The sequence below is a fragment of the Nicotiana sylvestris genome, chromosome 2, assembly GCF_000393655.2.
Source record: "Nicotiana sylvestris chromosome 2, ASM39365v2, whole genome shotgun sequence".
Classification (NCBI taxonomy): Eukaryota; Viridiplantae; Streptophyta; class Magnoliopsida; order Solanales; family Solanaceae; genus Nicotiana; species Nicotiana sylvestris.
The window spans coordinates 106,934,835-107,006,923 of NC_091058.1; the positions used below are offsets into that span (position 1 = coordinate 106,934,835).

General features: G+C 37.6%; 3 protein-coding genes across 3 annotated transcripts; 2 read left to right on the top strand and 1 right to left on the bottom strand.

Moving 5' to 3' along the window:
- The first annotated feature begins 9,687 nt into the window (after positions 1-9,687).
- LOC138885379 (uncharacterized) lies at positions 9,688-10,845 on the top strand. The gene has a single exon (XM_070166323.1). The coding sequence runs from the start codon at positions 9,688-9,690 to the stop codon at positions 10,843-10,845; it is 1,158 nt and encodes a 385-aa protein (XP_070022424.1).
- Positions 10,846-29,572: 18,727 nt separating this feature from the next.
- LOC104231150 (uncharacterized) lies at positions 29,573-31,985 on the top strand. The gene is made up of 3 exons (XM_009784104.2): positions 29,573-30,040; positions 30,858-31,068; positions 31,273-31,985. Exons 2-3 carry the CDS (start codon positions 30,988-30,990, stop codon positions 31,804-31,806), a joined length of 615 nt encoding a protein of 204 aa, XP_009782406.1. The 5' UTR covers positions 29,573-30,040; positions 30,858-30,987; the 3' UTR covers positions 31,807-31,985.
- Positions 31,986-35,201: 3,216 nt separating this feature from the next.
- On the bottom strand, positions 35,202-41,473 carry LOC104231149 (BTB/POZ domain-containing protein SR1IP1). The gene is made up of 5 exons (XM_009784103.2): positions 41,238-41,473; positions 41,026-41,095; positions 40,204-40,818; positions 39,593-40,123; positions 35,202-35,959 (listed from the first exon to the last, which is right to left on the bottom strand). Exons 1-5 carry the CDS (start codon positions 41,342-41,344, stop codon positions 35,420-35,422), a joined length of 1,863 nt encoding a protein of 620 aa, XP_009782405.1. The 5' UTR covers positions 41,345-41,473; the 3' UTR covers positions 35,202-35,419.
- Between the last annotated feature and the right edge of the window lie 30,616 nt (positions 41,474-72,089).

The window sequence follows — 72,089 nt, forward strand, 5'->3', positions numbered from 1 at the left end:
CAACAATGTTATATTGGATTGGGTTGCACGCTGCAACAATATTATATGTGGATCGGGTTGCACGCCGCAACAATGTTATATTGGATCGAGTTGCATGCCGCAACAATATTATATGTAGATCGGGTTGTACGCCGCAACAATATTATATGTGGGTCGGGTTGCATGCCGCAACAATGCTATATTGGATCGGGTTGTACGCCGTAACAATGTTATGGATGGATCGGGTTGCACGCCGCAACAATGATATATGTGGATCGGGTTGCACGCCGCAACAATGACAAATGATATAGATCAGGTTTTACGCCGCAACAGTGTTATTATACATTGGGGTCGGGTTGCGCGCCGCAACAATTATTGATACAAGTGTGCCTAGTTTGGATATTAGTTTCTTTTGTTTTGCTGTGGACTCTAAGCTACCCTCAGATTGTTACTCTGGATTTACTGTTAATACTGGTATAACCCCACAACATGTTTCCCCCTCCCGTCTTTACTTGCTTATTCCTGCTTTACTTTCCGCTTTATATATATAACTGCACAGGTTTATTTGGTAGTCTGGTCTTAGCCTCGTTACTACTTCATCGATATTAGGCTAGGCACTTACTAGTACATGGGGTCGGTTGTGCTGATACTACACTTTGCACTCTTTTGTGCAGACCCCAGTGTTGTAGACTTCGAATCGTAGTGAGATTGCTGACTCTTGTTCATCAGGCGACCCGAGGTAGCCCTGCAGGCGTCCGTAGGCCTTGGCGTCTCCTTTCTATCTACCTTCCTGTTTCTTACATGTATTTCCAGAGACAGTGTAGTATTAAATTCTTTCAGACCTTTATTTGTAGTATTCTTAGACCGTATGTGAAATTGTGACACCAGTTCTGGGTAGTCGACACATCAAACAATTGTAATAAATATTCATGTTCAAATGGCTTATTGTTTTCTTCCGCTTATATTAAATTCCGTTGTTTAAATATTTTTTCTTCGTAATTGTTAAAAAGAATAAAATTGGTAAAAAGGTAGATGGTTTAATAATTGTCTTGCCTAGCTCACATTAGTATGTGCCATCACGACTCTCGAGGGTGGGAAATTTGGGTCGTGACAAGTTGGTATCGGAGCTCTAGGTTACATGGGTCTCACAGTTCACAGACAAGTTTAGTAGAGTCTGAGGGATCAGTACAGAGACGTCTATATTTATCCCCTAGAGGCTACAGAGTTAGAAAAAATCTCACATCTATTCTTTCCTGTCGTGCGATTTTGATCTCTCAATGCTAAGTTAAAACCTCTACTCTTCTCCTTTCGCGAATAGCGAGGTCATGTACCGCTTTTTCAGCCGAACAGCAGCAGACCAGTGATAGATCAGCTACGTCTTCGGAGGCTTCGTGGAGGTTGGATAGGTTCCACCAAGCTCTTCACTACTACTTCCAGCGGTGCATCTTCTGAGGATCCCCAGGTTTTCTAGATAGCCGTCACGAGATTCCCAGGAACATGGGGATAGTTGATACCAATGGGGTCGATTTTGCTACTTTTCGCTTGTCTGGATCTGCCAAGACTTGGTGGAGAGATTACTGTTTGGCTAGACCAGCCGGATCGCCAGCTTTGACTTGGGAGAAATTTACTCAGTTATTTCTAGAGGAGTTTCTCCCCATCACTCAGAGAGAGGCCTTCGTAGGCAGTTCGAGCGTCTCCAGCAGGGTTCTATGACTGTTACTCAGTACGAGATCAGATTCACCAACTTGGCTCATCATGCTCTTATCATACTTCCCATTGTGTGAGAGAGTGAGGAGGTTCATTGAGGGACTCATCCAACACGCTCAGATGCAAGAGTTGGAGGTACAGATGCTAGATGTAGAGGTAAAGGTATTAGAGGTGGAGGTGCAGGTACCATTTTGGTTTGTAGTAGAGAAGCTTCGGTTTTATTTTGCGCCGCATCTGGTTATGCCTAGTGGTTCTTTGGGTGCTCCTGTATATGTGTCTACATCGGTGGGTAATTCTGTTGTGGTAGATCGTATCTATCATTCGTGTATAGTTGTGATTAGGGGTCTTGAGACTCGTGTAGATTTGCTTTTTCTGGACATGGTGATTTTGATGTCATATTGGGGATGGACTGGTTATCACCTTACCATGCAATCTTGGACTGTCATGCCAAGACTGTGACCTTAGCCTTGCCAAGATTGCCTCGTTTAGAGTGGAGAGGGACTCCTGGTCATTCTACCCGTAGTGTTATCTCTTATGTGAAGGCTCGGTGTATGGTCGAGAAGGGGTGTTTGGCCTATTTAGCATATGTTCGTGATTCTAGTGCTGAGGTTCCTTCTATTGATTCTGTGGCCGTTGTTCGCAAGTTTCCTAAGGTATGCCACCCGACAGGGATATTGATTTTTGCATTGATTTGGCTCCGGGCACTCTGCCAATTTCTATCCTATCGTATCGTATGGCCCCGCCTGAGTTTGAAAGAGTTGAAGGAGCAGTTGCAAGACTTGCTTAAGAAAGGTTTCATTAGGCCGAGTGTTTCGCCTTGGGGTGCGCCAATATTGTTTGTTAAGAAGAAGGACGGATCGATGAGAATGTGTATTGATTACCGGCAGTTGAACAAGGTTACAATCAAGAATAAGTATCCATTATCGAGGATTGATGATTTGTTTGATTAGCTTCAGGGTGACAAAGTATTTTCGAAGATTGACTTGAGATCTAGCTACCATCAGTTGAGGATTAGGGCATCCGATGTCCCTAAGACAGCTTTTCGCACTCCGTACGGGAATTATGAGTTCTTGGTTATGTCATTTGGGTTGACAAATGCCTCAGCAGCTTTTATGGATTTGATGAACTGAGTGTTCAGGCCTTATTTGGACTCGTTCGTGATAGTCTTCATTGATGATATTTTGATATATTCTCGCAGTCAGGAGGAGCACGAGCAGCATCTTAGAGTGGTTCTTCAGACCTTGAGGGATAGTCAGTTATATGCTAAGTTCTCGAAGTGTGAGTTCTAGTTGAGTTCAGTTGCATTTTTGTGTCATGTTGTATCGGCAGAGGGTATTCAGGTTGATATGAAGAAGATTGAGGCAGTTAAGAACTAGCCTAGACCAACATCAGCTATAGAGATTCAGAGTTTCTTAGGATTGGCAGGCTACTATCGTCGGTTCGTGGAGGGGTTTTCATCTATCGCAGCCCCGATAACCAGGTTGACCCAGAAGGTTGCCTAGTTCAGATGGTCGGACGAGTGTGAGGCGAGTTTTCAGAAGCTCAAGACAGCTCTGACTACGGCACCAGTGTTAGTTTTGCCCATAGGTTCAAGGCCTTATACAGTTTATTGTGATGCATCTTGTATCAGACTTGGTGCAGTGTTGATGCAGGATGACAAGGTCATTGCCTATGCTTCACGGCAGTTGAATATTCATGAGAAGAACTATCCGGTTCATGATTTGGAGTTGGCAGCCATTATTCACGCATTAAAGATTTGGAAGCATTATCTGTACGGCGTGGCATGTGAGGTGTTCACGGATCACAAGAGTCTTCAGTAATTGTTCAAGCAAAATGAGTTGAATTTGACGCAGAGGAGGTGGTTGGAGTTGTTGAAGGATTATGATATCACCATCCTATTTCATCCGGGAAAGGCCAATGTGGTGGCCGATGCTTTGAGTAGGAAGTCAGCCAGTATGGCCAGTCTTGCTTATATTCCGGTCTGTGAGAGGCCGCTTGCTTTGGATGTTCAGGCTTTGGCCAATCAGTTCGTGAGGTTGGATGTTTCTGAGCCCAGCCGTGTGTTAGCTTGCACAGTCGCTCGTTCTTTATTATTTGAGCGTATCCGAGCTTGGCAGTATGATGATCCCCCATTTGTGTGTCCTCAGAGACACGGTGTAGCATGGAGGTGCCAAGCAGGTTACCTTAGATGATGATGGATTCTGAGATTGTAGGGTCGAGTTTGTGTGCCCGATGTGGATGGACTCTGAGAGTTGATTTTATCAGGATTTGCGGTAGGATTATCGATGGAGGAGAATGAAGAAGGATATTGTTGCATATATGGCTCGGTGTTTGAATTGTCAGCAGGTTAAGTACGAGCATCAGAGGCCTGGTGGTGTGTTCCAGAAGATTGAGATTCCTGAGTGGAAGTGGGAGCGTATCACTATGGACATTGTTGTTGGACTCCCACGGACTTAGAAGAAGTTCGACATAGTATGGGTCGTTGTTGATAGGCTAACCAAGTCAGCGCATTTCATTCCTGTGGCAGTCTCCTATTCTTCTGAGAGGTTAGCTGAGATCTATATTCGGGAGATTGTTGGCCTTCATGGTGTGCCTGTGTCTATAATTTCGGACCGAGGTACGCAGTTTACCTCCCGCTTCTGGAGGGCAGTTCAGCGAGAGTTGGGCACGCGGGTTGAGTTGAGCATAGCGTTTCATCCTCAGACGGACGGGCGGTCCGAGCGGACCGTTCAGATTTTGGAGGATATGCTTCGAGCTTGTGTCATTGACTTTGGAGGTTCGTGGGATCAGTTTTTGCCTTTAGCAGAGTTTGCCTACAATAACAGTTACCAGTCAAGTATCCAGATGGCTCCGTATAAGGCTTTATATGGTAGGCGGTGTCGGTCTCCGGTTGGATGGTTTGAGCCGAGAGAGGCTCGGTTATTAGGTACGGATCTAGTTCAGGATGCCTTGGACAAAGTCAGGATTATTCAGGATAGGCTTCATACAGCTTAGTCCAAGCAAAAGAGTTATGCCGACCGCAAGGTTCGTGATTTGGCATTCATGGTCGGCGAGCGGGTATTGCTTTGAGTGTCGCCTATGAAGGGTGTGATAAGATTTGGGAAGAAGGGCAAGTTTAGCCCTAGGTTTATTGGCCCGTTTGAGATTCTTGATCGAGTGGGAGAGGTGGCTTATAGACTTGCGTTACCACCAAGCTTATCAGCCGTGCATCCAGTGTTTCATGTGTCTATGCTTCGGAAGTATCACAGCGATCCATCCCACATGTTAGATATCAGCACTGTCCCGTTGGACAAGGACTTGTCTTATGAGGAGGAGCTAGTAGCTATTCTAGACCGGTAGGTTCATCAGTTGAGATCGAAGGGTTTTCCTTCTGTTCGTGTTTAGTAGAGAGTTTAGCCTCCTGAGTCATCGACCTGGGAGTTCGAGTCCGATATGCGGAGCCATTATCCCCATTTTTTCCCCGACTCAGGTACTTCCTTCTTCTGTCCATTCGAGGAAAAACGGTTGTTTTAGAGGTGGAGAATGTGATCATCCAAGAGTTCATTACTTGTTTTTAAAATGAATTCTGTGTTCCGAGGCTTTAAAAACCTCTTTTAGTATCACCTCAATTTGCGTGCGCAGTCTGGGCGCGTAGTCGGAAAGCTTAAATGTGAAAATCTGTGAAAAATGATAAGTTTTGACTATAAAATGAATTAATTTGACTTCAGTCAATGCTTTGGGTAAAAGGACCCGGACCCATGATTTGACGGTCCCGAGGGTCGTAGGAAAATATGGAACTTGGGCGTATGCCCGAAATCGAATTTTGAGGTCCCAAGCCCGAGAAATGAATTTTCAAAGAAACTTATTTTCTGAAATTATTTAAAGGATTTGGAAATAAATTTTGATTAGAACATGTTGGTATCGGGCCCGTATTTTGGTTCTGGCACCCGGTACAGATCTTATATATGATTTAAGATAATTCTGTGAAGTTTGGTAAGAAACGGATGTCGTTTGACGTGATTCGGACCTTAAATGCAAAATTTGATGTTTTAAGAAGTTTTGAAATATTTCATTGATTTTGAGGTTTAATTCGTTGTTTAAGGGGTTATTTTGGCGATTTGATCGCACGGATAAGTTCATATGATGTTTTTGAGTTAGTACATATGTTTGGTTTAGAGCCCCGAGGGCTCGGGTGAGTTTCGGATATGTTTCGGAAGGTTTTTGAACTCATAAAAGTTGCAGGTTTTTCAGTTCTAGTGTGTTGGTATTTTCTTCTTTGCGTTCGCGGGAGAACCCTTGCGAACGCGATGAGTTATTCATGCCGAAGGAAATTTCCTTCTACGCGAACACATGACCCAGGTTGCAAACGCGAAGCTTTGGGGGGGGAGGTCTTCCCTTCGTGAACGCGAGCCTAGTAATGCGAACGCGAAAGCTTATGAGCCTGGGTAGGGGGGATATTATACCCTATGTGAACGCGACCTCCTAGCCGCGAACGCGATGGCTTGAGGAGTTACTGCTCCACGAACGCGAGCCCGTTTACGCGAACGTGAAGGTCTCTCAGGCCTAGCTCATCGCGAACGCGATGAGCCTGTCGCGAACGAGAAGACCAAATTCACCCAGTTATTTTAAGTTCCAAAAACAGAATACATTACGGGATTTCCACCATTTTTCATAAACTTCATCTTCTCCATACCTCTTGGTCGATTTTTGAAGAGAAACTTCACCATAGCTTCATTGGTATATAATCCTAAGCTCGTTTTCTTCCATTTTTATCTACACCCACTAGATTTCTAGGCCTAAAACATGAGATTAAGGGTAGAAAATTAGGTATTTGGGGAGAGTTAGGGCTTTTTGATTATTTGGTAATTTGACCTTGTTTTGGGGTCGGATTTCAAAATAAATTATATATTCGGGCTCGTGGGTGAATGGGTGATCGTGTTTTGGTTCAAACCTCGTGTTTTGACCAAGCGGGCCTGGGGTCAATTTTTGACTTTTTGGGAGGAATGATTAGAAAGCTATAATTAAGTATTGGAATTGGATTGTTTAGCATTTATTGATGTTATTAAGTCGATTACGTCTAGATACAATTGGTTTGGAGCCAAATTTGAAAGGAAAGGCGGTGTTTGAGGCTTGAGTTGGCCGTGGAAATTTGAGGTAAGTGTTTGGTCTAACTCTAGCTTGAGGGATTAGGAGTTGTGTCCTATTTGCTATTTGTTTCTTGTAGAGTACGACGTATACGTTGGTGTTGAACATGACCGTGAGTCTTATATTGTGATTTTCATGACTTCGTCATATTATTCATGTCTTGGTAAGGATTTCCATTTGTTGTGTAAAGTTGTAGAAAGAATTGTGACCTATGATCATTGAGGAGCATTGACTCCAATTGTATAACGAATTGTGAAAGTATAAGTGATTGAACCTCTATAGCATTGGCTCGAGTTGTAAAGTGAATTGTGAAGTAAAAGTGAGAAAGAGAATAGATCATTATGTTGCCCCCTTGCCGGGTTATTGTTGAGTTGTGGTTCCCTTGCATTGTGTTATTAATTGATATTATGGATGCTTAGGTTGATGACTCTTTGTGTTGGGTAAGGATTATGGTTATTCTCGAGGAACAAGTTTGGTTATAGCTGAGGTAGTTAGATGTTGGAACAAGTTTGGTTATAGCTGAGGTAGTTAAATGTTGTAACAAGTTTGGTTATAGTTGTTTCTCCCTTGCCAAGACGTAATTACTTATGATGTCGAATCCCTTGCCGGGATAGTGTAGACCTTATTGATCCCTCGTTGGGACTCTTGTTATGATTGTTGTTGATTTTATTATGTGGATCGGGTTGCACGCCGCAACAATGTTATATTGGATTGGGTTGTAAGCTGCAACAATATTATATGTGGATCGGGTTGCACGCCGCACAATGTTATATTGGATCGGGTTGCATGCCGCAACAATATTATATGTGGATCGGGTTGTATGCCGCAATAATATTATATGTGGGTCAGGTTGCACACCGCAACAATATTATATTGGATCGGGTTACACGCCGCTACAATGACAAATGATATGGATCGGGTTGCACACCGCAACAATGATATATGTGGATCGGGTTGCACGCCGCTACAATGACAAATGATATGGATCGGGTTGCATACCGCAAAAGTGTTGTTATATATTGGGGTCGGGTTGCGCGCCACAACAATTATTCATACAAGTGTGCCTAGTTTGGATATTAGTTTCTTTTATTTTGATGTGGACTCTAAGCTGCCCTTAGACTGCTACTCTGGATTTACTGTTAATATTGGTATACCCCCGCAGCATGTTTCCCCCTCCCATCTTTACTTGCTTATTCATGCTTTATTTTCCGCTGTATATTATATAACTGCAAAGGTTTATTTGGTAGTCTGGTCCTAGCCTCATCACTACTTCGCCGAGGTTAGGCTAGGCACTTACCAGCACATGGGGTCGGTTGTGTTGATACTACACTTTGCACTCTTTTGTGCAGACCCCAGTGTTGTAGACTTCGGACCGTAGTGAGATTGTTGACTCTTGTTCATCAGGCGACCCGAGGTAGCCCTGTAGGCGTCTGTAGGCCTTGGCGTCTCCTTTCTATCTACCTTCCTATTTCTTACATGTATTTCGAGAGACAGTGTTGTATTAAATTCTTTTAGACCTTTATTTGTAGTATTCTTAGACCGTCTGTGAAACTGTGACACCAGTTCTGGGTAGTCGAGACATCAAACAGTTGTAATAGATATTCATGTTCAGATGGCTTATTTCTTCCGCTTATGTTAAATTCCGTTGTTTAAATATTATTTCTTCGTAATTGTTAAAGAGAATAAAATTGGTAAAAAGGTAGATGGTTCAATAATTGGCTTGCCTAGCTCACATTAGTAGGCACCATCACGACTTCTGAGGGTGGAAAATCCGGGTCATGACAATAATAGGTTTATGTCTTCATATATACAGTGTTAGATCTTGTTTTAATGATGCAAATAATATACATGTGCAGAAAATAAATTACAATAAGTAAAGAAGACTGTTGGAGTGGTTCATGATGTATAAGGAAAGAAATCAATTAGCATACAATCAGCAAATCTGGAAAGATCTCGCAAATCTGGGCGGAATCTAATCAACAAATCAATCAGCAATAACAACGATTAGCTGAGTTGGAAAGAATCAAATAAGCCTTGAGTAAAGGCACAAATCAAGGGCAGAATCACAGAAGATTGAAGGATACGAGGAGATTTGGTACGCAACCGCATTTGGAAGAACCAACAATCAAGGAGCAATCTTTATTTGTATCTCTGCTGAAGGAAAGCACTCAAGAGAAGCAATGGCTCATTCCTTATTCTTGGAAAGAATCAATTCTTTCCAGGGATCAAATCTCTTGGGTTGTCAAGCCTCTACCATCCATCAAAGTATTTATACCTCATTGTAAACCCTAGTGTATATACTTTGATCAAACCAAAATCACTCTCTTTATTCTACTGCAAACAAGCATTGTAGTCCACTAGGATCTGTTGTGTAACAAGTAAGGGAAAGAAAGAGAGCATAACACTGGTGAGGCATTGTATCAAAAACGAGTGCTAGAGAAACTGAGTGAAATTCACTACAACTGTACTCGGAAGAAACTAATTTACTAAAGAGAACTCCATTGCAACTCAAGGGGACTAGACTAGGATTCACATTGAATCCGAACCAGTATAAAAATCCTGGTGTCTTTAATTCCTGCAATTACTTTTTGCAATTTACTTCCTGTTATTATATCTGTCAATTTATCATATCTAGTCGACTACTCAAGTAATAAGTCAACTAATAAGCAATTATTTTTAAAAGAGTTACAATTCACCCCCCCCCCTTGTAATTTCAATTGGTATCAGAGCCTGGCTCACATTTTATTTTTGCTTAACAGCTTGTGAGAAAAGATCATGGCAAATCAAGTTATCATAGGAGCTCTTTTTCAGGAAGGAACTTCACAAGTTAGACCACCATACTTCAATGGACAACATTTCTCTCACTGAAAAGTACGAATGAAAATCTTTGCTAAAGCTTATGATGTCAAAGTCTGGAGAGTCATCAAAAAGGGAAACTATCCCCTACCTGCTAGCACTCCACCACTTGTTGATCCTGATGATATAGATTCATACTCAAAAGAGCAATTGGAAGCGGTACAAGTGAATAACAAAGCAAGAAACCTGCTTCATAATGCTATAAGTGGTGAAGAATACAAGAAAATATCGAGTTGTGACACAACCAAAGAGATGTGGGACAAACTTGAGATCACCTATGAGGGAACCAGCAAAGTAAAGGAAACACACATCAACATGCTAGTTCATGATTATGAACTCTTCTCAACGAAAGAAGGAGAATCCATTGAAGAGATGTTTGCCAGGTTTAGTAAAATAATTAGCGACTTAAAGGCATTTGGCAAACCCTACACCAGTAGTGATCAAGTAAGAAAAATTCTCAGAAGTCTACCAACCACTTGGCAGACCAAAGTAGTCACACTAGAATCTCAAGACCTAAACAAATTATCCTATGATGAACTACGAGGAGAACTCATTGCTTTTGAAAGAACGCATCTGAAAAAGACAAATCAAGAAGAGAAAAAGAAAATAGTTGCATTCAAAACCTCTACTGAAATGGCTGAAAATGAAATTGATGATCCTGAAGCTCTACAAGAAGAGATTTCTATGATGTCTAGAAATATGGATGGACTGATGAGAAGATACAGAAATACAAAGAAAGGAAGATACCCACCAAGACAATCCAGACAATACAACGAACAGGACAAGAACGATGGAAAATGCTACGAATGTGGAAAAATTGGGCATATTCAAGCTAAATGCCCAGAACTGAAAAGGAAGATCTCTAGAGGCTTCAACAAGAACAAATCCTTCGGAAGCTGGAGCGATGAGGATGACTCTGACCACGAAGAAATAGCAAATCTTTGCTTCATGACAATTTTGGAAAATGAAATAAACAAAACTTCAGGATGCTGGACAGATGAAGACGATTCAGATGACAAAAATGAGAACTATTTCATGTCACGAGGTAAAACTAGTGAGGTAAGATCTTATGACTATGAAAGATGTAATGAATTGCAGGATATTCTTGATTCAACCTTGAAAGAGTCTCAAAAAATGATGAATGAGCTTAAGAGACTCACTAGGGAGGTTAAAGACTAGAAACTCAAACATGAAGTATGTGAAATTGAAAAGGAAGTACTTCAGGAAGAATTTGAGGGTTTGCAAATGCAACTCAACAGCTTGCACAAATCCACCAGTCATAGTTCTATTATGTCAAACCAGACGACTTACAAATCAATTGGAAAGGAACCAACCAGAACCAAGTCAACCAGTCGGTCGGACCAAGTGACTTACAAGTCAACTGGGAAAGAACCAGCTAGAACTAAGTCAGCTAGTTCAAACACTTATGAAAGACCTATAAGCAGGTCTGAAGCTACATATCATTACTGTAATAAAAGTGGGCATAAATATTTCTTTTGTTATTTTCGTAAATCAAATGTGTCAGGATGGGTTTGGAAACCAAAAAATTCCGAACCTAGTACTACTAACCCTCTAGGACCCAGGCAAGCTTGGGTACCTAAAAGAAAGTAATCATCTTGTCTTGCAGGAACACCACAGAGTAAGCCACAAAGGAAAATGGTATCTAGATAGTGCGTGTTCCAGTCATATGACAGGAGACAAAAACCTGTTCAAAGAAGTTACAAAAATCGATGGAGGAAGTGTTAAATTTGGAGACGATTCAAGGGGCAAATAGTCGGTACTGGAACAATTACCTTCAATAATAATTGTGACATTGCTGAAGTTTATCTCATCGGTGGACTAAACTACAATCTCTTGAGCATAAGTTAACTCTGCGACTCTGGATATGAGGTAAAGTTTAAGAAAATAGGTTGTGTTATTGAAGACGAATTAGGTAAGAGAATTCTTCCTGGAAAAAGGTATGGAAATGTTTATATACTTGATGGTTTTGAAAAGATAGATGGTCATATTTGCTTATCTTCTATGTCTAAATGATCCATGGTTATGGCATAGGAGACTAGGTCATGCTAGCATGCATTTGATTGAAAAACTGTCCAAACATGATTTAGTTGTTGGTTTGCCTAAATTTAATTTTTCTAGAACTCATATTTGTGATGCATGTCAAATAGGTAAACATACCAGAAATTCTTTTAAAAATAAAGATATAGTATCTACTTCAAAACCTTTGCAATTACTTTATATGGACTTATTTGGGCCTACTAGAACTACTAGCATAGGAGGAAAGAGGTATGCATTTGTTAATGTTGATGATTTTTCACGTTTCACTTGGGTAATCTTATTGTCTCATAAGGATGGAGCTTTAAGAAATTTTGAAATTTTCTGCAAAAGGGTTGAAAGAGAAAGGGGACATCTGATCTCAAAAATTCAGAGTGACTATGGAGGAGAATTTGAAACCAGAGCTTTTGAAGACTTCTGTAACGATCAAGGATACACTCATAATTTCTCTGCACCACGCTCACCACAACAAAATGGGGTTGTGGAAAGAAAGAACAGAACTCTCCAAGATATGGCAAGAACCATGCTACTAGAACATTCATTGCCAAACCACTTCTGGGCAGAAGGTGTAAGTATTGCTTTTCACATCCTCAACAGTTGCCTCATAAGGCCAATTCTGAAGAAGACCCCATATGAACTCTAGAAAGGTAAACGTCCGAATATCAGTTACTTTCATCCCTTTGGAAGCAAATGTTTCATTCACAATAACGGTAAGGATAATCTTGGAAAGTTTGATCCAAGAAGTGACGAAGGTATTTTTCTTGGTTATTCATTAAATAGCAGATCTTTTAGGGTCTATAATAAATGTACTTTATGTGTAGAAGAATTTGTACATGTTATATTCGATACAAATAATCCCTTGGTCGAGAAAGGAACTACTGCAGGTGACGAAGATCAAACTCAAGAAGCTCAGGATAAAGGAAAATCACAAGAGTCGACTAATACATCTGGGGTGATCGAGTCAACTGGTGAAAATAGCAGCAATATTCTAGATCCATAGATCGAGTCGACTACAAATGCAATTCGACCAAATGAATGGAGAACCGAACCCGAATATCCTCAGAAATATATTATAAGGGATCCAAACGAAGGAATGAAAACCAGGGCTGCTCTCAAGAAGAAAGCAAACATTGCATTAATTTCTCAAATTGAGCAAAAAAAGATAGAGGAAGCACTGAAAGATTCAAGCTGGGTGCAAGCCATGCAAGAGGAATTAGATCAGTTCAGCAAGAATCAAGTGTGAAAACTAATACCCAAACCTGATAATGTGTCTATAATCGGAACAAAGTGGGTATTTAGAAATAAATTGAACGAGGATGGAAAGGTCATAAGAAATAAAGCTAGACTAGTTGCTTAGGGCTATTCACAGCAAGAAGGAGTCGACTATGATGAGACTTTCGCCCCAGTAGCTCGTTTGGAGTCCATAAAAATTCTTCTGGCATACGCATCTTTTAAAGGATTTAGGCTATTTCAAATGGATGTTAAAACGCCTTTTTAAATGGATTTATCGAGGAAGAAGTTTTTGTGAAACAACCTCCAGGCTTGGAGGACTCAAAATTTTCATACCATATATATAAGCTTACTAAAGCACTGTATGGGTTGAAACAAGCTCCACGTGCCTGGTATGATAGGCTGAGTACCTTTCTTATTGATCATGGCTTTACAAGAGGTAAAATAGACACTACTTTATTTATTAAATGATCATTAGAAGGTAACCTCATTATTCAAATTTATGTTGATGATATTATATTTGGTAGTGCTAACCCTTTTATGTGCAAGGAATTTTCAAATCTTATGCAAAGCGAATTTGAAATGAGCATGATGAGTGAGCTTACGTTCTTCCTTGGGCTACATATTCAACAATCCGAAGAAGAAACTTTTATATGTCAGACCAAATATTCAAAAGAGCTGATTCAAAAATTTGGTATGAACAATGCAAAATCAATTGGCACTCCAATGAGCCCCGCTACAAATCTAGACAAAGATGAACAGGGCACCCCTGTTGATGAAACCAAATATAGGGGAATGATTGGATCACTGCTATATCTAACAGCAAGTCAACCAGATATTATGTTCAGTGTATGTAAATGTGCCAGGTTTCAGTCAGCTCCCAAGGAGTCACATTTGACTGCTGTAAAGAGAATCATTCGATATCTCATTGGAACTATATCTTATGGATTGTGGTATGCTCGCTCTAACTCTTTTAAACTAGAAGGTTTTTCAGATGCTGATCTTGTAGGTGATAAAGAAGATAGAAAAAGCACAAACGACACATGTCAATTACTAGGAAAGGCTTAATATCCTGGAACAGTAAAAAGCAAGCATCAGTCACTTTGTCCACTACTGAAGCTGAATACATTGCTATTGGGCAATGTTGTGCACAACTACTGTGGATGTCTCATCAATTGGGTGACTATGAGCTTTCGTTTAAACCTATACAAATGTTTTGTGATAATTCTAGTGCTATTTGTCTTTCAAAAAATCCTGTGCATCATTCTAGAGCAAAGTATATAGATATTAAGCATCATTTTATTAGAGATCATATTCTTAAGGGAGATATAGAAATATCCTTTGTTGGAACTTCTGCTCAATTAGCTGATATTTTTACTAAGCCTTTGGTAGAAGAAGATTTTGTACTTTGAGAAAATTACTTGGTATTATTTGCATTTCTAATAACTCTTAGGACCTATGTGCTCAGTTACTTTTAAAGTGCTATAATTGTCCTTTTCCCACACCTTAATTACACATCCAATTTTTCCCTCTCTTTTCGCTTCTTTCACATCAGTTCGCAGTTCGAAGATGGAAAGCCAATCATCACGTCTTCTCCACTGACAACTTTTCCTTTCCTATACTCAACCGTCAAAACCCTCTTCTTAAGTTAGAAAACCCCTTCAGTAACTCTCATCTCCAATACCTCTAGCAAAGCCCCTTCTCTACAATGGCGAAACACTCCAAAAATCCCTCTGCCTCCACTAGAAAGAGTACCCGCTCCAAAGCAAAACCCCCTTCTACGCCTCCTAAGCAAGTAGACCTAGGGTCTGATTACTCTGAAGGCTTCGCCTCATCTCAGGGAGATTTTTCTGAACACTCCCAACTTCTAGGAGAAAAAGCTTTAGGCAAGCGACCCATGGAAGATCCCCATATTTCATCCACCCCAAAGAAATCAAAGGTTGATTTCTCTGCCTCACTCGAGTCTGACCTAAATTTCTGGGATACCCCAAATAGGGATCTTTTCATTACTCTTAAATACAAGCCCATCGCCCATGGAAGGGTCGTGGATCTTGATGATATGGAAGCCCTTAACTGTAAGGTTAAAGAACTTTTTGTTTATCAAGGATGGGAAAAATTCCTCTCTATTGCTCCGCCTAAGATATATGAACCCCTGGTCAAAATGTTTTATGCAAATCTTCGCTCTAGTAAACCGGAGAGGTTGGAATCTCTAGTGCTAGGTAAGCACATTATTCTTGATTGTGCCTTGTTTGACTCACTTTTTTAATGTCGTTGCTTTGGTTTCCCTACTCTGTTTAAAAACGTGTGGCCTGATGACTTTGAATCTCTTTTGACCAAGCCAAACAGTGCATTGTTGAATGTCCCTCTGAAATCCTTCCAAACCAATTGGGCCCCAGTGATGTCAATTTTGAAACTCGGGTTATGGCCCATATTGTGGCAATCACCCTGCTTCCCCTCACCGGTTCCTTTTCAACCTTCTCTCAAAGAGATACATTCTTTGTCTATTGCCTTATCACCAAACTCAAAATCAAGCTTTCCTCCTTGGTTATCAATTTCATGATAGAAAGTGCTGAAGATCCAACTAGTTTACCCTATGATATGGCAATCACTCATATTCTAGAAGCCCATCAAATTTCTCTGTTCAACTATCCATTCATCACTGTCTCTAAGTCCTATAATTCTAGAGCTTTTCCTAGTATGGGTTATGTGAGTATCAAGGGCTCCTGGGTTAAGAAAAGTGAGAGTGAAGCAAAGCAGGCCCCTATAGAATCCAAATCTTCACCCGTTATTCCTCCTCTTAATCTTGTCAGTTCTGAGCTTAGTGAGAAGTTTGCACTATTAACTCCCAATTCTCTGACATCAAGAACCTTCTTTCAGCCACTCAGTCTACTGTGGGTGACATTCATGCTATTTCCAAGGAAACAGGGTCTGACGTGTCAAAAATCAGAGTTGCTATTCTCAGAGTGAAGGAGAATGCTGTCAAAGCTTTCAAGGAGGTTCACAATAGGCTGGTGTTATGGGCGTCTCTGCAAATACAAGCTTCTAACAATTAAAGGAGGCCATCTGCAACACCCTTACCTATTTCCTGCGCCGCTAGCATACAATCGGCAAATCTGGAAAGGTCTCGCAAATCTAGGCGGAATCTAATCAACAAATCAATCAGCAATAACAACGATTAGCTGAGTTGGAAAGAATCAAATAAGCCTTGAGTAAAGGCACAAATCAAGGGCAGAATCACAGAAGATTGAAGGATACGAGGAGATTTGGTACGCGACCGCATTTGGAAGAACCAACAATCAAGGAGCAATCTTCATTCGTATCTCTGCTGAAGGAAAGCAATCAAGAGAAGCAACGACTCATTCCTTATTCTTGGAAAGAATCAATTCTTTCCATGGATCAAATCTCTTGGGTTGTCAAGCCTCTACCATCCATCAAAGTATTTATACCTCGTTGTAAACCCTGTACATACTTTGATCAAACCAAAATCACTCTCTTTATTCTACTGCAAACAAGCATTGTAGTTCACTAGGATCTGCTGTGTAACAAGTTAGGGAAAGAAAGAGAGCATAGCACTGGTGAGACATTGTATCAAAAACGAGTGCTAGAGAAACTGAGTGAAATTCACTAAAACTGTACTCGGAAGAAACTCATTGACTAAAGAGAACTCCCTTGCAACTCAAGGGGACTGGACTAGGATTCACATTGAATCCGAACCAGTATAAAAATCCTGGTGTCTTTAATTCCTGCAATTACTTTCTGCAATTTACTTCCTGTTATTATATCTGTCAATTTATCATATCTAGTCGACTACTCAAGTAATAAGTCAACTAATAAGCAATTATTTTTAAAAGAGTTACAATTCACCCCCCCCCCTTGTAATTTCATACAGTTATTACCTTGTTTAAATAATTAATCAACCTTTCAACAAGCCTCTAAACTTAAGATGTTGCTTGTGTATACATCTGAGAAAGTTTGGTATAATATGTATTTATACCCATTGTCTAAATTAATTTCTTAAATGATATAGCAGGCAAGTTCACGTCACAAACTGACAAGTAGAAAGTGATTCATAAGTCCTTTAGTGAAATTATTCCCAAATTAGTTGTGTTGCTCTTGTTGGCATCCCTAAGAGTACACTAGCATTTCATGTATTCGCCATGTTCTCTTGTCTAAAAGTTGCCTGTTCCATAGACCTTTTCATGAAATATCCTATAGCTCATAACATGGTAAGTATTTTACTAAAACCTTTAAGGATCCTTTGAACTATCAGAAATAGTAAACTTAGTTGTTTCAACTTTAGGAACTTTATTAAGAATATTTTGTTGTTTCCTACAATTTTCTAGGTCCATGAGGACTTTAGAGCCCCTATTTTGTTGCTCATTATTCTTACGTTTATCTATTATATCCATAAAGATCTCACTTTTTTTAATTCATGGAGGTAAGTACCTTTTTTATAGTACTCCTCTATCGCTGTAGTGGTAGATTAGTATAAATTTTCGAAATAAACTCTATTATGCATCTTACCGGGAAACACCTCATATGGATCAATGAGCCTTTCACTGGTCTTGTATAGTACTTATGTAGCATTTCTTTCTTGGAGATGGTTGAATGTCCATTGACGAAATTTGACGTCTTTGAAGTTTGAACCTCTAGCCAAATTCTATTATATGGAAATTGGTCCGAGCCACACATGAATAGGATAACTAATGATAGATTCAGTTATTTGACCCAAATCGCCACACACGTACAGAGGATTAAGAAAGAAGACAAGATGCATCTTATCACGCCCTTGCAGAATTACGATTATGGGAATGGCCAGCTACATAACCATAATTGAGATTCTACTATCGACGTGTGCTCCATTAGTCACAAGAATAACCTAAGCTCTGATACAACTTTGTCACAACCCAATTTAGGATCATGACCGACACTTAGGAGCAAGTGCTCCCAAGTAAGCATCACCGATAATTTACAGAAAATCGGACAGAGTTTTCCCTATTAAGACTATTCAAAAGTTTTCCTGTCTCATAAATAATTAACAACCAACCAATATTTACCTAAATCAACCACAATCTTCATGAACTAACAAATGAGTTTTCATCAACAATATCAACCTTATAAATAAGATAATACTAAGCTCATCTTAAAAATACGGATAGAAAGTGAAATACTAGTCTTCGCCCACACGAACAAGTGCAGGGCTCACCAAAAACTATCAACTCGTGTACTCTAATTAACGAAATTTTCGTTCGCCTCAACTGCTTTTTCTGTATATAAAAAAAATAGCGGGGAGTGAGTCACTAGCTCAGTGAGTAATAACACTTAACCACAACCATTTTTGATCGGGGACAAGTCAGAAATACATGCTTGTATAATAAAATTTAGAAATTCAGAAATAAGATGCCCTTTCAAAATGGTTGAGAATAATCAGTCTCATTATGTATTTCCTGTAACAGAAATCAATTTAATAATTCGGTAATAAACTCGGTAAGCACTATATCAATCAATTCCTTATGTTTGGGAGGTTTCCAAGAAAGGATCATGTATCTATATCATTGTGAGGACCCCTTCGTAAAAGGAGTCAAATATAACTGTAGGTCCCTACTCGAGGAAAAAACTGTAACTGTATGCTAGTTCTACCTTCCCACTAGCGATGGCTATAACTGTACTCGGTAATCGGTAAATACAAGGTGCACCAGGTCTAACGAACCCGTCGTTAGCTACGAGATCCTTCAAAGTCTCCTCCCATTAATACTCTTTCTAGTAAACAGTAAATACTCGTACAAAAATATTTTAAAAATTATAAAGGTCATATAATTTCTTATCAACTCTTGAAATTTTATTTCGGTAACGGTAAGCGTGTCTCAAGTAACTGTAGAACATGTCTAGTAACAGTGATAATAATTTAAACAATTGTAACATCTCAAGTAATGGTATAACATATCTAGTAACGGTGAAAACATTTAGATTAACCGGTAAACATCTCAAGTACACTGTTCGGTACCATATCAAGTAAAGGACTTGTCCCACATGCAATTTCAAAGCATCGGTAACACATCTATTTTTCAAAATCATATATAAACTATGCAGGTTATGAAAATACAAATTGAGGTAAGATTACTACTCACAATACTCATGCGGAAGATCAAACTCGTCACTTCAAACGATCCATCTTCAATCAATCTATAACCACATCAACAGCGATCTTGTGTTAATTGCCTCATTTAGGCTAAATTCATCACTAATTTAGGATACCCAATCCTCCAAATTTTATATTTTATCATCAATTCGCCGAATTATATTTACCCATGCTATGGGTAATTTAGATTAGTCCAAAATCTTTTAAATAAAAAGGCAATTTATATAGTTTATTCCCTGTACTTTCAATTTCCTTAATCATGTATATAATTCTAAACTTAAATATTATTATCCACAATATCCCTTTTTTGTATTAAATTTTCAATACCCGATAAAATCCCATACACAGAAATCGGGGTTTAAAGGAATCCACCAGAAACTAAAGAAGAATCAACAGAATGGAAAAACTAACCTTTTTTTTTTTGCCAAACGATAGTTTTCAGTTGAAGCTGCTATATATGTCCAATCTTTCTTCCTTTAATTGTAAATTTTACTGCCAATAATTTCGTTTCCTCACTTGCTTGTCAATAACGTTGATGTCCAAGTAGTTGTTCCAGCAACTACTCCTTTTGTTTCTTTAAGTTTGGAGTTGGATTTCTCAATCCCTAAATCCAATAGGATGGGCATTGTCCCATGCAATTCTTTTTATTTTTTTTATTTTTATTATTTATTTATTTATTAGGCTAATGACTTAAATGTCCTAACTGAAGTATCGAGTATTACAATATTAAACAAAAAGTTAGGTCATTGTGGAATCCACTTGTTTGAGAATCTGATTTTGACATTTCTCACTTTTTAAGATTTATTTTAATGTTTAACTTCTATACATTAATAAAAAAAATTACATAATCAATTCATGTTAAATGGTAATTAATGAAACTACTCATAATAAATAGATTAGTAACTTGAAAAAATAAGGCAAATTATAACCATCTATATAGTAGATTAACTTGCAAATTTACACTTTTAAAAGGAATAACGAAAAAAAGAGTCACCTCTAACTATGGCTGTCCCGGTCCCGTCCCGGTCCGCTTCAAGTTAAATGGGATGGGCCAATGTTAAACGGGACACGGGATAAGACGGGACGACCATTTTGTCCCGTTTGTCCCGTCCCGTTTTGTCCCGTCCCATCCCGCCAGTTTTTTTTTTAAATAACTAGCCGTTGGGTAACGGCTTAAATTGCAAAAATAGTTGTTGCCAACGGTCCAAACAGCCCCTACTCCCCCCCCGAAACACCCCCTAACCCCCCAAACTTTTAATATAACCCCTAAGTTTATTAAATTACACTTTGGCCCTATTTTCTACTATAAATACCCTCATTCTTCTTCATTTTTTCCCACAAAAAATCAATCTTCTCTCTCAAATCTCTTACATTCTAATATTCTATCTATATTCTATATTATTCTCTCAATTTTGTTACTATCAAGTATCAACTATCAACTATCAAGTATCAAGTGATAACTTTCAAGTTTCAATTTTCAAGTATTTGGGCAAATTTTTTGGAGCAACTTTCAAGCTTCAAATTAAGTCAAGTATTTGGAGCAATATTTTGGGCAATTTCTTCAAGTTTCAATATTTAATCACGCTGCACTCGTTCCATCTCCTAATTTTAATATATAATTTTTGCGTATCATTTTAGTGCTTAATTTTTGTGTTTACTTTACGTGTTAATTTTCGTATTTTATTTGTGTGTAATTTATTTGTGTGTTTAATATTTGTGTTAGTTTTTTTAATTTAATTTCGTATTTAAATTATGGCACCTAAAAATATATTTGGTATTTTTTAAAAAAAGCAGTAAAAAAAATAGTAAAAGTGAAAGTAGTAGTAATCCTAATCCTAACCCTTCTCCTAGACCTAGAATTAGAAAGCATATTGATGAAATGACTCATGTTGATGAAACTTCATTTTCCCAACCCCCCACATTTTATGATGTTCATGTCGGAGAACAATTAGATCATGAAACTTTACAAAGACAATTTGGCAATGATATTTTTTTTTTAGGATGAAGAAAATGAGGATGAAGAAAATGAGGAAGAAGAATTAGATGAAACACCCACTAGTCTCGCAACACAAGCTCCAACTCAGAGTCAATCTCAATCTGGAGCTTTACCCCTGTACCCCTGTAAGGGGTAAGCCTAAGGCTGAACGTCCCAAAACATCACTTGTATGGAAATTTTTTAAACATGATAAAGTCAATCATCGTGCTATATGTGAAAAATGTAAGCAAGTATTTGCACACACAACAAGTGGTGGGACGGGGGGTTTAAGTAGACACTTAATAAGGGATCACAAATCTTTATGGATACAAGCTAACATAGAAGCCGGAAAAATTATAGATCCTACCATCAGTACTGACACTCCTAGCGGATCGGTTCTAATCAAATTCAACAACAACTTGACCCTGCTTCTGGTCATGTTTTATGCAAATATAACAAAGATAGAGATCGTGAGAACTTAGCAAAAATGGTGGCTGTCTGTGGCTTACCTTTTACTTTCCCTTCTCACCCTGCTTTTGTGCATTATATACAAGAAACATATAACCCTGCTTTTCAAGGTTTTCCTAAGACCACGGTTAGAAATGGTGTTTTTAAATTTCAAACCGAATATCTTCAGTATATTCGTTGTGTATTTTTTCACTTAGATTGTAAAGTGTCTATCACATCTGATATAGGTCGTAGTCCTAATGGTTGTGATTATTTAACTGTTACATGTCATTGGGTTGATCATCACTGGAACTTGCAAAAACGTATTATTGGTTATAAATTTGTTGATTCAAAACACACTGGAGCATATATTGCAACTACTGTTCTACAAATACTTGATTTTTATGGACACATTAATAAAGTTTTAACTATCACCTTAGATAATGCTTCTTCTAACACAACCGCAGCAAATAGCTTAAAATCTAGACTTTGTCCAATTAATCCAACAATTTTTCATGTTAGATGTGCATGTCATATTTTTAACTTGGTTGTAAAAGATGGTCTTAATTTATTTTCTGATGCTTGTAGTAAAATACAACATGCTTGTGGCTATATTTTTCGTGCTCATAAACAAAGTAGAATTCGTGAATTTGCTCAACAATGTGCTAGTGCTAACCTTCCATTTAGAAAAGTTCCAAAAGATGTTTGTACTAGGTGGAATTCTATTTATGAAATGCTTAAAGTTGCTTATGATTATCGGGTGCCTATCCAAAAAGTATTTAATATGCATAATGCTCACCCTGTTGATCAAATTGTTGATTCTGATTGGGATGAGATCAGAGAGCTTACTAAATTTTTAGAAAATTTTTATTATGCTACAAAACAATTTTCTGGTATATATTATCCTACTGTTATACAAATATTGTGGTATATTTGTGGAATTTCTGTTGTATTTGTTAAGTATAAAAAAATCCAACTTATGCACCGGCCATTAAAGAAATGATTTTAAAATTTAAAAAGTATTTTTTCCCTATTCCCGAAGTTTATTTAATTTCTACTCTACTTAACCCATCTTTAAAACTAAGAGGTGCAAAGGAACTTGTTCGTAAAATTTATGAGAATTTAGAAATTCAAGAAAATGAACAAGCATCTCTCGAAAACTGCCAAGCTAGCATATATTCTTATGCTAGATCAATGTTTGATAAATATAAATCTATGGATATAACTGGTTGTGAAACTGCTCCTTCTACTTCTAAGTCTAGAGCAGAAGTTTTATGGAAAGATATGGATGATATAACAGGTTTTGATTCCTCTATTGATGATGAACTTGATTCTTATCTTAATCAAGGATTGGAAAATATTAAAGACGAAGAAGGCAAGGAACAACTTTTGTCATGGTGGAGGGAGCGTGGCAAGGCTTTTCCAACACTTTCAATTATGGTCCGAGATATCCTGGCTATTCAAGCATCATCAGTAGCATCGGAGAGTGCTTTTAGCGCGGTAAGATTTCAAATTGGAGATCAGAGACATTCATTAGCGGAGGACAGTCTAGAGATTTCCGTATTATTCATAGATTGGATTAATGCAGAAAGAAGAAATCTTGGTTTTGAAAAATTAACCACTAGGGAAGAAGAAGAATACAATGAGATACTAACCACTGGGAGCGATGACAGCATGGAACTCATGGAACATCAATCAACATTGCCAATTCCAGCAGAATGTCCGAGAGATATTATTGATAAGTTACAAAAAAGCTATATAGGAGCTTACAAATATTAGTATGATAATTTGTAATTGGCTACTAAGAGGCCTAGTTCAAACAGAACCCTTCCTAGAAGGTGGCTGCGTAGATTAGGTGCTCTTCAAAAGAATTATATTTGTATTTGAGATTTGAAAGTTCTATTAATAAAATAAAAGGCTCTAAGCGTTGAATTTTATTTATGAATTGTCTTAGTTACTTAATAGTTAATACTTTGAAATTATATTAAATAAATTATAACTCTATTATAAATTTATAATTACTAGAATATTTCATTACAAGTCTTTTATTTTAATATTTTATAATTCTTTACTTAGTTTTCTAATTTTCATTTTAACGTAGTAACATTTAAGTTTATTAAATAAGTCAAAAATCTAGCCGTTGCAAACTTTAAAAACATAGTAAATTTCAAAAACTAGACGTTTTTTTTTTTTTAAAAAAAATACACTTAAGGCTCACGAACCCGTCCCGTCCCGTCCCGTCCCGTCCCATCCCGTTTGTTAGCGGGACGGGATGGGACGAACGTTTCGTCCCGTCCCGCCTCCATCCCGCTTAAATATCGTCCCGTCCCGTTCCGTTAATTTGATCACGTCCCGTCTCGTCCCGTTGGACAGCCATACCTCTAACCTACTTGAGTAAGATTATTTTGGTAACATAAATATGAAGTTTGCTTCTCAATCAAAGAAGCAAATGCATAAAGAATAATAGAATGCTGCTTATAATGAAAGGTGGCCCGCAAGCACTCTAATCTGAAATATTTCAGGGAACCAATGATGCCATTGAAATGATTCTTATGAGTTTCAAATATGTGTGGCTAAACTGAACCCCTGAATATATGTATGATGACGATAAAAAGAAGAAGAAATTAAGGACAGACAGTGACAAAGGCGGGAATGGGGACAAGAGTCCAATAATACATTTCTGTCAATACAACTTATCTACTACTCCAGTCTTTTGTTTTTGTAGATAAATTTAAATTAAGCCTCGTATGTATTTTTGCCTTTAAGGCTAGTGTCGTATTTCACAATTCTTTTTCTAGAAGGAGTAGTAGTGTGCATGTCATGAGTGGGTGACGCAAACTCCTTTTATGATATATCCATTTCTACCTCTGTTTCGATCATAACCTAAATTTTGATTGACAAGGACGTTGGGTTTGGTGGAGCCTCTACCCTTCCCACTATATTTTTCTTCTTCTTATTTCATATCAGATCGATCATCATCCCCTTTTGTAGGGGTCCATATGGATGTTTTGAGTTTTGAGTTTAAGTTTGTCACACCTTTAATATGTGTGAACCCATTTCATGATATTGCCTCTATGGCTTAGTAGGTACAATTATTCATTTTAAATTGAATCTCTTTCTTGCCGGACCATTTGGCTAAGTGGACAAGTTGTGTGAAGCAATAAAAAAATGAATAACCTAAGACTTCTAGCTAGACAGCAACTTGACACTGATATTTATTATAAGTTGGAACTTTTACACTATTAATTTATGTAATACATAACTACATGTAACTTAATTGCATAATAATAAGTCAGATTAATGACTTAGAAATAAAACATATTACATGCTACAACATATTAAGGATGTTAAAAAGTGAATATTCTTTATATGATCAATGTATAAAAATAATTTTTTTCTTTTTTAAATATCATCAATAGTGTGAGAGTCTTGTCAGCAGTTTTATCCCACGTTAGGATAGAGAGGTACAGATTTTAGCAATTAGATCTCCAGGCTCAAGGCTTGTGCGTCTATATTTCTTTCTCCTCGTGGAATTCCATGTAACAAAGATGTGGGAAGAAGAGAATATCTGTTTCACTAGTTGGCGACAAAGAAAAGGTTTTTAGCAGTGAAACTCAGAGAGAATAAAATAATTCGCAAGCCTTCTTAAAATGCACAAGGATGATGGTGCTATTTGTATTGGGAAGAAAGCTACATATGCATGTTAGTAGTATACTTTTTTCTGTGCTACAGACTAAAATAGAGGCAGTATAGACATTTCATATATCCTACATAGATTTGTGTGAGCAGCTAGCGTGTATACATGTTATGATTAATGTCATTATCCCTAGTAATTAATTAATTAATTCAGTTTAATCTGTATATAGTTAGTCCCTGTCATTTAATTCATAATCCCACCCGTGATCTCATCGCACACACAAACACACGCCCTTTACTTAACCCCATAGCTAGAAAGAAACAAGTCTTGACTTATCTGTACCATCGAAAACAAGATTTCATGCAAATCTAAAACTCTAGATCCAGTGACGAGTCAATATTTTATTTAATTTTTAATTTTCTTTTTTTTTTTTGGTTGCAAAAAATAGAAGGATTGGTGCCCTCTTGTGGGTTTTTTCTTCTTTTTCTATTTCCAGTCTTAGGCGTAGATTTGACAAAAAGAGCATAAAAAGCGGAAGGAGCCAAAAGGAAACTGTGGATCCTGAAGGAGAGAAACAGTAGTAAATCATGAAAGAGAGGAAGATATCATACTACTTTTGGCAGGACTTTCTTGGTAAAGTGATGAAAAATTAATTGTGGCTGAAGATCCTTCAGTTTTGGACAGAGGATTTATTCAAAGAAAATATCTCATCTTTCGTCTGAACACTAAAAGATTGATGATGCACATTTGCTGTTGAAAATGTACTAGCATGCATTATCTTGGTTGAATTTAAGTTTTGTGCATATATGAATTATTTTAATATAACTATTAACACAGATAACTCTTTATTGCAAGCTTGATATAATAGCAATTTGTACATTGTTAATATATACTCTCTTTGTCTCAATTTAGATGACATATTTCCCTTATCGAGAGTTGATTTGACTAAATGTTGAACCTAAATTCGATCAGTTTAATTTAGTAATTTAAAATTAAAATTTTAACATTTAAAAAAAGAGCATTTGGATCAGCTTAAATCTCGATAAACAAAATATATCATTTAAATTAAAATAAAAGAAGTAAGAAAAGAGTATTTGGATCAGTTTGACACTCGATAAGTGAAATATGTTATCTAAATTGAAACAAAAGAAAAGAGCATTTTGGTTAAGACATATCCTATTCACACACCTGCACGACAAATGACAAATCCTTACTATTATCTAGCTAGCTATCTTTACCCCTATATACCAACCCTATCCCATCCAATATACCATAGCAAATACAAAAATCATGAGCTATGATTAGCTTTATTACTTGCTAGTCACTTGCTAGTATAGGTGATATGTGAAGATCCACTGAGGTAGCAAGAACTGAACCGCTGCACCAACAAGGTAAGGTCAAGTTGGGAATAACAATTGAGTCATGTTTTGAATTATGGAAACACAAAGTGATAATTAATAGTACCATCATCTACTCATATTAGTACTATATGTGATGATGCCCATTTTTTATAAAGGGATATATGGGACCAAGTGGTAACAGAAATAAGCTAAGGGCGTGGGCTCAGCCTTTTAGCAAACCCAAAAGGACCCTACCACCCCCCATACTTCTGCACCTTCTTGAACCGGCAACGCGTGCTTCAATGTCCCTCTCCTCTCTCTCTCTCCAACTGCTATCATTTTGTTTTGATTTTTATCATATGGACACACACATTCTTTGCATCTTTCTTTCTTTTCCTTTTTTTCTTTTTGGATTTGGATTCTTCTACAATTATGATGTTACAAGTTCACATAGTATGTATCTATATTAATACCGTAAAATTTTATTTCCGTATGGATTTACTAAGTATAATCAGAGGCAAAATTTGAAACTTATGAATTTAGGATTTTATCTTTAATGTTATTGAGTTCAAAATTAATTAATTTATATATAATAAATTAATTTCTTAAGAGTCCCTCTGTACGACTCGGGTAATGAAAGTGGTCGCGCCAGAAATCTAACAATGAGAGCCAAAAAACATACATATTATACTTAGAAGTTTCTCTTACCTTAAGAGCATTCAACAATTTTTATATTTATTTTTATTCGATTTGAACAGTATAATTTTGAAACGATGGGCATTTACCTTTGTTACTTTTAGCTCGCTGGATGTTGATTTCGCTTTACTTTATACTCGTAGCAACTTTACATGATTTAAACATATATTCCAATTTAAAATGGTAAAAAGCTAAATCCATCTCTCTTCCATAGTCATGATATGTGTTGGAGTATCTCTATCTTCTAATCCATCTGTACCAATTAGAACGGCTAAAAACACGACAAAGACAAACCCAGCTCTATTATTCTTTTCCCCTAAATAATTTAATTGAAGTCTATCCATCCAACCAAGTTTGCCTTATAAATGTGCACATGCTCTTATATATTCGAGGCCGTAGACCTACGATACTTTTAACTCAGTCTAACATAAACAATCTAATTGAACAATCAATGAATCTAAGCCATGGTTTCCATCACATAGTTATAATTTAGTTAAGAAGCTCATCACATGGTCGCATTCAATGTCCATGACATTATGTAATTGAGGTTTAGATGGTTGATGCGTTGGCCACCGTGGGGAGTTAAGGACAAGATCCAGTTAATCAGAATCGATGGACAATATATTATATTAGTAATATTAATCATAGAGTTTAATGCATTGACACTATATAAATTTTCCCTATTAACTTAAGCTAATTTATGCAACAAGTAACTTCATAATAAGACTAATATGAGATAACTTGGAAACTAAAGTAATAATCTGGTATGAAAGATCGAATTCGACTGATAGTACAATTTTTTATACTGTTAGTGTGTATATATATTAAAATTTTACCCATGAGTAAAGAAAACATAATTGTTTGTTGATCTACATCAATAAGTATCAAGCCTCGTACGATAACCTAAAAATTAATAGTAATAACTATTGTGATGATCGATAAAATTATACTAATAGTAAAAAAACTTTATATTATATTGTAATGTATGTAAATTAAATCTGTAATCATAAGCTAATAACACATAATTGTTTTTTTTTTTAAAATAATATATCTTGTGTGTACAATAATTGAGGCGTAGCATGATGTGGGTAAATATTCAAGATAAGTTGATCACCTTTTGGATCATACGAAAGGGTACCCACAAAAGGTACGGCCAGGATCAGATCTATTGTCGGCGGGCCAGGTGATGCCACCTCCCCTCCCCCAAACCCTTCTAAGACCACAAGAATGGGATGGGGATTGGGGACAATATCAGATACGACTCTATTACAAGTATAAGGTAAAGGTTGCGACAACTGTGTACAGAAATAAGGTTATATTGTATTCTTGTATTGCATGTGATTCCTAAGCTGTTATTTTGATGATTGCCTTAAACTCCCCTTTGTGGCGGGGTGTACATAGATCGAGTTGGTTTGAATTTTACAATTACCAAACTAAACTAATTGTATTGGGTTATTAAATTTAAAGACCAAACCAAACCAATAAAACTCGGGTTTTTCACTCTCAATTTTTCTCGGGTTATTCAGATTTTTTTTTCCGGTAAAATCTTCGTAGAACAAAACATATAAATTATGCTCAAAATATTTCTTTAATCCTAATAAGATACAACTATATAAAGTATTTTCCAAGAAAATAATACGAAATATGAGATGTGTCATGACATTATCCTAAAATATTCTATAATAAAGACAATAAAATTATGTAATATGAATATTGCTAATGAAAAAGCCATAATAAAAATAAGCATAATCTAAAAGTACTAAGTCATGCTAAAATAAGTAGACTAATAAGGGAGTATTAACATGACTAAACGCTAAAGAAAAAATAAAAATAGGTTATGCATTTTTATCTAAATTATTGCAAAACAAAAAATAGATATTCAATACATTCCCGTTCGTAGTATTGAATTGAATGTCTTTTGTTAGATTTGATTTTGGTTTGGGCTTTTATTAGCATTATTTAATTTACTAATATTAATGACTATAAAACTTATTGAAGCATTCAAAAGTTCTAAATCCAACCTTGAAATAATACTTTAAAAGATAAAATTATGAAAAAATTTAAGAAATATTTATAAATTACATCACAATAAGTATATTTATATATTAAATATATCTAAAATTTCTATATATGTAATGTCGGGTAGGTTTGGTTTCGGTTTGACTTTCTTTAGTTAAAACTAAACTAAACCAATTATGGTCGGGGTTTTTTTTTCAACACCAAATCATAGTCAGATTTTTTTCTCGGTTTGACTCGGATTATCGGGTTGATGCGGTTTCTCGATTTCCTTTGTACAACCCTACTTTCTGGTGTGATCCACATATGTATATACAACTATATATTATTCTTTCCCCTGCATTATATGACAGTACAACAATATATGTATTATTTAATATGTTATCGTGTTTAGAAAATGTTTAAATATGATGTGCAGTGCTGGACTTGTCTGGGGCATCTCTTTCACAAAACTCAAATCACATTGGCTAAGGCCACTGGATTTGTTTGGCATGCTTCCTCCCTACTTCCCTAACTAGCTAGTCTCTATCTCCTTTCCTCAAACTCAAAAAATGCAACAACATTTGCTTTGATTTCTGTGTTTGTAAAAACAGAATCTTAAATTCTTCCTCAGCAGTCCTAATAATGCTATTTTATTCTTTCTTCTTTTAATGTTTTTTTTTTTTAATTTCTATCTTCGGGTCAGTATATACTGGGGAATGTGAAGGCAAAGGTGGGGTGTTAGCTCTTCTTTCAAAAGAAGGGAAGCCTGAGTTTCAAGTTTTTTCAAGCTCCTCAAAATTCTCACCTCCTATCTCTTCTGTTCTTTTCTCTTCATAAAAAGTACAACTACGTTACAGGTAAAGAAGCTCAATTGATCACTCGTCTCTACTTATTGGAGTATCTTAATTTTGTATAATCCTAGTTTCTTGTTACTGCTATGAGATATTAACTTCATCTACATGAAATTAAGGTTGCATGCATTAGTCTGGGGTATGACCAATTTCTTTAGTCATTTGGTGATGATACAAATTAATTCTAGTAACGATCTATCTGATTATGCACTTTGTTTGAGACTCAAAAATATTTATCTGATGACTAGCAAACCTCTTCCTTAATTTCCTTCATACACTAAAGGGAATTAAATAGTACAACTCAATATGTAAGTCGCTGGCTTCTGGAATAGTTATCTTGATAGTATGTTTCTTCCTTATAACCCAACAATTGAAGAAAGCTGAAATTTCGAAAAAAAAAGTAGTAGCAAGTCGAGGATAAGCACTGGCTTTAATTGGCGGAGATGCATGTGCATATTGTGAACTTGGCGAAAAATATCTGTATTTTTTCTTGGTATGCACATGATTTTACGCGATAACTACTGTTCATATGATAGTGATATTAAGACATGCTCTATAGGAATTTGTAATATTATTAATTATTGCCGTGGCCCAAACTGACAGTAATTATATATGTAAGGATAACAAACAAAATCATACATGCCATACCATAAAAGGGGTGCGTTAATTTCCTTCAGTCATCAAAAACATTTGTGCGACAAATTTGGAAGCCTGATAGGCAGCCTTTGACATCCATCAACTTACTTTATACTACAAATAAATGACTACTATTTCTTTATTCATTTTCAAGAAACTTACCCAGATTTCTGCTTCTTTTATGTAGAGATTTAGAAGCGGGGATATACATTAATTCAAAATTCTGTCCGATATTGAGTGGAATTAAAGAAACGTCCCTTCTTCTTCCTAGAATTTCTTCAGTTTCAAGCAATCTAAATTCCGAGGCAGCTTTGAAAATGGAGAAGCTTCTCAATCCATACGATAAGGAATACATGAAGATGGCCATGTTAAAGCACGAGGAAATCTTCAGAGAGCAGGTAATCAAAATAGTAGTCAGGACTTCTCCCATCCCCATATATATTCTTATAAACTACTTCACTTTTACTTGAGTTATATGTATACACATATTTGAAAAGACAATATTTAAATTTTATAATGATAACTCATTCTGATTCATTATTTGTCTTTGGTTGCACACTTGGATGCACGAATGTCAATTACATGTTCTCTCCGAAACACAGGTGTACGAACTTCATCGTCTATATCAAACCCAGAAGTTACTGATGAAAAACATTTCAAGTAGCCGGCAACGAGTGAAAGATCAAGTGGTAAACCATCATAATAATATTCTTGATTCAAACAAGAAGATCCGTCAATGTTTTGACTTGGAAATAAGGCCAAATGATCAAGAGCATATTGCAGAATCAGTTGGTCAAGATAATATTATTGAAGATGAGACTGAACTCGAGTTAACTTTAGGCCTGTCAAGTTACAACCGCAGGAGAAAAATAGCTAATTCTGATTCTGCACCAAGTTTTTCTTCTTCTAATTCCACGGGCTCTTCTAGCCAAATTATAAAGCCTTCAACTTCAGCAAGGAATCCAAGAAATGATCTAAATGGCCATAAATGGGGACTTGAGAATTTACCCGTCTCGAATCCGAGTTTCCAGCTTGGTGCAAGACAAACTAATCCAAATGTTGAAGAGCAATTTAGACAAGATTCATTGAATAATCCTCCTTGGCTTTTTCAAGTTTTGAGTTTGAATATGACTTGAAAAAAAACAAAAACAAAAAAGTACATTTGATCTATGCATGAGCTGATGATCAGTCGGTGTGAGAAGATTTTAAACTTCATCCTACCGACTACTTCTGTGATTTAATTTGTGTGAATCTTAGTATATTTTGTTTCACCTGCAGGATCAAATTTATCTTATGATCGGTCCTATTTGCTTCACTAACGATATTTTTGGGATTTGAGAGCTACCCAAATTAAAGTAGCTTAGATTTGAGTTCTTGGATATATAATTGACTAGTCGTCTGTACTTAAACTCACAACATATCTATATGGGAATCTTATGTGATTGCCCTACGCCGCGAGAATTGAGTCTGTAATATCACATCAATTCCCTGAAGCTATCTTTGTTAGATTAAACTTGAGGATGGTTTGTTCCCTTTATTTCATTCAATATCTTTCCATATATATTTGAAATCATCTCTAACTTGCTCCTGCTGATTAATGCTAGTCAAGACTCAAGCCAGACATATTTTTTCCTTCTTTTCTAGGTAATGAAATTTCAACTGTCTGTGTGTATGATGGTAGTGCGGTAAGCCAGATTAGTTACGCCTTTGGTAAAATATCATAAATGCCTATGAGATAAAATTAGTCAAAATTCATAAGTTTGTCATCTTAACTTATTAACTTTTCAATTTAAAAGTATTTTTGGTTTGACTTAAACTTTTATTATCCCCATTTGAATTTATATGATATAGTTTGACTAGACACACAGTTTAAAAAAAAAAATTTAGAATTTGTGATTGTAAATGTATTCTATGAGATTGTTGTAGCTACAAAAACATGTTATTAAGGTTAAGATAAACAAAATAAAGTTAAGTTGTTTCTGAATATAAAAATTATCAAATGGATAAATAAGGAAACAACGTCATATCAAATGAAATTGAACAAGTATTTTTTTTCCTAATAATTTTGTAATCCTCAAACCACCTTTCCAAAAAAAAACCTCTAAATCTCTCTCAATTCCAATTCTTTTCCATGCGATGATAATTTTAGGTTATATTTTCTAGAACAGCCTCAGGGTGATTTTGAAACATTTTAAAGCGACAGTGTTGGCACACCAATATAGTACTTATATCGGTTCAAACATTTCTATTCAAACACGAATTAATTACTTATTTATAAACTCAAATTCAATAATTAAAGGTATTTTTTTTATCAGTTTTGTCAATCAACTAAGTCAAATTGGTTCTATACCGAAGAGAACCACATCAAAAGGAATCTCACAGTGCTTCAAGAAATAAATATATAGAACAAGGGAAACACTCATCATCAATTATTTAGGTTCATTGTACTAATAGAGATTCTTCACTTTTATGACATAATCTCCAACTTGGATGTCATTTAACAAACATAAAAAGGGTTGGATAGAGCTAGATTTGTAATAATATATTTAAAGAAGCTGATAGGAATCTGATCTAAACAGACTTTGTTAATTTCCACTTCAATGGGAAGGAAAAAAAGAGTTGAAGAAAAGCGAATAAGATGATTCTTAAAATTCTCTAATTTATTGTTAGTCGTTTTCCACCAACCACATGGAAACTACTCCTACCAACAGTTGAGTAGGAATTGCTATAGTTTTGTCTGCCACCAAATGAACATGAGATTCTCAATCCAAATAAATAAGGCTTCTCTCTGCAATAATATACTGGGATGAGTATTTTTTCTTGAATATTTTCTGATCTCAAAAGTTGACGAAGCATCAGTTATTTGAAAGCATACACTTTTCATTGTACTACTATGTTCTATGATCATGATGATAAATTTGCCTCAGGTCTAGAATTAGAACAATGCTTTCCCCTGCCTGTTCCATTTGCTTTCTTTATGAAAAAGGAATAATCATTTGATTTCCGAGTCTAAATCCCGGCTCAACTCCAATTTCTCTACTCCGCCATCATTTTCAGTCCCCAAGAAGAGGCGGATTTAGGACGAGTTTTGCCTGTATTTATCAATTTCGGGCTCGAATTATGTGTACATAAGGGTGGCAATTTGAGCCCAAATGTATTTGTCCCGCTTATTTGTTGAACTCCGTCCATCTTGATATAACTCATCTCAATCCATCTAAAGTTGTAGAAATGGCGTGGGATAGCCACTTTTTAACATGATATTTAGTTTTTATCCAGTATTTTTAGTACTGAGCAAAAATAGCCACTACTCTATTAAAATTAATACGAAAAGACGTTTTTACCCTTTCTTCATGAATGTTGTGTAAATATTAAGGACTAGTGTCCTTAATATTTACATTGCACACATGAAGTTAAGGACACCATGTCCTTAACATTTACCCTGCACATATGAAGTTAAGGATATGATGTCCTAAAGTTTAACAATGGAAGGTGCAAATACAGGACAATTTGTCCTTAATATTTACACAGCATTCATGAAGTTAAGGACATCATTTCCTTAATATTTACACAATATCCATGTCTAGAACAGGGGTATTTTCGTCCAGGCGAGTAGAAATTTATTAAGCACTGGCTAAAGAGTAAATACATTTTAAACAGTGGCTAAAAAATAAAGACATCTCTAATTAGTGGCTAACTGTGCACTTCTTGCTCTAAAGTTGGGTTGGTTTTTAGCTCAAATTGATCCATAAGTAACTTTGCTAAAATATCTTTAAAATAATTCTTTTTTGTTTTGTTTGATATGTTATATATGACCATAACAAAAGAAGAAAAAGTCTTATTTGATAATTAAACAATTCACAAGAAAACAATGCACATTAATTAAAGCTTAATAAGAGTTGAGTGGTTTAGGCTCAGACCCAAATTTTAGCCTATTTTGACCAAACTTGTTTCAGTCAAAATAACTTTTGGACGGGTATCCGCTCATTTATTGACTCCGCCCATTTTGACCGGTCCAAAATTAGTCCAATCCGCCCATTTGATATGTCTGTATATATACAAATTTAAGACATGCATATTTAGCGTGAACTCACTGACTTTAGATCTTGAATTCCTTTTTGTTCCAAAGCTTTATCTTAATTTGAGGGACTATTGAAACACAAAAGATAGTACTAGTTCTAATTAATACTAGTATTTTCAGCAGAAAATATTCAGCATTGTTAATCGATATCCGTACCAGTGTTGGATGCTGAAAGCCTTACAGAGGGAGCGTATCAAAATCTACCAAAATCTTCAGTATAATCAAAATATTCTATTGCTATTTGTCAGTCATTAGCTAAGTCATTTTTTCCCATTTTCCACACCAATGGAGACCAAATCCAACCTGATTTGATCGCGTCCACGTTTCTTGCCCCCTGAAAATGGCAGAAGCTAAAGAACCTAATAGCTATAGATGAGAACTACTTTTTCCAGTGCGACTAGTATTTTATTGCTTGTACATCTCAAGATTGCAAATCTTTCTTCAAGATACATATAAGAGAAACCAAGATTAAAAATCTTTCATAGATAATGTACAGGAAGTCGTCCACGTCCATCTAAATACAATTTTTGGATTAAAGTCTAACCAAATTTATACTTTACCATACAACTCGCACGACTAAAATAAAAACTAAAATTTGAATCCAGTATCATATATGTTCAGACAATGCAGTAATAATTCTTCAACCCAACGACAAATATAGCTAGCTCAAATCAGGATATAGAATGACGCCTGTCTTTACTTGGTTTATTTCGGCCTTTGTTGGCTGTGAGTCCATCTGCTCGAATAAATTTTCCAAGCTTTTTGGATACTGAGCTTATGAAATTAGATGGTTTTCTTGGCAAAGGAGGTTTATCAGCAGATGGATGAGTGATGACCAAAGGGCTGCTAGTAGCTGATTTGTTTGAAGGTTTTTCAATTTCTTTCAACCTCATTTTCATCTTTAGCAACTCAAATTTCAGCTCCTGATTTTCTCGTTTTAGACTAGAGACCTCATCTGAAATAGGACGGATATCAGTGGAGAACTGATTAGTTTTAGAAGGAATTAGAGCTGGAGGTTCAGTTGCTACAAGTTGGCTCCCGTCCATGACCTCACGAAGGCGTTGCTGCTCGTAGTAAAGTACTTGCACAACTGTCTGAACAGGGAGCCTATCATTTTGAGCAGCATGAGCACAAGCCTCTCTAGATAGCTTTTGACAGTCCATAACACCGCAAACTTTTTTTCTTTCCATATCACTTAGAGCTGGATGTGCCTTCAAATTATGCAACAGCAAAAACATTAGAAAGATGAAAGTAGTTTTAACCGGTATGAAGATAATGCTCATTAGCATGGTTTAAGGGTTCCACACTTTTGTTCTGCATTTTAAAAAGCTTAAACTTTCTGATGAAGTTCAACTCATTGTTCAAGAATATATTTGATGTACTAACAACATATGTGAAGATCATCAAATGGGATTTCACATTATTCTAATATCATTTCTCAGCCAGCTCGGAGACCCTCTGATTGAGCATAATTACAAGGAGCAGAACAAAAGTAGCAAATCAATTAGCCAAATTTGGTGGTAGGATGAAGGAGTCTACTAGGATAATACATTTTGGATTTCTTCCTATGATTGTCTTAGAGATGTTAGAGGCAAACAGATTACTATTATGTACTCAAGAAACACTACGCAATGAATGGATGCTACTTAATACCCTTTGGCACCAAAAGCAAAAAAAAAAAAAAAAAAAAAAATGATCAAATGGTATACATGGTTTAGATCTTGTTATTATGTGACGTGACTGAATAGCAATAAGATTCAGAGCTTCTGTAGCAAAAACCTATTGAGTCTATTCTTACCTTTTAAATTAGAAAGAGTAACCGGGGGGGGGGGGGTGCAGTTTGCATATATATGAGCATATAAACGAGCTTCTTCTTTTGGATGAGATACCATATACGAAGTATGTATTGGCACACAAGATTCTTTAGGATGTTATGACAAATTTGACCTACAGTTGAAAGGAGAAAGCGAAGGGTCAACGAGCAGATACCAGATCCTTATTTCACCCTGGTTAACATTAAGGTGTCAAATTATAGAAAAAGACCTCAAGTATGAAGACCTATGCACAGCAAGCCCTGCAACATAGGCAAGAGAAAACAAGAGCCACCACATTGTAGCAATGATCTATGCAATGCAAAAGGAGGCGGATCCAAGATTTAAATTTAATGGGTTCAAGGTTATGAGATTTTTTAGATTATGGGTTCAAAACTTAATATCTATAATATTTTGCACACACGTATATATGTAGGAAGCTCTTAACCAAAAAGTTGAATTACCTAAATGCCTTTCTAAATAATTTAATTTTATTTATACCAAAAATTTTAAGTAAATACCAAATTTATTTGAAGGGATGTGATCTTTCATATTAGTCAATAATGCTTAAAATAGTTTCTACCGGTTCCCATTTGATTTTGTCTTTCAACCGTTTGGCATCTTTTAGAATAGATAGAGAAACAATTGGCTTACTATTCAAATAAAAAAAAGCCTTTGTTCCATAAACTCACACAGATATATTCTAAAGGAATAGAAGACGAAGAGTGTTCTAACTTCTTGATAATAAATAAGTATGTATTTATTTACAGTTAAGCAGAGAGTGACTTAAAAACGCACCCCGATTACTTAGTCTCATCAGCAATTCTATAAAATTCATCATTGAAAGGTATTCTTCTTTTGCTGTGTGCCTTTTTTTTGTTATTAAATTGCACTCATACCTTTCTTTTGACCTTTTTATTTAAAGTTTAGTCGAGTCTTCAAATTTTAATTCACAAACGGTGCTAAAATTCTGCACATATATTGAGATAATCTAAAGTATTTAACTTACGAAAAAAATCTATATTTTTTTTTTCTATTGGGTGATCATTATTTTAAGAAGTGGAGAAAGAAAATGATTGTTGTATTTATCTACTGTTTTCGGCTTTTCTACTGGCTTTTTATTTAGACAATGCTTTCCTACTGGCTTTAGACAAGACGACGCAATGTTTGCATGTTGCAATATAAGTCATTTATTTTTAAATTCAAATAAAAAAACTATTTTCCACATAGATCGTTCATCTCCAAATTCAAGCAGTTATAATTTTTCTTTAACAGACAGATTGTGAAACTAAACAAGTAGTAAACTTCAATTATTATAATTAATTTAAAATCAGATTAAGAGTATTTATTATACAAAAGTGGCGGTCTCTTTCTTTTTTTCTTTAAGAAAATTAACAAAAAAATAAAATTGTGTCGCTCGCAATAAATAATTACTACTCATATTCTTATTTAAAAGTTATTTTCATATTCAAGTTCCCTATATCTCGAATAGCCTATTAAATTGTGTTTTAATGATGAATCTTGAAAAATTGAATTAATACTTTTAAGTCAAAAGAAAAAAGAACCTGCAAAAATAACATCAAAATAAGATATTTAAAATTAAATACTACTCCCTAAATAAGATAATTCAAATTAAATATTTTGTTAATTAGCCTTACAAAGTCTTTTCATGAAATATTAAATTACCAACTTAAGCGGTTTTGTGACATACATTTTTTTACGAAGACATTAGCAATGAGTTTATGGTTTGTTAGTTTAGCCACCAAGCTACATTTACATATTATGTTGTTTCGTGTAAGAATGGTTGCAAAGTTAAAAGTGTTTGTTTGGGACGAACTTTCAAAGTCAATATATGCTGATTTACAAGGATCAATTCGTAAATATTTGTACCTTATTTTATGTATAATTATTTGTTCGGAATTTTTTTTAATAATATTAATATTATGTTATAAAATTAGATATTATATAATTTGGCATACACATGCAATACACAGTTAGAGAGAAATATATATATATATATATATATATATATATATATATATATATATATATATATATATGTTCGTCCTCTATTAATTTCTTCAATGATGAGAAGGTACTAAGTACTAACATATTTAACCTACATTTAAATTGATCTTGCACGTGCAGATACTAATTAATTACCCTGATTAAGTCCTGTTATACCGTCTGTATCAAGAAGAAATTATATACTCGGAAACAGAATATAAAAATTAAAAAAGCCTGATCTGGCATTCCCTAATGATGAGCGACACAACGATTTAAAGTACCATCTCAGTCATGTGCTTTAACATGCTTCACAGCTACTCTTTACTCCAAATTATTCCTCACAAAAACATACTATAATACCTAAGTAATATACTAAGGGAGCTTCCCCTTAAGTCCATTTGAAATGAGGAATGTTCTTCTTCCTAACATACCATATCCCTTAGCTAAAACTACTAGTATATATATATATATATATATATATATATATATATATATATATATATATATGGTCTAAGTAAGACACGGTGAGTTGAATTGAACACATATTCAAAGTTCAAACCAGGTGCAGGATAAATGCACCATGAGATAGATGTTCAGGACAGGGGAAGAAACGAGATTCGAAACTCCAGACAACATCAGTCTCACAAAATGGTTGTAGGGTAAAGGAGTATAGGACATGGGCTTGGGTCAAAATCATGAGGCGGACCGAGCAATGCCTGCAAAAAAAATAATTGAGGAGCAAGGATTTTGTGAAAATGACTGGTTCTTCATTGGTGACATATTTTCTGATTTTGTTTATTCCCAAAGTCTTCTCTCAGTCATAATTATGCTAGGACCAAGAGGTACATTGTTGTAGAAGGCATTTCAATCAAGATTACTAAGTTTAGCATGCCAATTACCATGTAGCAGTCGGGAGCAAAAGTTTTTCTCCTTTTCTAAACATGATCTAAAACTATGAAAATGCTCCTGTATGTGTAAATATGCATAGATAAATTTATAACTAATCAAGTATTTCATCGCGCATACCTTCAAATAAATATCAATTGCCCTGTACATCCCATCTTCAGTGATCTTTGCTTGCTCTGGGATGACTTCAGCTAGACTAATGAATTTTGAAACGGATAGATTACGGTCTGAGGCTATTTCAGCAAGGTAATTTTCCATAAGTTTCCCAACCCGCTCCATGTCACTTAATGAAGGAGACACATACTCCTCATCTCCCAATCGACTTCCATCCATTTCATTGTCAAGGAAATTCATGATGATACGCTGCACGGTTTCAACATCAAACAATGTGTCCCCTGTGAAGGAATATGAAGGAATCAATAAATCATCTAACACAGCCTGTCCAAGCTGCAATGCCATCCTCTTCTCCAAGTCAAGCCTGCAAGCAACTGTGGTTTCTAGATATATTGCAGCTCGGAGCAGCATTGACAGAAAGCTAACTGACAATGCATTTTTCTCCCTTGGCAGAAGACTAACAATTGTTTCTAAAACAACCCTCTTTTCATGTTCTTGTTTTGGCTCAATTTTTTTCCTTCCCTTTCCAAATATTTCCTGTGATAAACAAAAAAATTACTATCTGCGTAAATATTTTAACTAAATAATCCAGATTATATTATAGGACAAGGCCTCACCAAACCTCGAAGAGACTTCTGTGCATATAGCATTAATATTGGTCCAAGTGCATACTGCTTGAATCCTCTTCCCATCATTGCAATTAGAACCCTTTGGAAAAAATCAATTCTAAGGACAGCTAAATCCTCAGCCCACCAATCAACCATAGGCTTCGGGTTTGAAAACGTGGACGAATTCAATCCGTTAGTACCAGCCTCTGCTCTACCTGATGTGCAGAATTGGTTATCCTTGCATGCAATATATGCAATTGTGTCGATGCATCGACTAACCATTTTTACTTTCTCTGCAATGGGAAGAAGGCTTTCTGAAGAATGCAAAATTGAAACTGCACCAGCTAGGCTTTTAAGAGCTACTTCGTTTAAGTAGGCCTCAGTTCTTCCAACCAAATTCCCAACTGCATAGTCTTCTGTCATCTCAAGATATTCCGCTGTGCATCTCAGCAAGGCAATGTTTTCTGTGCTTATCTCAAAATTTATTCCATAACAAAATTTTGCAGCAAGTTCAAATGCATCTGATCCACCGGGTATATCAGGGATTTCGACTATAGAAACATCAGCATCATTGGATTCTGAGATAATCTTCCTTATGTAGCCACTCTTTGAAACTAAAGGGAACTGCATGGTACACAATAAATCATTATTGAACCTTGTGATTCAATCGTCAGAAAAGAGAAAAAATCACCAAATTCAGATTCTCATTGAGGTGTGACCAGGGCTGATAACTCAATCCAAATAGGAATATAACTAAAACCAACAACAGTTTGGATTGTGAGTGAAGTTTAGTTATAACTTCTTATGACAAAAGCATAGAGAACACCACACCTTGTGCAGTGAAAAGGCGGATCCGCCTGCATTTACAGTTACATCACTTGGGATCTCTTGGGAGAAAATCCTGTTAAGATTATATAGGTAACTTTACTTGTCAGTACCTATCCTTCCAGCGAGTATCTTGAGAAACAGATTAATAATAGTACATAAAAGGGGCTGGCTACTTTTACAAAGCACAATAAGAAGTCAAGATATATAGAGCATACCAATCAGAGGTCCTCTTCATAGCAGTGGAAAGAAGCTCCTTCTTTTTAGTGGACATATTGTTAACAGTAGAGGGTTGTTCAGTCCCCTCTGAATCAAGATCCACCATGATTGAAACTTTAAAGGGTCTTAACCATGTCCATCACATTCGGTCTACGGTAGAGGTTTCTCTTAAGCTGTTTCCTTATGGAGCAAAAACCAGAAAGACATGTTCTTTTCCTTTGCTTCTGTTAGTTCAATGTCTGAGCATTTAATCAACAGTATCTGGCCCCTAATAATTGAATTATTGTTATCATCTTTCACTATCAATCAAGGCATTGGTACAATTCCCATTATAGGCCTTAATGTTAGCAGAACAAAGATCATGTTTGAGGAGCCCCTACAGCAGAAATGTGAGTGGTATTAAAGGTATTATGTGAATGATTGGGGTTAAATAGAGTAGAAAAGGATTTAGTTCAGTGTGTGGACGTAGGCACAGAGAGTTAGTTTTAAAGAAGAGATGAGATAATGGCGCCAAAAGAAATAGTAGCAATCGTGCACTGTGGGTGGGGACTATTCTCATCCACAGATACAGAGTTGGCAATACCTGATTTTCTTTTTTCATCAATTTTCTTATTGTTTTTAAAAGGTAAAATTCTTTACATTTAAGAGATGTATGACTCTGCATGTGAGTCATCAATTTGTCCCAGTCAGATTTGGCCTTCCACGTCTGCACAAAACCATCCAATATAGGATTCAAAACCCATCTTAAAATACGTACCGACAATTTAGTGTCTGCAGCCAATTAATTAGAGAGACAATATTCCCTCCTCACAAACCACCGTTCACCCAACCAAACCCCAAACTTTGTGCTCAGGGCATAGAACGCTGGAGAAAGAATTTAATCATTAAACTCAACAATAGGTTTTAATTTACTAAATTACATATTTATGTTTTGGGAACATCACATGTAGAGGTTTATGGGGAGAATCACTCTACGTGAGATCTATAATATGAGATCAAGGGGTGATGAACAACTCAGGCCGAAAATGCCGAAAAGAGTGTATGTCCAGTTTTGGACCCGTGAGTAAGTTATCAATCTCCTTCCCAGAATTCCTGGCTCCGCCATAGCCTCCAGTATTTAGAATTAGTGAGTTCAGAGTTGATACAGTTTATTATACAATGTACATTCAAAACATGTATGTGATTCGACTATGTGGTCCAAGTAGGTGTGATCGCACCTTCTTCTGATAACACAAATCCACCATGGTCAGAGTAAGTGTGTCGGTATTGCAATCTGAACAGGATGCAGTAGTAAGCTAGCTACAAGGATTAATTGGACCCGATATCTGAGCAGGAGAATAGGCCCTAGCTTCGTATAATTGGAACAGCATACTCACTGGACCTTGTCTGTGAATGATTGCTGCGGCAATTTACTATAATAAATAGCTGGTGTAGGACTTCAATGGGCTCCTCCAGGTACATTATTTCACATCATGCAGTTAAAAAGTTTTTGTACATAGTTAAGCCGCTGACTGATATTCTATCCTAAAAAAGATTTGGTTGGATTTAGAAAACCTATCACAGGATTCACATGCAAGCGAGAGAGAGTATTGGATCATCTTATTCAAAGACCAGAGTAAGCGGCCATTAGGAGGCCCTGCATCAACTCTGGCAGCTTGTATTGTCTTCTTCAGTCTTCAATAATAGTAACCTACACCAAAATAATTGATGGCATAAACAAAATGAAGAAGTAAATTTTCTGCAGAAAACAGATATAGATGGTTGGAATACAAGTTTGTCCTACAGATATAGATCACAGTTCTACAGGATCGTTATTTCAACATCAGACCCCTGAACTCCGCCCAAACTTGACAGTAATGAATATAAAGTAACAATTGAAATATGAATGTTTGCTGTTATTTAATTATTTTTAAAAAAAAAATTGAAAACAGCTACAATGCTGTCAACCTTGTTAATCTTTCAAGGGCTGCAAGGAACTTCACACTTAGGGATTTGGAAAGGAAAGTTTAAATGCCATATCAGGATGTTTTATGCATGATTTGATGCATTCACTAAGCAATTTCAGAAATGTATGGCATCCAATATTACTACTTTTTTTCAGTTATTCAACAGTGTACACATAGAATCAGAGTAATAGCCTGCAGATAGATGAAAGACCTTTCACTTTCATGGCATTTAATTGAAAGAGTCAAAAGAGATGGTTTAGTCTTCCAAATCAACGAATGCAAAGACAAAATTCTACTGAACACTAATCTACCAGGGAACTGAACTTTCTAATTAGAAAATTTATATATGCCGCATCTTATCTTCCTTTTTTTTCGACAAAACTTACCCCATCTTAGTCTATATTATAAGATTACAAAGTGTTTAAACAAATATAATCTTAGCATCATTTTGCTGTTTACTTGCCGAGTATTAAAAACAAGGTTTCTTGTCCTCTGGTTACTGGGAACATAGAAGGATGAACCAGGCCCACTACCACACCAATAATTTTTAGAATGGTCCGGTCTAGATTCTTGATGAGTGGGAATCCATATAAGATAAAAATCCAGCACAAAGATTTTCAACACTTACTTCAGACACCTTTAGACAATAGATGCGCAATAATATACAGGCTGACTGCCATCTATATATTCGCAAGTCCTGACTCAATTAAGCGCCAGCTATAAAGACAGCAGATTTGCATTGTGGCCAGTATAGGTGTTAATCGGGCAGGCTGTTCCGGGCTGGACACGAGCCGGGCTAATTCTTTTTTTAAGTATATTTTGTTTTTCTGATTCAATGTAATTGATACTTAAGTGTTTGCAAATTTTTAAGACTTAGAATTAAACTTTAAACTTTGAAATTTAAAGTTTTAAATTTAAAATTGAAATTTGAAAGTAAGTATGTAAGGATCAAGCTTCGAAGGCTTTCATTTTATATTTTCATTGAATAATAAATAATACTTCAAATTAATTTGTAAGTTCTACTTTGATTTTTTTATTTTTGAACTTGCAAATTAAAAGTTTACAACAATTATAAGAAATAAGAAAGAGTACATCACATGTTTTGCATCATTTTTGTAAGTTTATCCATGTCAACATGAGGTTCTTGGTTTCCGGCATTACTTGAATCGAAACCATAAACCATTATATCTCCAATTTCTTGGTCCTCTGCTTCATCTACCTCTTCACGTCCTTGGTTTTGCCAAATCTTCTCCAATCTCTGAAGCACACTAGAATTTCCAAAGCGTTGCTGCCCAATGAATGACGGGTATCTCCTAATAGCTGGCTTGCTTGGCTAAATGCGCTCTCTGATGCGACTGTTGAAATTGGCACATTTAGCACGTCTCGAGCCATGGCCGAAAAAACAGGAAATCGATTTGAGTTGCTCCTCCACCAACCTAGCGGTAGAAATTGATTGATTTGTGCGGGGGCTCTGGTGACTTTTGCAAGTAGAATTGGAGTTCATCAATATTTCTGCTACTGGTTCGTTGATGCTCTCCTATTGTATACAAAATCAAATAATCTTCAACACCATCATTATCATCCAAAGCACCGGTCCCAGATGTTGAAACTGAACTTGAAGGAATATTTGCATGTACAGCAGTAGAAGCATCAACAATGTTAGCATAATAATTATATAAAGTTTGTAAATGTTTGTGTAGATCAGAAATACAAGTTCAATATCATAAGTTCCAGTTGGTCCAATATCCATATAAACATATAAAGCAGTGATTAATTGGCGATAAGTGACCATTTTGATAAAAGGGTTTAAAATAGCACCAATTAGGTAAATAGGGGGAATTGGGTAGAAATATTTTTTAAATTTATCTAGCATAGATTCAACAACAGAAGTATATCCTTCTTTTTTCTTCAAATTATGGAGTAAAAGAGAAATTTCAGCAATATGAACTAAATCATTTGTAATAGTAGGATAATAAGCTCCAGAAAACTCAAGTGTAGCCACATAAAATTTTTGTAAATTTTTTACAACATCGTTCTAGATGTTAACAAACGGTTAGGATCGGTACAATATTTAGCAACTTTAGTTATAGGCATTTTATATTTATAACAACATCTTAAGAATAAATAAGTATAATTCCACATAGTAACTATTTCTTCATGCATGAGTCTTGGTTTTAGTCCATATTGTACACATTTTTCCGTAAATGCATTTAATCTAGCATTTCTATTATTTCCTTGAATTACATCAACAGCTCTTCTGACTAAAGTGATCTCATCTCTAAATAATTCAAGGTCACTCTTCACAATTAAATTATAAATTTGACATGCACATCTAACATGAAATATTTCAGGAAGTGGTCGGTGTAGATATAATTTTAATATTGTAATAGCAGCATTGTTGTTAGAAGCATTATCAAATGACATACACAAAACTTTTTCTGCAAGATTATAAAATATAGAAACTTCATGGATAGTATTACTTATAAATGCACCTGTATGACTTTGATCTTATCATATTTAAAAGCAATAATACATTTTTGCATACTAAAATTATCATCCATCCAATGACATGTAACAGTCAAATAATCATTTTCATTTATAGCACGACCAATATCAGAAGTAAGAGAAACTCTACAAGAAAGACTGGCGAACAAATAACGGATATATGTCTGATATTGTCCAAAAAGCCTAACGATATCAGCTCTACAACTACTTCTAGGAATACCTTTAAATAAAGGGTTATAAATTCTTTGAATATAAGTACTCCCTCCGTTCCAATTTATGTGACATGTTTGACTGGGCACAGAGTTTAAGAAAAAATGAATACTTTTGGAATTTGTGGTCCTAAACAAGTCCAAATAGGGCCCAGAGTATTTGTGTAGTTATAAAAGCTTCTCATTAAGGGTAGAGTTGTAACTTTAAGCTAAATTGTTACCAAATTTAGAAAGGGTTCATTCTTTTTGGAACGGACCAAAAAGGAAATAGGTTCACATAAACTGGAACAGAGGGAGTAACAAGATATGGTGAAGCAATAAAACGAAAAGGTAAACAACCTAAAACAATTATTTTAGCTAATTCTTCCCGACCTTTCTTAATATCGTATTTACCCATTAAACCACCAGTACCCGGGTTAAGTTTTTATTGCCCACATTCCTCGTCAACACCCCATGCAATAGAGTGGTTATCTACCATGTGCCTACGAAGATGACCCGTTCCCCCTCCCTTACCTCGGGTCTTATATTTATAAACTTCCTTACAAATTTGACATCTTACATAATTTTTATCTTCTTCTAATCTTTCAAAAAAAAACCAACACTTACTTCTTAATCTTCAATTCTTCTTAATAGGGAGGGGAGGCCTACTTGTATTACCACGACCTCCACCCCTAATATCTTGAGTTTGACTAGCATTATCAAGTGTAGCTGGTGGTGTTTCAAGATTATCAGGTGATTGAATATCATCTAAATAACCATCTGAATCATCATCTATACCATAATTTTCTTGAAGTCACTCATAATCTACATTTAAATTTTCAGGTGAACTTTCAGAAATGTGTGTATAGCTACTAGAAGAACCAGCACCGCCTCTTGATTTTTTAGAAATTTTACTCTTACTACTACCATCCCTACTAGTGCCCGCTTTTTTGGCTGCTCTTAATATATCCATTAAGTAAATTAAATTAAGAAATTAAATTGATAATTCAAAATAATAAAATAAAAATATACACCAAAGAAAAAGAGACGGAACGAGTGTATCGGGATTCCGGATGCCGCAATAAATTTGATATCAAACTTCAGTTGATAGACCGATACTTGATACCACACTTCACTGGAATACTTGATATTTGGTAATAATAAGTGTGTAGCGACTAAACTAAATATTTGATGAAACTTGAAGTAATAAGTAATCGAGAATTTAAGAGCAATAATCAATATTATCAAGAGAGAATTAGAGTAGTAAGAAAGTAAATTGTAAGAAAAAATGAAGAAGAAGGGGGGATATTTATAGTTTTTAAAAGGTTAAAATTATAATTTATCAATATTAGGGGTGAGGGGGCTATTTTCTTAAGGGGTAGGTCGAAATGGCCATTTCTACAAAAAAGGGTCATTGTCCAATGGTCATTTTTGAATTTGACTGTTGGCAACGGTCCAGAAATATAAAAAAATTGTAACGGTAATCAGGCTGTAGCCCGGTAAAAACCCGATAATGGGTAACCGGGTTCCGGTGCACCGGTTACCAAATTTTGTTCATCCAAGCCCGACTCCCCTCCCAACTGTCCCCACCTCTATAGTACCAGGCTGAACTGGGTCGAACCGGGTTGTGAACGGGCCAGCCCGACCCGATTAACAAGTATAATTGTGGGCCTCCTTTAAGCTAAACTAAGGTATCTTAGTAAAAATGGCGTGTGGTAGCCACTATTGAATGTGGTATTTATTTTTTATCCAGCAAATCTAATGTTGAGCAAAAATAGCCACTAATCTATTTAAATTAATATGAAAAGACATTTTTACCCTTTTTTCATTGCTTTTCTTCTCAACCCCTCGCTTCTCTTTGAACTCGGAACTCCGGTTGAGATGGCTTCGTCGTCGGCAACAAAATTCGAAAGTAGTGGCTAAAGACTATAGATATTTTAAACAGTGGCTTAAAAGTAAATACATGTGTTATTAGTGGCCAACCGTGCACTTGCCCCTAGTTTTTACTGCCAAATAGAAAATCAAAAATATTTTCATATGCTTCGAATTGTTCAATCTATTTTGAAGTGAAAAAATAGCCTTGTCTATTATGTATAAAAGTAATCAACTCTAAAGGACTTTTCGAAATATTTTGTGATTTCATTATCAACATTGCATCAAATTGTTACTCTATATATTGCACATTTTTTATGAAATTCGGGTTCGATATTTATTTCAAGTGCAATTTCCTTGGTAGAATCATAGCAGTTGCAAATCCTTTTTCTCTATGTTTGTTAAAGAAAGAAATCAAACTTTTTACTTTACGGAACTCTTTTTTAAACCAATACATAGTCTATTAGGTGTAACATAAAATGGGGCCCCCATAAATATGGGGCGTAAAGCGGTTGCTTTACTTGCTTTATGGAAGGGCCGCCCCTGCATGGCCATCTTCTGCTTTTCTCAGGAGAGTATTTTCTTAGCTTCAGCTGTGAGCCTGTGACTGTATGTGGTGTTCTTTTTTTTTCCCCAAGAATTTCATTATTGGAAACTATTTTTATACTCATCTACAAAAACTAGAAAATATGTGAGAAAACAACTTATTTTTTCATGGAAAATGTGGTTTCAATGGAAAATAATTCATAAAAATATTTCCCTTCATACCGAAGAGTAAGATACCGGGGCAAGTGCACGGTTAGCCACTAATAACACATATATTTACTTTTAAGCTACTGCTTAAAATGTCTTTAGTCTTTAGCCATTGCTTTAATAAATTTTAACTGCCCGAACGAAAATACCCTTCTGCTCATGTCCTTAACTTTTGAACTTAACTTCAGGACTACATGTCCTTAAATTTTGGGCTTCTTAGCCTAAGTTCAGGACCTATTGTTCTTAACTTTTGAGCTTGTTAGTCTAAGTTTAGGACTTCAGGACCTATTGTCCTTAACTTTTGAACTTGTAACTGTAAGTTCAGAACTTATTGTCCTTAACTTTTGGGCTTCTTAGCCTAAGTTCAGGACCTATTGTCCTTAGCCTTTGAGCTTGTTAATCTAAGTTCAGGACTTCAGGATCTATTGTCCTTAACTTTTGAACTTGTAACTGTAACTTCAGGACCTATTGTCCTTAACCTTTGAGCTTGTTAGTCTAAGTTCAGGTTCAAGTGTCCTTAACTTTTGAACTTGTAATTCTAAGTTCAGGACCAAGTGCCCTTAACTTTTGAACTTGTAACTGTAAGTTTAGGACTACGTATCCTTAATTTCTGTGCTTGTAACTCTAAAAACTGTCTGAAAATAGTGGCACTTGTGTATGTGGATTTTTACAGCTAATATATTGATACAACAAATGAAAAAAAGAATTCTGGTGCGGACAATCTCTCTTGCTGCTTCTATTAGATGGCAATTCCTCCTTCAGTGGCCTGATCCATATGTCACATCTTGGACGTTTGTAAGCAAACTATATTCGTTTAACCATTACCTGTTTCGAGTATGAAGTAATCTGCAACGGAATTTCAACTTTGAGAAAAGCTTTCGAATTTTGTTGCCGACGACGAAGCTATCTCAACCGGAGTTCCGAGTTCAGAGAGAAGCGAGGGTTTGAGAAGAAAAGCAATGGAAGAAAGGGTAAAAATGTCTTTTCATATTAATTTTAATAGAGTAGTGGCTATTTTTGCTCAACGTTAGAATTGCTGGATAAAAAATAAATATCACCTTCAATAGTGACTACCACACACCATTTTTACTAAAAACTAAGATCACTAGATGTTGAAAATTTGAAAAAATATTAGCTTAATCTTGAATGTTCCTTAAAGCATAATAATCTATTCAATATTAATGGTTCAGATTTATTTTCTGAATTAAAAGTATTAAGAAAAATACTCCCTCCATTCCAGTTTATGTGAACCTATTGCCTTTCGGTCCGTTCCAAAAAGAATGATCCCTTTCTAAATTTGAAAACAATTTAGCTTAAACTTATAATTTTATCCTTAACGAGAAGCTTTTATAACTACACATAAGCTCTGGGACCTTTTTTGACTTGTTTAGGACCATAAATTTCAAAAGTCTTCATTTTTCTTAAGCTCCGTGTCCAGTCAAACAGATTCACACAAATTGGAAGGGAAGGAGTAGTACAATTAGAAGATAACAGTTTAATTGATACACCTAATCAAATAAAAAGATTTAATTCTTTTCCAAATGCCTAAATTGCTTATGGAATAATGTTCATAACTCATGTTACCATTGCTTCAGCTGAAAAGAGTTTTTAAAATTAAAATTAATAAAATCTTACCTAAAAACAATAATGTTACAAGAAAGGTTAAATGGATTTGCTATATTCTTAATTAAGAAATACTTATTAGGAGTTATTGATCATAAGAAAATTATTAATAATTATTTATCTAAGAAAATCTAAAAAATAGACTTCAAATAAATAATTAAAAAATTAAAAAGTTAAGGCCCCTCATAAAGTTTGGCTTTAGGTCACAAAATTCGTCGGGCCGCCCCTGTGGCCATGTCAATACATACCATAAATGGTCACAGCTCATAGAAAGAAAAATGATTAAAGAGCACATTAGCATGGGACTTTGGCACCTCATATTAGCCCAACAATGTGCATCTAGAAAACATTTGAATTAGGCATGCCAGGGAATTTATTTTCCAACTTTTCAGGAAAATGTTACCATAGAAAAATATTTTGGCCAACCAAACATGGGAAGAAAATATTTTCCTCCATACCAAGCACCTTACATGTAGCTTTCCTTTGTCCAAACATGTAAAAGAGATGCCTAAGTTATCCACTGTCACGACTCCGGTTCGCCCTCCGTGAACCATCGTGATGGCACCTAGTCTCTACGACTAGGTAAGCCTAACAATGAGGAAAATAAACCAATTTGCGGAAGAAATAATAAAAACAAAATAGTGAAGCAAAACAGTGTTTAAAAGTACCGCTCGACATACATAATATCAACTCTCGAAATCTAAATACATTTTTCAAAACCCGGAATCTCATGATCACAAGCCTTTGAATGTCTATAAATATCTAACTCCAGAATATCTATCCAAAGGAAAAAAAGAAAATACAGAAGGACTAATACTAAAAAGGGGGAGTAGAAAGGGACTCTTCGGTCTGCGGACGCGGCAGATATACCTCGGAGTCTCTATAAGCGCCTCGTCTCAAGCGTGATGAGTCTGAGTGGAGGTACCTGGATCTGCACATGAAAAACATGCATAGAAAGGGCGTGAGTACACCACAACGGTACTCAGTAAGTGCCAAGCCTAACCTTGGTCGGGTAGTGACAAGGAAGGTCAGGGCCCTACTGAGATTAAATGAAATACAGTATGAGATAAAGCAGTACAGTTGGAAGATAATAATAATAAGAATCAATACAGGCTAATAAGGATAACTATAACTGAAACAGAAACAGAAACAATCACGAGGAATACCACTCTTCTCAAAGATAATGACCGGGGATCTCTCAATATCCCGAGGATCTCTTAGTACCCTCAATAAATGCGAGTGATCTCTTAGTATGCCGAAGATCTCCTGGTATCCTCAATATAAGCTAGGGAACTCTTGGTATCCTCAATATAAGCTAGGGATCTCTCGGTATCCCGCACCTTAACTCAAATCATAAATACGTGCATGGGATATCTCGGGATGCCGTCCCATAATCCCAAAGTACAACACACAGCAACAATACAAGGAATACTAAATTAAGCTAAATTTCGTACCAAGTAAAAACAAGTAATTCTAACCTAACATGCTTCACATAATACAATTACGGCGGTTTAAATAATAAAGCAATTAAGTAAATTAAACATGCTTTTCTAAGCTAATAGCAAATTTAAATTTCAAGTAGAGTAAGCAAGAAAGGAAAACACAATTAAAGCTACTTAAGTGAAAACATGATTTTCAACAATTAGCACAAGTACACACTCGTCACCTCACGTGCAAGGCATTTCAATTACCACAATACCAAATCCTAAGGGGAATGTCTCCCACACAAGGTTAGGCAAGCCACTGACCTCGAAGCAGCTCAAAATCAACCCGAAACCACGCTCTTGCCATGAGTACTCAACTCCAAATGGCCCAAATCTATTCAATTCAATTGCATAATGTAAATAACACTTCAAGTAACTGATTCCACAAAGAAATTCTAAGCTAATACGCGAAATTAGGTAAAATGACCAAAATGCCCCTAAGGCCCACATCTCGAAATTGGGTGAAATTTACATTTTCAGAATACTCACACTCTCACGAGTCTATACATAACAAGAACAATAAAATCGGAGTTCAATTGACCCCTCAAATACCCATTTTAAGGTCTCTTAATCTCAAGCCCTAATTACCCATTTTCCCCAAATTTTTCACCACTAATTAGGTCCTTAATCATATATAAACGAGTTATAAAGTCAAAAATGTTACCTCCAAGTGATTCTCCTTTGGTTTCCTCAAAAATCACCTCAAAAACTTCAGTCCCGTTCAAAAATGGTGGAAAAATGAAGAAGAGTCGCGGATGGGCTATTTAAATACTGCCAAGATATTCCTTCTTCGCGAACGCGGAAGGCCACTCGCTTTTGAGAAGCAAAAATTCACTTGGGCCCAGATTTCTTCATCGCGAACGCGATGCTCAGGTCGCAAACGCGATGCAACACTTCCTTCTCCTACGCGAACGCGGGAACACCATCGCGAACGCGTAGGTATAAAACTCCCAGCTTCGCGAACGCAGGAGACAGTATAAATTCCTCACCAACCCCAGCTCCTCTTCGCAAATGCAAGACCCCACTCGCGAATGCGAAGAAGGAAACCAGAACTAACTGCTGCAATATTTTTCTACAATTTCTATGTTCCAAAAATGACCCGTTGAGCATCTGAAACGCACCCGAGGCCCACGGGACCTCAACCAAACATGCCAACTAATCCTAAAACATCATTCAAACTTGTTCCAATCTTCGGAATGCTCAAAAACAACATCAAAACACCAATTTAGCATTGGATTCAAGCCTAAGAACTTCAAAAACTCTCAAAATACGCTTTCGATCAAAAAGTCTATCAAACCTTGTCCGAATGACCTAAAATTTGCACACACGTCACATTCAAAACTACGGAGCTACTTCAACTTCCGGAATTCCATTCCGGCCCTCGGATCAAAATCTCACTATCAAACCAGAAACTTCAAAAATTCAACCTTCGACATTTCAAGCCTAAATTAGCCACGAACCTCCAAAACACCATCCGAACACGCTTCTAAACCCGAAATCATCCAACGGAGCTAACAGAACCATTGGAATTTCATTCGGAGGCCATCTTCACACTGTTCCGACTACGGTCAAGTTTCCAAAACTTAAGCTTTCATTTAGGGACTAAGTGTCCCAAAACTCTCCGAAACTCCCAATAATTTCCCCAGGCAACTCACAACAGCAGAAACAAACACGGGGAAAGCAGTTAATAGGGGATAGAGGCATAAATTCTTAAAAAGACCGGCCTAGTCGTTATATCCTCCCACACTTAAACATTTGTTTGTCCTCGAACGAGCATAAAGACATACCTGAAGTAGTGAAAAGATGAGGGTAATGCTGCGCATATCCTGCTCGGTCTCCCAGGTCGCCTTATCTAGAATCAACTCCTGAAGCCCATCAATATTGGGTACACAAATCCGACCCTGCATCCTCAATACCCCTTCATCACCAATGGTCACATCTCTGGCATCACCATGCTGAACCTTGTCCATGAGGACAAGCAAATGAGGGTTATCATACTGACGCTCCCTAATACGATCAAATAAGGAAGACCGAGAAACCACGGAAGCTAGGACCCGACTGGGCTCCGAAAGATCCAATCTCACCAACTGGCTAGCTAAGGCCTGAACATCCATCGCCATAGGACTCTCCGATGCTGGTTAATAAGCCAAACTCCCCAAACTCTCTGCCCGACGACTCAAGGTATCGGCCACCACGTTGGCCTTGCCCGGGTGATACAAAATAGTGATATCATAGTTCTTCAGCAACTCTAACCACCTCCTCTAGTGCAAGTTTAGATCCTTTTGCTTGAACAGGTGCCGCAAGCTCCGACGATCGGTATAAACCTCACAAGGAACCCCATACAAATAATGACACCAGATCTTCAGGGCGTGAACAATGGCAGCTAATCAAGGTCGTGGACCGGATAATTCTTCTCGTGAACCTTCAACTGTCAGGATGCGTAGGCAATCACCCTACTGTCCTGCATCAAAACTGCTCTAAGGAAAATCCTCGAGGCATTACAATAGACAGTGTAAGACCCCGAACCTGTAGGCTATTGGGGTTGTAGTCAAAGCTGTCTTGAGCTTCTGAAAGCTCACCTCACACTCTTCCGTCCACTGGAACGGAGCACCCTTCTAGGTCAGTCTGGTCATAGGGGCTGCAATCGATGAATATCCCTCCACAAAACGACGGTAATAACCCGCCAAGCCAAGAAAACTGCGGATCTCTATAGCTGAGGATGGTTTGGGCCAACTTTGCACTGCCTCTATTTTCTTCGGATCCACCTGAATACCCTCACTTGACACCGCGTGGACTAAGAGTGCCACGAAATCCAACCAAAACTTACATTTCGAGAACTTAGCATATAAATTCTTTTCTCTCAAGGTCTGAAGCACTATCCTCATGTGTTGCTCATGATCTTCTCGACTCCGGGAATACACCAGAATATCATCAATAAATACAATGACAAACAAGTCAAGATACGACCGGAACACACTGTGCATCAAATGCATAAAGGCTGCTGGGGCATTTTTCAGCCCAAATGACATAACAAGGAACTCGTAATGACCATACCGAGTCCTAAAAGCAGTCTTCGGAATATCTAGCTCCCAAATCTTCAACTGATGGTAACCTGAGCACAAGTCAATCTTAGAAAACACCTGTGCGCCCTGAAGCTGGTCAAACAGATCATCAATACGAGGCAAAGGATAACAGTTCTTCACTATAACTTTGTTCAACTGGAGATAATCAATACACTTATGCATAGAACCATCCTTTTTCTTCACAAACAAGACAGGAGCACCCCAAGGTGATACACTGAGCCTAATAAAACCCTTATCAAGCAATTTTTGTAACTGATCCTTCAATTTCTTCAACTCAGGAGGAGCCATACGATACGGAGGAATAGAAATGGGCTGAGTGCCCGGCAATAAATCAATGGCAAAATCAATATCTCTATCAGGCGGTATGCCCGGAAGATCAGCTGGAAACACATCAGGAAAATCCCGTACTACAGGGACTGAATCAACTAAAGGGGTATCAATACTGATATCTCTCACATAAGCTAGATACACGTCGCACCCCTTCTTAACAATTCGCTGAGCCTTAAAAAGAAATAACTCTACTGGGAGTATGATCTAAAGTACCCCTCCACTCAACACGCGGTACACCTGGCATAGCCAATGTCACGGTTTTGGCGTGACAATTAAGAATAGCATAATGGGGTGACAACCAGTCCATGCCCAAGATAATATCAAAATCTACTATGCCGAATAACAATAAATCGATTGGCTCTGGTCTCAAAACCACTAAGAGCAACCAAACACGACTGATAAACGCGGTCCACAACAAGAGAGTCTCCCATAGGAGTAGAAACATAAATAGGGGAACTCAAAGAATCCTGAGGTACACCCGAATACAGAACAAAATAAGAAGACACATAAGAGTAAGTGGAGCCTGGATCGAATAGAATCGATGCATCTCTGTGACAAACTAGTATAATACCTATGATGACATATCGGAGGCAACAACCTCGGTACGGGTAGGAAGGGCATAGTATCGGGCCTGGCCTTCCCCTCTAGGGCAACCTATACCTCCCCGACCTCCACCTCTAGATGGCTGAGCAGGTGGGGTAGCAACTGGAGCTGTAACCATAGCCTAAGAACTCTGCGAGGCACACTGTGGCTGAGAAGTCTGTGGAGGCGCACTCCTCCCAAGTCTAGGGCAATCCCTCACCACATGGCACATGTCACCACACTCAAAACAAGCTCGGGGAGGATGTGGCAACTGTGATTGGCTCGGGCCAGGTCTGCTGGACTGACCTTTGAAAGCACCCTGCATAGGAGGCGCGCTAGATACTAGAGGTGCATAATAAGGCTCCTGAGGCCTAGGAGGGGCTGGAATACCACTGGCTGCTGGAAGAGGTGAATGAATAGGGCGACTCATATAACCCTACTATGATGACCTGCAACTGGGGCATGGGCACTAGAATAATGGCCCGACCCTCGAGACCTCTTGGCCTCCCTCTCCTCTCTCTCCCTAGCATGAATACCCTCAATCCTCCAAGCAATGCTCACCACCTGCTGATAAGAAATATCCATCTCTAACTTACAAGCCATGCTAGACCTGATGCTGGGAATAAGCCTCTCAATAAACCAGTGAACCCTCTCGCGAACAGTAGAAACCAAGGCTGGAACATGTCTAGCCAAACTGGTGTAACATACAGCATACTCCGAGACAGTCATAACACCCTGTCGCAAATGCTCAAACTCTACACGCCATGCGTCTTTGAGGCTCTGAGGAACAAACTTCCTCAGGAACATATCTGAAAATCGAGTCCAAGTCAGTGAAACTGCCTCATCCGAACTGTCTAACTCATAGGTGCACCACCACTCATAGGCGGCTCCTCGAAGCTAGAAGGAAGTGAAAGACACCCCACTCGATCCTGATATACCCATAGTGCGGAGGATACGATGACACTCTTCTAGAAATCCCAAGGCATCATCTGAGGCCAACCCACTGAATACAGGAGGATCATACTTCTTGAACCTCTCAAGCCTCCGCTGATCATCCTCTAAAATAGCTGCCCTATCCTCGAGCTGACCTGGGGCTACATGCTATACAGGAATAATCTCTGGGACCTGATCAACATGCACTCGCTGCTCAGGAGTGCGGGCGGCAGGAGTCTGTGCTTCTCCCTCGGCCTGAGATATAGCTGCAACAAGGGGAAGCAACCCTGCCTGGGCCAAAGTGGTGTACATGCTCATGAACTGTGCCAGAGTCTCCTGAAGGGCTGGAGTAGTAGTAGCAGTAAGAGTGTCAGGTACCTGGACTTCGGCAAGAACTGCTGGTGGTACCTCGGTGGCAGCTCGCTTAGGTGCTCTGGCTACACCACGTGTGCGTCCTCTACCCGACCCAGCCTCTGATGGCTGCAGTAGGGGGCGCGGGTGCCTGATCATTTCGGGTAGCGCGTGTCCTCACCATCTATGAGAGAATAGAAGATAGAAGTTTAGAATTATGATATCAAAATCTCGCACAACAAGGAAATCAAATGAAGTGAAATTTTCCTAACAGTTACATAGCCTCTCATAGATAAGTGCAGACGTCTCTATACCGATCAGCGAGACTCTAATAAACCAGCTTATGATTCATGACTCCTATGAACCTAGAGCTCTGATACCAACTTGTCACGACCCTGGTTCTCCCTCTGTGAACCATCATGACGGCACCTAGTCTCTACGACTAGGTAAGCCTAACAATGCGTAAAATAAACCAATTTGTAAAAGAAATAATAATAACAAAATAGTGAAGCAAAATAGTGTTTAAAAGTGCCGCTCTACATACATAATATCAACTCTCGAAATCTCATGATCACAAGCCTTTGAATGTCTATAAATATCTAACTCCATAATATCTATCCAAAGGAAAAAAAGAAAATATAGAAGGGCTAATACTAAACAGGTGGAGTAGAAAGGGACTCTTTTGTTTGTGGATGCAACAGTTATACCTCGGAGTCTCTGTAAGCGCCTCGTCTCAGGTGTGGTGAGTCTGAGTGGAGGTACCTGGATCTGTACTTGAAAAACATGCACAGAAAGGGAGTGCGTATACCACAATGGTACTCAGTAAGTGCTAAGCCTAACCTCGGTCGAGTAGTGACGAGGAAGGTTAGGGCCCTACAGAGATTAAATGAAATTAAAGGTGCGACAGTATGAGATAAAGCAGTACAGTTGGAAGATAATAATAAGAATCAATACAGGATAATAAGGATAACTATAACTGATACAGAAACAGAAACAATTACCAGGAATACCACTCTTCTCAAAGATAATGACCGGGGATCTCTTAGTACCCTCAATACATGCCAGGGATCTCTTAGTATCCCAAGGATCTCTTGGTATCCTCAATATAAGCTAGGGATCTCTTGGTATCCTCAATATAAGCTAGGGATCTCTTGGTATCCCGAGGATCTCTTGGTATCCTCAATATACGTACTAGGGATCTCTCTGTATCCCGCACCTCAACTCAAATCATAAATACGTGCAGGGGATCTCCTGGGATGCCGTCCTGTAGTCCCAAAGTAAAACACACAGCAACAACACATGAATACTCAATTAAGCTAAATTTTGTACCAAGTAAAACAGGTAATTCTAACCTAACATGCTTCATATAATACAATTACGACGGTTTAAACAATAAAGCAATTAAGTAAATTAAACATGCTTTTCTAAGCTAATAGTAGATTTAAATTTCAAGTAGAGTAAGCAAGAAAGGAAAACACAACTAAAGCTACTTAAGTGAAAACATGATTTTCAACAATTAGCACAAGTACGCACTCGTCACCTTAAGTACAAGGCATTCCAATTGCCACAATACCAAATCCTAAGGGGAATGTCCCCCACACAAGGTTACAAGCCACTTACCTCGAACCAGCTCAAAATCAACCCGAAACCATACTCTTGCCACGAGTACTCGACTCCAAATGGCCCAAATCTATTCAATTCAATTGCATAATGTAAATAACACTTCAAGTAACTGATTCCACAAAGAAATTCTAAGCTAATACACGAAATTAGGTAAAATAATCAAAACGCCCCTCAGGCCCACGTCTTGGAATCGGGTGAAATTTATATTTTCAGAATCCTCATACTCTTACGAGTCTATACATAACAAGAACACTGAAATCGGAGTTTAATTGACCCATCAAATACCCATTTTAAGGTCTCTTAATCTCAAGCCCTAATTACCCATTTTTCACCACTAATTAGGTTCTTAATCACATATAAATGAGTTATGAAGTCAAAAATTTTACCTCCAAGTGATTCCCCTTTGGTTTCCGCAAAAATCACCCTCAAAAGCTTCAATCCCGTTCAAAAGTGGTGGAAAAATGAATAAGGGTAGCGGATGAGCTATTTAAATACTGCCCAGATATTCCTTCTTCGCGAACACGGAAGGCCCCTTGCGTTCACGAAGCACAAATTCACTTGGTCCCAGATTTCTTCATCGCGAACGCGATGCCCAGGTGTAACGACCCGACCAGTCGTTTTGAGCTTTTGCACTTCGCTCGCTAGTTCTCAGGCATGACTAGCCCTGTGTGATGTATTATGACTTTTGTGAATCGCTGGTTTTGGTTTTTCAAAGTAACAGAATGAATTTGGAGGAAACAATCCTCAGTTTGAAGTTTAAAATTTGAAAGGTTTAACCAAGATTTGAGTTGTTGGTATATGATCTCGGATCAAAATTTTTATGATTTGGTTAGCTCTGTTAGGTGATTTGGGACTTAGGAGCGTGATCAGAATATGTTTTGGAGGTCCGTGGAAGGTTTAGGCTTGAATTGGCAAAATTGGGATTTTGGCATTTTCCGGTTGATAGATGAGATTTTGACATAGTGGTCGGAATGGAATTCCGGAAGTTGCAGTAGGCCCGTTGTGTCATTTGGGATGTGTGCAAAATTTCAGGTCATTCAGATGTGGTTTGGTAGACTTTTTGATCAAAAGCGGAATTCAGAAGATTTTGGAATGTTAGGCTTGATTTCGATGTGATTTGATTGACTTGATGTTGTTTGAGGTGTTTTGAAGATTGGTACAAGTTTAAGTAGTGGTATATGATGTGTTTGTGTTTTTTGTTGAGGTCCCGGGGGACTCGAGGTGATTTTGGATGGTTAGCGGAAGGTTTGAAGTTGAGTTGGGTCAGCTGAAGCATATTGTTGCTGTCATAACCTCACCTGTGGAAGGCAGCCGCAGATGCGGCCAAGAGGAAGTTCTTCAGGAACCGCAGAAGCGGTGAAGTGGGCGCATCTGCGGTAGCACAAGTGCGAGTTTTTAACTGCAGATGCAGGTATGGTCATTTTAGTGAAAAACCGCAAAAGCGGTGGAATAGCCGCAGAAGCAGGACCGCAGAAGCGGTAAAAGGACTGCAAATGCGAAAATGCATGGGTCAGATAGTATAAAAAGGTTCCCTTCGCGATTTTGAGAGGGTTTTCACCATATTTCATTCGGGAGAAAGCTTTGGAGAGCTAATTGAAGAGGAAACCAAAGGATGATCTCGTGGAGGTAAGATTTTTGACTTCATAACTCATTTATATGTGATTAAAGACCTAATTAGTGGTGAAATTTTGGGAAAAATCAGTGCAAAAATGGGTAATTAGGGCTTGAGATTAAGAGACCTTTGAAAGGGGATTTGAGAGGACATTTGAGGTTCGATTTTGATGTTCTTGATATGTATAGACTCATGAGAGAATGAGGATTTCATCGAAGTTAATTTTGTTGGATTCCGAGACGTGGACCCGGGGGTCGGGATTGGTCAATTTCGGGATTTTTGGTATAAATTGGATATTTTCGAGTGGGATTTGTTCCCTTAGCATATTTTGATGGTATAAATCTATATTTGGTTAGATTTGGAGCATTTGGAGACCGAGTCGAGAGGCAAAGGCATCGCAGGCTAGAGTTTGGACCGGGTCGAGGTGAGTAATGCTTTTAAATGTTGTCCCGAGGGTATGAAACCCTGGATTGCACATCGTGGTGCTATATTGAGGTGACAAACATGCTAGATGACGAGCGTGTGGTCGTGCACTATTGGGGATTGTGACTTAGTCCACCCCGAATGACTGTTTTACCGCATATTTAATTGAAAACTACTTGCTATCATCATGTTTTGGGTTGAATGCCATATTTGGGCCTCGTGCCAACTATTTGGACCCTTAGAGGATTTTTACTGATGTTTCCTCACTGTTTTGACTTTATACTTGTACTTAGTCATGCTATATTCTACTGTTTACATAACTCAACCATGTTTACTCTATTTTAACACATTAAATGATATTATAAATAATATTTTGGGCTGAGCATCATGTTTTACTGTTGCCCGAGTGGCTTACAAGATTCTAACTGAGTAAAGCCGAGGGCCTGTGATGTGATGATACTTTTGGGTCGGGCTGCACGCCGCAGCAGTAATACATTAATTATGATTGTGAGGCCGAGTGCCTGAGATTGTATGCCACGAGGTGGCTTGTTGATATAAGGTCGAGAGCCTATTGATGATGCCACGAGATGGCTTGATATTGCGCTTGGGCCGTAAGGGGCCCCTCCAAAGTCTGAACATCCCCAGTGAATGCGGGTACCCACTGTGATATGAGATATAGCCCGAGGGGCTGATTCTGTTGATATTGTGCCCGATAGGCTGATTCTGTTTATATTGTGCCTGAGGGGCGGTTCTTTATGTGTTTTATCTTTTCTAATTGCCTGTCATTTACTTGCTTAACTGTTAAAAAAGTATTTTAAATAAGCTTAAATTGAACTAAGGTGACGTTACATGTTTTCATGGTTTCATTATTTTTAGTGGCTTTATACTTCTTCTTTATAGCATGTTGATGTGCCTTAAGTGATTTGTTATTGCTCAGTCTTCACTTATTATTATTACTCACTGAGTCAGAGTACTCACATTACTTCCTGCACATTGTGTGCAGTTTCAGATATTCCTGAACCCAGTAGCGTGTATTGGTTGCTCAGAGGCGGAGTCATTGGAGTTTAGCAAGTAGCCGCCCAACGTTCGCAACACTACTTTTCTCCCTCTTGATTTCATTAGACTATATTTAGTACATTTTAAGAATTTCCATTGTATTTAGACCTTAGTAGATGCTCGTGATTGGTGACACCCCGATGTCGACCTGTGTTGGTTTTAATTCAGCAAATTGTACTGCTCAATGCTTATTCTAGGATTTTATTATGTTAAAGGCTTAATACTTATTATTTTAATTGCTTAAAATGAAGTGGGAATGTGTCAGCTGGCCTTGTCTTCACGAGAGGCGCCATCACAATCGGGTCCGGGTTTAGGGTTGTGACAAGTTGGTATCAGAGCCTAGGTTACATAGGTCTCACGAGTAATGAGAAGGTTTAGTAGAGTCTCGTGGATCGGTACGGAGACGTCTGTACGTATCCTCGGGAGGCTGTAGAACCTTTAGGAAAAACTTCACATTCTTGAATTCTTATCGTGCGTCCTTGATTCAGCTTGAAATGTAACTCTTTGAAATCCTTCCATGCGTTCGTATGTGTGCATGAGCGCTCCGTATCAGATATGCATCGATGGCTTGTGATTCCCTGATCGAGGGGCGAGACGTGATCTCTATGTGTTGATGTTAGGCCAGTCTGGAGGACTTGATTCATTGATTGTGTGAATCACAAGCCATCGATGCATAGATATGCATCAGATATCACATACTCATCACACTAATAAGCACTGAGGCGTTGATTGTGTGAGCACGTTCTTATGGATTTGTATGTCCGATAGTGTGCCTATTAGTGGGAGTGATGCCCGGGTAGCTATGAAATGAGTATGTTATGACTGCGAGATGTATTCATACGATTTGGAAGTGACGAGAAGGGTTTGCGGGAGGATAGAAGAACTATTAGGTGCTTGATTTCCATCTTGATTTGAGGTATAGCCCTGAGTTATGGGTGTGTGAAGGATCTTTTCATGCTTTCTAGTTGGGGGAGTAAAGTGGATTTCACGTTGCGATATGAGTTCAGACTCAGGAAGATCAAGTGACGGCGTAATGTCTATGACGGTGGAAGGGTATAAAGAGATGTTAGTTGAGGCAAAGCAGGTGGGTTATCTCCTACGGATTTGTTCTGAAGTTTGAGTAATCCTTTATGTCATTTGTTGGAAGATCTCTATCACCACGGAAATATATGTGTTGCCATTTGAATTTGGGTCGCCTAAGAGAGTGGGTTTAACCGTTACAAGAGTGAATGCGAGAGTTTGCAGAAGATTTAAAGTGCTAGATGGTCTGTCTTTCACGAGCTTATGAAGGATTGAGTTTAATCTCACTATGGTATTATGGCAACAATAGAGTATATGTGTTATTAGTTATTGTGTGTTTTGACCTTTGGCTTCGAGCCAAGTGGGGGAGTCTGCTATTGATTAGTTAATTGCACGGTCATGTGCTATGTTGGTTCCAATTGAGGCGTACGGGTGAATTGATTATGGCTTACAGAGGTTGAGACCGAGGATGGCTTGAGTAAAGGAAATTTCAATAAAGTTTATGTTATGCTTCATAGGTGTATGAGAATCACGTAATGTCTTGAGTGGTTATGGGTAAAGGATGTGCGGTGCATAGAACGGGAAGTTGCTTAGCTGCATTAAGGTGAGGTTGCATTCTACAGTGTCGGAGTGCTAATGAGGCACATGTTGTTTAGTTCGTTTGATCAGTCTAATTGAGGTTTGAGTAGAGTGGGTGACTCTCGAGAAAGGTCCTAATGAGTTCAAGATTTTACATGTAATAATTGGAAATTTTCAAGTGTATAATTTGGCTAGAAACTGAGGTTTGCATTGGAGGGTGCCAAGACTCGGGTCATTTCTATATCAATTATGAGATTCTATACATCAGCATCAGGAAGTTAAAGGTAACGGATTTAGATTTGCAGGAAGTACCTTCAAAGTAAATTATTTCGAATGTGGTGCTTTTGGGGATATTTAAGAGAGTATTCAACATCTTATAAGTCTTAGACGATGTGGTTTTATCCTTGGGTCTCTTGTGGTAAGTCTTGGTTGAGGAATTGTGGTGTTATAGCAAGAAGGAGTATCAAGTTGAAGGTAAATCAGAAGGGAACTCGGATAGATGTGATAGCTTGGTAGTAGGCCGAATCGGTAGGGTAAGGATATGATTAGCTCTGGGGATGCTTAAGAGGTAATGAGTTTATACAGGTGTTTCATGGCAATGCTCTTAGGTTTTTAAGCGCGTAGCTTGGTTGAGTTAGAATGATTCAGTCTTGACAGGTTTGGTTTGTGCAAAGGGAACTCAGAGAGTTCTTGATGATTTCTACCATGGATTGGAGGTGTATATTTTTTGCTGGCATGAGGAGCGTGGGATGCATAGTGATTTCCTTCTAAATGGGATCAATGGAAAGTTCTTGGCTAGTTGAGTACATAGTTTCTTGTGGCTCGGAAGGGATACGAAGTTCTCATGGTTGTCTTGGGATGGTATGGTTCATGCGGTATGTTGTGTAGGATTGAGATTTGCATGTGTGAGGTCATGGTCCAGTTCTGAAAGAAAGGTCATAAAATTCTTAGGCAACACGGGCAACTTTAGATGATTTGGGGAAATGATAGTACTAAGTGGTGTAGCTTGATGAGGGTATACACTTCAGGAAAAGGGCAGTGTGATTGAGTTGATGGTACTTTATTAGTATTGCGGCATTCTCTTGTTGGATCGACTGCTGATATTCGAGTTTGCTTGGTGGCACATTAGAATTATAAGAGTACCTCTCGTGGAATGATTGGGTATTAGAGGTGTGTTATATATTCGCACGACGGAATTAGGATCGGATATGGTGATTCACGTGCTGTATGGATTTGGAGACTGAGAGTTCTCATAAATAAGTTATGTTGTGGTTGTGGGTCACGTTTATCGGCATTGTGTAATGCCTATAGGGGTTTGGAGACCCGAGTGGATCTTTTGCTACTTGGTATGTTAGATTTTGATGTAATATTGGGTATAGACTGGTTGTCTTCGTGTCGTGTTATTCTGGACTATTGTGCTAAGGCGGCGATGTTGGCTATGTCGGGGATGCCATGGATTGAGTGGCGAGGTTTGACGGATTAAGTTCCCAGTAGGGTGGTGTCATTTTTGAAGACCCAACGGATGGCTGGAAGGGGTTGTCTTTCTTATTTGGCCTTCGTGATGGATGTCAGTGCAGAGACTCCTACCATTGATTCAGAACTAGTAATGAGGGACTTTTCCGGATGTGTCGGGCATGTCGCTGGACATGGTCATTGATTTTGGTATGGATTTAGTGCTGGGCACCGGCGGAGTTAGAGGAGTTGAAGGAGCAGCTTCATGAACTTCTTGATAAGTGGTTCATTGGTAGACCTATATGAATGTGTGCTCTGCATCGATACATCTTTGTTGACTTCGAGTTGCTATTGGCGAGGGATGTATTGATTCGGTTGTTATTAAGCTATTAGTGTCTTGAGGTGATATATGAGTTATTTTTTTGTGTTGTGAGGCATTATGATTTGTTGGTTATAGGCACATGTGGTGCGGATTCATTTGGGGTTTCATGGTGGAAGTCAAGAGGCAAGAGTACTGCGTATCGCTCGACGGATGGCGTATCGGTTATGTTTTTTTGGGTTGTGTGGTGTTATGTATTTGCTTCACCATGGTTATGATGATTTTCTTTGGTTATAGACATCAAATTATGTGCGGTTGTTGATTTTGAGCATAATGACTTGAGGTGTTTCCTGTGGACCAATGTTTGGATAGGGTCGTGCATTGCAGCAAAGTTATGTAGAGGTATGACCTTTTGGGTTAGATTCGAGTGTTCTGTTTCTACAATGCGTGACGGGTTCTCAGCGTTTGGTGTGGTGGTACTTGTGAGCTTGCGGTGTGGCTCTCTCATTTGAGTCATTTTCATAATTTGAGTACGTTCAGATTGTTGCTTATTGGTGCGCGGGTTGCACGAGTTGTGGCTTTAGTATTGATGTGTCATGTCACCAGAGTAATTGTGTTTGATTAGATGAGATTGTTGTGCTCTAGAATTAATGCAAACAGATTCGGTTTTAGCATGTCGGAAGGATAATATCGATGTTCGGCTCAGAAATTTGCTATGGTCCTTGCCACAGGAGAAGTGGCTTCACAAATGGTTAATCTGAGGGATGGTTATGACTTTCTACATGTTTCATTTATCATTGGTAGTATACGAAAGTGTTGGAATGAGGCTTTATTTTATAAGAGATTTATTATCGGTGTTCGGTGGTTGCGTGCAGCTGCTGTGATTAGGAATTATCGCTACGAGTGTTTGAGTTATGTGGCATATCATGTAATTGCACCTGAGGTTGCAGGTATGGGTCATTACAGCTTGTTCGGGCTTATTCAGAGTATAGATGTGAGATTCAGATCTTGTGGATGATTTCAGAAATGGAAATGTGGTTCTAAGGTTTATGGGCTAGGTCGGATTGTAAAATTTCAGTTACATTGTGTTATCGGACCTATATGAGATAGGGTGACGTGGGATAACCCCCGGGGTATGTGCATGGTAAGGTTATTCAGCAATTGGTTGGCTTTTGGAACAACTCTGGGTACGTTCGAGGACGAATGTATGTTTAAGTGGGGGAGGATGTAACGACCCGACCGATCGTTTTGAGCTTTTGCACTTTGCTTGCTAGTTCTCGGGCATGACTAGCCCTTTGTGATGTATTATGACTTATGTGAATCGTTGGTTTTGGTTTTTCAGGGTATCAGAATGAATTTGGAGGAAACAGTCCTCAGTTTGAAGTTTAAAATTTGAAAGGTTTGACCAAGATTTGACTTGTTGGTGTATGATCTCGGATCGTAATTTTTATGATTTTGTTAGCTCCGTTAGGTGATTTGGGACTTAGGAGCGTGATCGAAATGTGTTTTGGAGGTCTGTGGAAGGTTTAGGCTTGAATTGGCAAAATTGGGATTTTGGCATTTTCCGGTTGATAGATGAGATTTTGACATAGTGGTAGAATGGAATTTCGGAAGTTGCAGTAGGCCCGTTGTGTCATTAGGGATGTGTGTACAAAATTTTAGGTCATTCAGACGTGGTTTGGTAGACTTTTTGATCAAAAGCGAAATTCGGAAGATTTTGGAATCTTAGGCTTGATTTCGATATGATTTGGTTGATTCGATGTTGTTTGAGGTGTTTTGAAGATTGGTACAAGTTTGAGTAGTGGTATATGATGTGTTTGTGCTTTTGGTTGAGGTCCCAGGGGCCTCGGGGTGATTTCGGATGGTTAGCAGAAGGTTTGAAGTTGAGTTGGGTCAGCTGAAGCATATTGTTGCTGTCATAACCGTACATGTGGTTAGGAGCCCGTAGGTGCGATGCTTGTAGAAGCAGAAGGCAACCGTAGATGCTGCCAAGAGGAAGTTCTTCAGGAACCGTAGAAGCAGTGGAGTGGGCACACCTATGGTAGCGCAAGTGCGAGTTTTTAACCGCAGATGCGGGTATGGTCATTTTAGTGAAAAACTGCAGAAGCGGTGGAATAGCCGCAGAAGCGGGACCGCAGAAGCTGTAAAAGGACCGCAGGTGCGAAAATGTCTGGGTCAGATAGTATAAAAAGGTTCCCTTCACGATTTTGAGGGGGTTTCACCATATTTCATTCGGGAGAAAGTTTTGGAGAGCTAATTGAAGAGGAAACCAAAGGATGATCTCGTGGAGGTAAGATTTTTAACTTCATAGCTCATTTATATGTGATTAAATGCCTAATTAGTGGTGAAATTTTGGGAAAAATCAGTGCAAAAATTGGTAATTAGGGCTTGAGATTATGAGACCTTTGAGAGTGTATTTGAGGGGCCATTTGAGGTCCGATTTTGATGTTCTTGATATGTATAGACTCGTGAGAGGATAAGGATTCCATTGATGTTAACTTTGTTAGATTCCGAGATGTGGGCCTGGGGGCTGGGATTGGTTAATTTCGGAATTTTTGGTATAAATTGGATATTTTTGAGTGAGCTTTGTTCCCTTAGCATATTTTGATGGTATAAGTCTGTATTTGGTTAGATTTGGAGCATTTGGAGGCCGAACTGAGAGGCAAAGGCATCGAGGGCTAGAGTTTGGACCGGATCGAGGTGAGTAATAATTTTAAATATTATCCTGAGGGTATGAAACCCCAGATTGCACATCGTGGTGCTATATTGAGGTGACAGACACGCTAGATGACGAGCGTGAGGTCGTGCACTGTTGGGGATTGTGACTTATTCCATCCCGAATGACTGTTTTACCGCGTATTTGATTGAAAACTATTTGCAATCATCATGTTTTGGGCTGAATGCCACATTTGGGCCTCGTGCCAACTATTTGGATCCTTAGGGGATTTTTACTGATATTTCCTCACTGTTTTGACTTTATACTTGCACTCATTCATGCTATATTCTACTATTTTCATAATTCAATCATCTTTACTCTGTTTTAACACATTAAATGATATTATAAATAATATTTTTGGCAGAGCATCATGTTTTACTGTTGCCCAAGTGGCTTATGAGATTCTGACTGAGTAAAGCTGATGGCCTATGCTGTGAGGATACTTTTAGGTCGGGCTGCACGCCGTAGCAGTGATACATTGATTATGATTGTGAGGCAGAAGGCCTGAGATTGTACGCCACGAGGTGGCTTGTTGATATAAGGCCGAGAGCCTATTGATTATGCCATGAGATGGCTTGATATTGCTCTTGGGCCGTAAGGGGCCCCTCCAGGAGTCTGCACACCCCCAGTGAGCGCGGGTACCCATTGTGATATGAGATAGAGCACGAGCGGTTGGTATTGTTCCATGTGTTTGCCCGAGGGGCTGATTCTGTTGATATTGTGCCCGAGGGCGATTCTTTATGTGTTTATCTTTTCTAATTGCCTGTCATTTACTTGTTTAATTGTTAAAAAGGCATTTTAAAGAAGCTTAAATTGAACTAAGGTGATGTTACATGTTTTCACGGTTTCATTATTTTTACTGGCTTTATTCTGCTTCTTTATAGCCTGTTGATGTGCCTTACATGATTTCTTATTGCTCAGTCTTCATTTATTATTATTACTCACTAAGTCGGAGTACTCACATTACTCCCTGCACCTTGTGTGCAGTTTCAGGTATTCCTGAACCCGGTAGCGGGTATTGGTTGCTCAGAGGCGGAGTCATCGGAGTTTAGCAAAGTAACTGCCCGACGTTCGCAACACTGCTTTTTTCCCTCTTGATTTCATTAGACTGTATTTAGTACATTTTTAGAATTTCCGTTGTATTTAGACCTTAATAGAAGCTCGTGACTGGTGACACCCCGATGTCGGGCTGTGTTGGTTTTAATTCCGCAAATTATACTGCTCACTACTTATTTTGGGTTTTTATCATGTTAAGACTTAATACTTATTATTTTAATTGCTTAAAATGAAGTGGAAATGTGCCAGCTGGCCTTGTCTTCGAGAGGCACCATCACAACCGGGTCCGGGTTTAGGGTCATGACACCAGGTCGCGAACGCGATGCAACACTTCCTCCTCCTACGTGAACGCGGGAACACCATCGCGGACACGTAGGTGTAAAACTCCCAGCTTCACGAACCCGGGAGACACTTCGCGAACGCGAAGAAGGAAACCAGAATTGACTGCTGCAACATTTTTCTGCAATTTCTAAGTTCCAAAAATGACCCGTTGAGCATCCGAAACACACCCGAAGCCCTTGGGACCTCAACCAAACATGCCAACTAATCCTAAAACATCATTCAAACTTATTCCAATCTTCAGAACGCTCAAAATAACTTCAAAACACCAATTTAGCATCGGATTCAAGCCTAAGAACTTCAAAAACTCTCAAAATACGCTTTCGATCGAAAAGTCTATCAAACCTCGTCCGAATGACCTGAAATTTTGCACACACGTCACATTTAACACTACGAAGCTACTCCAACTTTCGGAATTCCATTCCGGCTCTCGGATCAAAATCTCACTATCGAACCAGAAACTTCAAAAATTCAACTTTCGGCATTTCAAGCCTAAATTAGCTATGGACCTCCAAAACACCATCCCAACATGCTCCTAAACCCGAAATCACCTAACGGAGCTAACGGTACCATCAAAATTCCATTCCAAGGCCGTCTTCACACTGTTTTGACTACGGTCAAGTTTTCAAAACTTAAGCTCTCATTTAGGGACTAAGTGTCCCAAAACTCTCCGAAACTCCCAATAATCTTTCCCCGGTAACTCATAACAGCAGAAACAAACATGGGGAAAGCAGTTAATAGAGGATCAGAGCATAAATTCTAAAAACAACCGGCCGAGTCTTTACATCCACGCAATCATGGAAAAACAATATGGATTGCAGGACTTATCTAAGGACAGAGTCTCCATTCTCTTTGGAAATATATGCATCACAAAATGTAATCATTCCCTCACAAAGACTGAAAATTGTAAATTATGCTTTTTTAAGTGCAAAACCATAACTTTCCACATGGAACTCAAATAAAAAATAACCAACAACCAACCCCGGCTGACTGTATCAGATCTGCCCTACTTTCACTATTTCAACCCCCGGTTAACTCCTATCCTCTTTCCGCTTCCCAACTAAATCAATGATCAATGACCATGATACTCCAGAGTGTTCTCTCATTATAGAAGTAGAAGAAAAAAAATAGGACTATCAAGCTCTAGTAAGCCAAAAAACCAACAAATAAATAGCAAAATCCCACCTAATTGAAGTATGACAATTCGGAGGTTCAGTAAAGAGCTGCACCTATGGAATGTTGACATGTGATTCCTCAGAAAAAAGAGCTAAGCATTCAACTGTTTTCCAGAAAACAAAAATTAAAAAGACACAAAATGAAATCTCTGAAATTTAAACATGGATGGAGGTAAGAGATAACTAATTAGTTGTGAATACTCTCTCGATTAGGTTAATAAAATTAAGACATAATCTACCATCTTATATTCCACCTCTTTGGAATCATGATTATGTTAGGAAATGGGTAATGGGACATAGAAATACTAATCGCGCAACTACCAGGTATTACTTTTTTGGAGTGCATAAATAAATTCCAGAGTTTGAGAAGTCATAAAAGAAGTCTTTTACTATGGAATGAATCAAGCATGGAGCATATATTAGAGTATATTAGTATTTTGCATCTTTAGAGGAACCTGTAAAAACACTAACATACAATATTACTATTTTTATGAAAATACTTAGCTTTAAATCACCTAAATTTCAAAAAAAGTCCCCCAAGTATTATCTCCCTCTTTCTCCACAAACGACCAGGACTGATTCCCTAGAGCCAAGGGTGCTCATAGACATGTTCTGATGTTCGCTATTACCGGACTGTATCCATAATTAAGCGAATAGCTATCTAAACCAATACGTGCAATGTACTACAACACTTGGGCTTATGGGATTTCATATGCTAGAGCAAGCCCTTTCCGATTAATGAACATCTAAAAAGCATAACCCCGTGCATAAAGCATTCCGCATTCACACAGGGTCCAAGGAAGGGCCGCACTCTAAGGGATGTGATGTAGGCAGTCTACCATGATCAATGGCTGATTCCACAAATCGAAACCATGACCTTGATTAAAGAACATCTATTTACCTTAAAGTATAGGATTCACTGTGTTTATCGAAAAGAGATTGCACACCAAACTTCACCTGATAAACAGCTAGCTAGGTTAAAGAAGTTTCTGCTTCTTACTAATGGTATTTTTCTGTTGTGTTACCTTGTCTATGCAATTTTAGGCCATGAAAAAACTACATTGTTAACAACTCAATACTTATATATATGACACTTCAGCAGATCTACTCTTGTAGTATGATATATTGATTATGGCTTACAAGAGTCAAGAACAAGTTGAACCAACCTCACGCAAATTATCAGTTCTTTGGAATTCCTCCAGTTAAAAAGGCAACCTTGATGTAGGAGAAATGGATAAGTAAGATACCACTGACCTAGAATAGGACAGCTGAAGATTAGGGAAGTTACTAGACTAACTTAACACTGTAATGTTTTGCTGATTTATGAGTAAACTTTTGTCTTTCTAAAAATAAAGGGGGTAATGAAGGACTTGAGGAAGAGTGGGTTTTATTTAGCACACATGTTGATTGGGAGGAGGGTTTATAAAGCTGTCAACAATTTGTTCTGATGCCATGAATTAATCTGAGAACTGCAACTAGAGGTATGAAGCGTTTGATTTCAAAGTTTGATTAGGAGTGACTACATTAGGAGAAGTAGAAAGAAAGGAAATGAATTGTAAGCTTTATGTTATATGTAGAAAATTCAACAGGAACAATAACGTAGAAACAACAACAATAACAACCACCATCTAGTAGAATCCCACTAGAGGGTAGAAACAATAGCGTAGAAAAGAAGATAAAATGAAAATTCAAAAGACCATGAGAACCCCTGCTAAGGATGGAGAGAAAACAAAACACATAGAATAAACGGTAAAACTATTTTCATATAAAAGACGTACAAACTCCAAAGATTTCATAAATAGCAACCTCTAGTTTTAGGGACAGGGCTCCA

What these genes read in the sequence shown, in the direction of transcription:
- LOC138885379 (XM_070166323.1), top strand. Translation starts at nt 9,688, where the DNA reads ATGAAAATCTTTGCTAAAGCTTATGATGTCAAAGTCTGGAGAGTCATC.
- LOC104231150 (XM_009784104.2), top strand. Translation starts at nt 30,988, where the DNA reads ATGGAGAAGCTTCTCAATCCATACGATAAGGAATACATGAAGATGGCC. An exon ending in AGGAAATCTTCAGAGAGCAG is followed by an intron (nt 31,069 to 31,272) that starts GTAATCAAAATA and finishes TCCGAAACACAG; the next exon opens with GTGTACGAACTTCATCGTCT.
- LOC104231149 (XM_009784103.2), bottom strand. Translation starts at nt 41,344, where the DNA reads ATGGTGGATCTTGATTCAGAGGGGACTGAACAACCCTCTACTGTTAAC. An exon ending in ATGAAGAGGACCTCTGATTG is followed by an intron (nt 41,096 to 41,237) that starts GTATGCTCTATA and finishes TAATCTTAACAG; the next exon opens with GATTTTCTCCCAAGAGATCC. An exon ending in CCGCCTTTTCACTGCACAAG is followed by an intron (nt 40,819 to 41,025) that starts GTGTGGTGTTCT and finishes TGTACCATGCAG; the next exon opens with TTCCCTTTAGTTTCAAAGAG.